Raw genomic sequence first — 72,089 nt, 5'->3', positions numbered from 1 at the left:
ACAGGCTAATATTCAATAGGATCTTTAGCTAATTACCCAATCAAGTTGTACCTTCTAACGAATTTCTGAATTTAAGTAGTAATTTAAAAAAATATTCCATTTTGCATATGACATCCTTGTCCTCAAGCTCTTGTAAACGTTCCAGAGCAGATGCTGTCAAATGATTTTAGCAATGGATATATATCCATGGTATTATTGGCAAGAAACCCCGATGGGGATCTGCAGGTATTCATATCACGATTCAAGTTCTATCAATTGATTGTACATAATGTAATTTTAATATATAGTTACATTTTTGTATATGTTACCATGTCTGTTTATTTATGACCAACTGCACAACCTGCTAAAAAATATATATATATAGTTCTATGTACATTTGGATTCTTATTAATGTTTCAATAGATGCTGTGTGAACGTGTATTGTGACACAAAAACCATTTGTCCAATGTGCACATCGATTTTCATTGTATACAACCTTGAAATGACTATGTCGGTATTTATACCTGAACACATGTAATATTGAGCAGAAATGTAGCAGTTTCTATGCGACCCTATACGCAAATGCACTTGTCACTTTAACAGATAGTTTAAAAAAATGGTAATAAAGCCACACACCCTCTTTGAAGCATGTCATGTGATCAAGGCCCCACGGGGTCGAAACGTGTCATGGCTGCGGTCTGTGAGAGCCGCAAATAAACTCACCTTCTGCATAATTCTTTGGTCCAGGGTCTGTGTCTTCAAACTGTGACTTGAACGAGTGGAGGAAGTTTTGAAATATATATATATTCACTGAAAAAACCATAGGTTATAGACCATATATAGTTAGGAATTAGCATTTACAAAACCTTGAAAATTCACTGAAAAAACCATAGGTTATAGACCATATATAGTTAGGAATTAGCATTTAAAAAACCTTATTTTACTCACACAAAACCATTGAAATTCCATATATAGTTAGTTGCACTAACTATATATCGCGCACCCGCAATCCACTGCTGATCATGTCACATATTACATCATTCATGACATGGTCAGTGACATCACTGATGACATCACTGATGACATCTCAAATGACATCACTGATGACATCACTGATGACAACATCCAGTGACTGTATGTTTCTGTAAAGGTAAAATATGTCTTACATATTGAAGAATGAGTGGATGTATAAGTGTCTGGATGAAGGATTTAGTAGGTGCGTGACTGACTGTATGAGTGAGTGATTAAATGTGTCTCACTGAATGCATGGGTTAGTGACTAAACTGTCTTAATTTGTGCATCATTATGTCTGTTGTTCTGTAAACTGCTGCATGTGTTGATCATTAGCTATACGAGAGGCTATATGTGTTATTAATTGGTTGCCCAAGTATTTCTATGGGAGATTGAGTTTGTGTGGGGGTGGCTGGAAGGTGTGTGACTCTATGCATAGATGTGTGAGCAGTTTATTCACTAGGTGTATGAGTTCAAGAGTGCATGTGGAAACAGCTACATGGGCAGTTGACTGTGTGCATGAGTGTATTGATGAGTGAATGGATATCTCAATGCTACATGTCATAGTAAGTACATATGTAAAACACAGTACATGTGAGAGTTGGCATATATAAATAACTGTGCATGAGAGCCACTGAATGAGTGAGTGGTTGTATCGATCATTGTGAACTTGTATCAGGGATTGTATAAGAGAGTAAATATGTGTTAGTATATGTTTCAATAAGTAAGGTGTGTTTAACTGTATAGTTGAAGAAATGGAGGTGAGATTGTTTCTTTGCATGACTGACTGGGTGTGTGAGTAACTCCATGGATGAGTGGCAGTGTGTGAGTGTCTGTATACACTGAGTGTATCTAAGGTTATATTAGAGTCTGAAGAGGTTTATCGTATTAGCACAAGAATGATGTCAAATGAGATGTCATCAGTGATGTCATCAGTGATGTCATTTGAGATGTCATCAGTGATGTCATCAGTGATGTCACTGACCATGTCATGAATGATGTAATATGTGACATGATCAGCAGTGGATTGCGGGTGCGCGATATATAGTTAGTGCAACTAACTATATATGGAATTTCAATGGTTTTGTGTGAGTAAAATAAGGTTTTTTAAATGCTAATTCCTAACTATATATGGTCTATAACCTATGGTTTTTTCAGTGAATTTTCAAGGTTTTGTAAATGCTAATTCCTAACTATATATGGTCTATAACCTATGGTTTTTTCAGTGAATTTCAATGGTTTTTTAATAGCAAATATCATAAGCTGTCGAATGTCAAGTACGTGGTAAGTGAAAACATTTTCGTGTTTATGCACACTGATCTGCTTTGAATGGTGCCCCCCCCCCCTCATTTCTATTAGGAGTACTCTCTCTTTGCAGATAGTGAAAGGTAGTTAACGCAGGCGTTTGCCCCCGTTGTAATCCGTCGTGCCTGCTTCTCTCTCCATTTGATTGATTGTTATCCAAGTATTTACTGTTTTAGAATTACTTCTCTTTGGTTCATTCTCTATTTACAAACAAACACAGAGTCGCAATACTCTGTTTAGTCTTTGCAGATAACGAAAAATCGTGTAAAAAAAAAGAAAAGGAATCGAGCAAAATCAGTAGGCCACTAATGGGATCTCTTTTTGACCTCGCTAAAATAGAAACATTAGGAACAACCCCTCATGACAAATACAAAACTAGTGAGATGAACTGAACTCCACACAATGATGGCTGCAAAACAGCTCGGCTCCGCCACCCACCCCGCCCAAAATAACGATAAAGAACGGCTGCCATGATTGGTTGCGGAATGACCACGACGGAGCTACGAAATGGTGCTGCTCTCATGCTAACCCCAGCTTCAGTCTGAAACATCCAGAAACACTGTAGACTACCAATTCGATCAGTTCCGGTAGCGCCCCAATGTAACCCGGTAGAGAAGAACTAGCCCTCCCCTCTTTGACTGATGGTTCTTGTTGCCTGTCCCTTCTGTTGCCATTTAACAGAACTATTTAGCCTGCTGAAAGGGGTTGTGTTCCGACCGCTGGTTGGTGGAGACATTTTGACTAAATTCTGTACCTGCGTTGTCGCGTAATGCGTCATATGACGCGCCGCGTTAGCGCATCCGGAAGTCATCCGGGGCGCGCAGCGCGTAACGTAAGCATAACAAGTCATGTGACTTGTTAATAAAACTTTTCATTGGTTCATTTTACTTTTCTTATTGTAATGATGAAAGGCTTGGTCATATGACCTAAAAATTACGCTTTTCATTACTTCCGAACATTATTTTTTCTTAAATATATGTTATAATGTTCCAGGCTAATGTACTTTCCCGGAAATTTTACAACTGTCCTGCAAGTAAAATATATTCTTTTTTCGAGAAAAAGAGCGTTTCTTCGTCCCATGACGGAGCCGTTGAGCAAAAGAGGGTCGACCTGTTGTCTTAGTCGCCGATACGCCTGAATATGAGATTCTTATCGATCACTTTATGTTGCAGGAATAGAAAACACAACAGCCCTTGACCATTTATCTTTACTGCGTTCCTTCGTATTATACCTTTTACCCTTCATGTAATTGGTCTGCTTTATTTCACTTGCCTTTTAATGATTCTAAAACAGTCACTATTATTAAAAACTTTACCAATGTATATACTACTACCATGTTTTCTTTTAAAAACCTTTATTGTGAAAATGTCATTATACAAATACGAGCCTATAACCACGTGGGCCTGCCACAGAGCAAACTGTAATCGTATATGATGAATAGACATTTACACTGTAGAGGAACGTAACGGGCGGGCCATTAGGTTGCAAGAACTAAGGTGTCTAACAGTTACGGAATCGGTGGACGTACATTTTATAATTAAAATACGACAGGGCCAGTTACAATAAAATTATCTAGATATACATTTGCGGGCAAGTACCATGGGTGACGTTAATTCGAACTTTCAACAGTACAGTAATCAATAACACATCAGAACTTAATATCAATAGGGATGTCGAAATAGTCAATCAATTCTCGTCCCCGCCCGCCATGTGCTTCAAAACTGCATACGTATCTCGTGATTTCAAGGTTCTGCAACCAGTACACAACAAGGAGTTACGAGTCCCATTTATTCCGGCGCCATTTTGGGCGAGGACGGGCAGGTCCAGGATATAGTCAAAATGTCTCTACCAACCATCGACTATGATGATGTTCATATGCTGTATTTATTAGAGTAACACTCATCTGTCCACATGAAATTAATTTGCCACAATCTAAACATGTCATTTTAATCTTTCCAAAGTTCTTCTAAATATTTGGGACCGTTTCCCTTGCCTCTGAAGCTCTCAGTGCCACTTCTTTGATGAATGTACTAGCAGGTCAGGGGTTCTCCTCCAAATCTCTCTTTTATGCAGCACTATAATTAATTGGTGCCACCTCTCCATATGACGATGCATGGTATAGTTACCACAACTATATTTTTTTTCGGTTCCTCTGGAGAGTTCATCGTGGCAGATGAAGCGTGTAACGTACCGGGCATTTACCTTTTTTTGCATGTACAGGAAAGGAAAAAAAAATCGAGCGTCCGAGTTCTAAGGTGTCCCAGGGCCATTTTAGTGGACCAGGCCCAAATCCAAAGAACAGGCCGCCATTTTGAGAGTCCTCTTGCAGCCGCCTGTCGCTGTAGCATCAAGAGCAGCCGAAACTCAGCTGAATGGCAACTGAAACGGTAAAGGGGCGCCCCACTACAGCAGACGAGCCTCCACCTAGGAAGGCCCATTCACGCCGGCTCCCCCCCCCTTCGGGCACCCCACGCCGTTATTCGGAGCAGTATTGTAGGATGGCCACACCAGTGCGGCAACTTGCTAGACATCACCTCGGTGGTAACCGAATCTCAACGCCTTGTGGTGTCTTCTATTCAAAAAACATTGTTATGCTGCCTTCGACCTATTCGCCGCAAGTGCGCACACAACTCAACTGCATAGCTTGCTAGACACCACCTCGGTGCCATCCGGATCTTGGAATCTCAGCACCTTTTGGTGTCTTCTCTTCAGAAAATATTGTTGCGCTGCCTTTGGCCCCATTCGCACATCAGTCCGCTACTGACGCCATCTCACAGGCTAATGGGGCGCCCCACGCCGACTTTCAGCATTGTAGAATGACCACACCAGTACAGCAACTTGCTAGACATCACCTCGGTGCCATCCCGATCTCGGCGCCCCACTGCAGATGAAGTGCCTCTCAACTATGAAACCACCACGGTGACATCCGGATCTTGGCGCGTTGTGCTGCCTTCGGCCTATTCGCACATCGGTCCGCTACTAACGCCATCTCACAGGCTAATGGGGCGACCCACGCCGAGTTTCAGCATTGTAGGATGACCACACCAGTACAGCAACTTGCTAGACATCACCTCGGTGCCATCCGAATCTTGGCATCTCAACGCCTAGTGGTATCTTCCATACAAAAAATATTGTTACGCTGCCTTTGGCCCCATTCGCACATCAGTCCGCAACTTAGACATCACCTCGGTGCCATCCGGATCTTGGCATCTCAGCGCCTTGTGGTGTCAGTCAGAAAATATTGTTGCGCTGCCTTTGGCCCCATTCGCACATCGGTCCGCTACTGACGCCATCTCACAGGCCAACGGGGCGCCCCACGCCGACTTTCAACATTGTAGGATGGCCACAGAAGTGCGACAACTTACTAGACACCACCTCGGTGCCATCCGGATCTTGGCGCGTTGTGCTGCCTTCGGCCTATTCGCACATCGGTCCGCTACTGACGCCATCTCACAGGCCAACGGGGCGCCCCACGCCGACTTTCAGCATTGTTGGATGGCCACACCAGTGCGGCAACTTACTAGACACCACCTCGGTGCCATCCGGATCTTGGCGCGTTGTGCTGCCTTCGGCCTATTCGCACATCGGTCCGCTACTGACGCAAACTCACAGGCCAACGGGGCGCCCCACGCCGACTTTCAGCATTGTAGGATGGCCACACCAGTGCTGCAACTTGCTGGACACCACCTCGGTGCCATCCGGATCTTGGCGCGTTGTATTGCCTTCGGCCTATTCGCACATCGGTCCGCTACTGACGCCGCCTCATGTGCCAACGTATTTTCTACGCATTTTATACCCTATGCCGCATAACAGGTCATGTGACTTGTTTATAAAACTTTTCATTGGTTCATTTTACTTTTGGTTTCCTAATGATGGAAGGCTTGATCATATGACCTAAAACAACACTTTTCATTGGATGAAAACTTTTTTTTTTTTCCCAAACGATGAAAGCCCCACCTTGTTTCTGGATGTTTCAGACTAAACTGGCGTCAGCATGAGAGCACCACCATCTCGTAGCTCCGTCGTGGTCATTCCGCGAGCAATCATGGCAGCCGCTCCCCACCAGAAGCCTGCAGGAGTCGGGCCCCCAAAACTTTTGATGAATTCTCAAGGCGGAGGGGACGCTTTCGAGAATGGGGTCCAAGACCTAGCAGACAAGCGTCCGATTTCCAAGGTGTCCCAGGGCCATTTCAGTGGACCAGGCCCAAAAAGGAAAGAGCCTGCCGCCATTTTGAGAGTCCTGTGACAGCCGCCTATCGCTGCACCGCAAGAGTGGGCGCAACTCAGCTGAATTGCGGCTTTTGACACAGTGGACCAAAAACGGACGGAATGGCAACTGAAACGGTAAAGGGGCGCCCCACTACAACAGATGACACTCCACCTGGAGAGGCCCGTTCACGCCGCCTCCCCCGGGGCGCCCCACGCCGTTATTCGGAGCAGCATTGTAGGATACCAAAACCAGTGCGGCAACTTACTGGACATCACCTTGGTGCCATCGTTCTGCTGCCTTGGAACTATTCGCACAACAGTTTGCTACTGATGACCCACCCCCCGCGACGCCCCACGCCGTTATTTGCTGGGTGGCAACTTACTAGACATCACTTTCGTGTCATCTAGATTTCGGCGCGTTCTGCTGCCTTGGAACTATTCGCACAACAGTTTGCTACTGATGACCCACCCCCCGCGACGCCCCACGCCGGAAATCTGGACGTTGTGCTGCGTTGGGACTATTCGCACAGCCGACCGCTACTTCGTTGTTTTTCCCTAAAAATGTTTATATGTTATTACTATTTTTGTTTTCTTGTATATATTTATAAATTATTAAAGTTTTATAATCTTACTACTTTGTCGGAGTGCTATATATTTTTAATGTGACACATAATTGTAAAAACTTTCATGTACAAAGAGTCATCCCTGGAATCTTCCGCTTCACGCTCGGTCCCCTCCCCAATCACAATACAGGATGGTTTTCAGATAATAGCAACGCTTCTGCTGTGACGGATCTCATCGAGTGTGGGCCTTGATCTACTATAACTCCTTTGAAGAGGGGTGATTCTTTACAGCTGTGGCCATAAACTACATCTGCAGGGCTAGCTGATAGCCTAGGACCGGCCTGGACAATCGGACACAGAGGAAAAGAAGTGTCAGAGGGTGCGGTAGTGAATAGGGCGAAAGGGAGGTGTCGGGCGGGCACAGGGTGTGATTCTCAGGGAAGAGCAGCGCAGATGGGGGGAGGTTTATTACCCATGCATAAGACAGAGAGCGGGGGTGACCACTGCCTGGTGAGATGCTTGCGAGGGTGGGGAGCCATGCTAAGGATCGACAGCGTGCACAGAGTGGGTCTGGTCAAGGCATCTAAAATGGCTGCCGTGCACGACAAAAGTGTGGCATTTGAAAAAAGACAAGATGGCGCAGACAATGTTTTTCAACACTTCCTGATTTCCTTCGAATCGAACGTTAACAGACGTTGGGGCATATTACCAAAGTTAAGCGATATTTATCCCTAACGATGCATTGCAAAGATTTTTTTACCGTCAGAAATTATCGCAGATAAACCTTGCTATTATCAAGGTTTATCGCAAATACGATAAAAAACGACCGCAATGCATTAATATCGCTGAAAACTCAGCGATATTCATGCATTACCGAGCTAATGCTCTTAGCCATGTTATCCACCTCCCATTGGATAACATGGCTAAGAACTGCTCAGGGCAGCTGTTACTTTTTGGAGATATTCGCGCTTATCTCGAATATTTCCAAAAGTTGATAATAGGAGATAGCGATGTTAGCGACTGTTTCCAGTCGCTAACATCTTGGCATGCCCACTTTGCATGTCATTAGTGATAAATATCACTCACATGCAAAGTGGGGCCCAAGATGGTCGCTATCTCCTACTAGCCGTCGCTAACTGGTGTTAGCAACAGCTAGGTAATACAGATATAATTTTATCTCCGCGAAGCGGAGCGCTGTTACAGATATATATCTTGTTTTTGAACGTTAATTTCTCAAAATGCACTGAAGCACATATATTGAGACCTAGCAAAGGCACATCGGGCTACCAGTCCCTAATATTTTACCAAGTTTCGTGCAAATCCATTCAGCCGTTCGATTATTATTATTATTTTTTTTTTTTGCCCCGCGGGGCCCTTTTAAAACCTCCACATCAAACCTAGGGGGTCAGCGAGGATCTACTATGCCCCCTTATGGTCATTTGCCCCTTCGCTTTGGCCTCCTCTTGTCTCTCGATCCTACCGAGAGACAAGATGGCGGCCGCTACGTACTGTTTGGAATGTTTACAGACACCGGAGAGCCAATCAGCTTCGCTTCGCAAAGCTCCGTAACGCGAAAAGTACGCGAAGCGGTGCGCTGTTACAGATATATATCTTTTTTTTAACGTTAATTTCTCAAAATCCACTGAAGCACATATATTGAGACCTAGCAAAGGCACATCGGGCTACCAGTCCCTACAATTTTGCCAAGTTTCGTGCAAATCCATTCAGCCGTTCGATTATTATTATTATTTTTTTTTTTTGCCCCGCGGGGCCCTTTTAAAACCTCCACATCAAACCTAGGGGGTCAGCGAGGATCTACTATTCCCCCTTATGGTCATTTGCCCCTTCGCTTTGGCCTCCTCTTGTCTCTCGATCCTACCGAGAGACAAGATGGCGGCCGCTACGGACTGTTTGGAATGTTGACAGACGCCGGAGAACCAATCAGCTTCGCTTCACAAAGCTCCGTTGCGCGAAAAGTACGCGTCCTGGAGCGCTGCCCGGTCCGCTGTTACAGATATATATCTTTTTTTAAACGTTAATTTCTCAAAATCCACTGTAGCATATATATTGAGACCTACAAAAGGCACATCGGGCTACCAGTCCCTACAATTTTGCCAAGTTTCGTGCAAATCCATTCAGCCGTTCGGGCTAAAAGTGAGGCCAACCGCCCTATGGAAAACTCAATGTTAAAAACACGTTTTGGGACCCCCCTTTTTTCTCGACCCCCCCTGGACGAACCCCCCCCCCCAATTTTCAGGGGCTGCTCAGAAACAAAATGTGCCATTTTCCTGAAAATTTCAGCCAATTCCGTCCACAAACGCCAAAGTTATTAGACATAGAATTTTCAAAAAACCCATAGAGAAAAAATCCTAACTATATATACCTACTGGCGACCGCCAGTAGGTAATATATATATATATATATATATATATATATATATATATATATGTATATATATATATATATATATATATATATATATATATATATATATATATACATCCGAACGCAATTAGTTCTTTGCGAGGGAAGTTCCTTTATAGTCGGTGCTTGTGGCGAGACCAGGACAATGTGTAGCTCAATGTTAACCGCAAAGATAAACCACGCAGCACTCCTCTTGGCTGATGAAAGTATTTATTCAGGTCGTAACTCTCCTACGCGTTTCGAAAACTTGGTTCCTGATCACGGCAGTATTAAAAGAGTCCTTTTTTGCTTTCTGCTTTTTAGACTCATACACATCTTGGCTTATTATGAGGCATTCTGGGTATGGTAGTTTTGTGCTTACAAATATGTGTTGGAATACAACTTTATTGCCGCATTTGGCCTCTCCAAACCTTGGTCTCAGTGCCCTTTACACCTATAACCTTGTGTGAGCATGTATTGTATGCGTTATTGTATTAATTTAATGTGATATTCTGCGCATACATTTTACGCGTCTAGTGATGCGTATTAGATTGTCCAGAGGAGTGCCGCGTGGTTGATCTTTTCGGGATATATATATATATATATATATATATATATACATACAGCCAAAGCAAACAGCGGACCTCTGCATTGCACAGAGGGATTTGAGTTGATTGACCCGAGGATGCTGGAAAGCACGGACTATTAGAAACCAAGAGTTACAATCCGGATTTCAAGATTTGTTTCAGGTAGGGAGGTGTGCTACGACAAAGCCTGGTAGATCGTATTATACTTTACAGACTTATCAGACTAATATAAATTGAGGGAAAATGTCTGCTGACACGCTGCACGATTGAGAGGCAGCAGCAGTGAAGGTGTTTCAAAACTCTCCAACTCAGGAAATACAACCGGCCAGTGGAGCAACAAGGGATAATCCTAGTAATATCAAGGAAACATTTCCGGGTGCTAGAAAAACGAATGAAACAAAGAACAGTCTACATGGTGGGAGCACAAGTCCCTTCAGTGTTATCTTGATGTGGGGAGAATCCCGAGAGGTCTGAGAATAATGATAGCCCCTAGCTATGAAACGAAGCTAACGACTTCCCACCGTTGCAAGCCCGATGCGACTCCCTAGCCACCTTCTTTTACCGCAAGATTGCAGACATCCATGACAGCTTCAATGCCCAGATCCTCCCTACAGACGCCAACACCACAGACTCACCACCCCCCAGCCTGACATACCACTTGCTCTCCTGGACCCACGTCAACATCAACGAAACCATCAAAACCATGAACACCATCCCCTCCGGCTCACCATCCAACCCCTGCCCTCACCACATCTTAAACAAAGCAAACAGCATAATCGCACCCCAACTCCGGAAGATCATCAACAGCTCCTTTGAGACTGCCATCTTCCCGGATAGCTGGAAGCACGCTAAGACCAATGCCCTACAAAAAAAAAAAACAGCGGACCCAAAGGAGCTCAAGAACGTCCGGCCCATCTCCCTGCTTTCGTTCCCGGCAAAAGTCATTGAAAAGATCATCAACAGGCAACTGACCCACTTCCTCGACCCGTCCCAATCTGGATTCTGCAGCAATCACAGCACCGAAACGGCCCTCATCGCTGCCACAGACAACATCAGAACCCTACTGGACATCGGCAAAACCGCGGCCCCATCCTCCTGGATATTCTGGCCACCTTCGACACCGTCTGCTACCACACCCCCCGCACACTCCTACACGACGCAGGAATACACGACAAAGCCCTAGACTGGACCAACTTCTTCCTCACAGACAGAACACAGAGGGTTCGCCTCCCCCTGTTCCGCTCTGAAGCCACCAAAATCATACGCGGAGTGCCCCAAGGATCATCCCTCAGCCCTACCCTTTTCAACATCTACATGGCACCGCTCGCCAACATCGTCTGCTCGCACATCCTCAACTTCGTCTCCTACGCCAACAACACTCAGTCGATCCTCTCACTAACCAAGAACCCCGCCCCCACCAAAACCAACCTCCACAAAGGAATGAAGGCCGTCACCGACTGGATGCAGAATAGCCGCCTGAAACTTAACTCAGACAAGACAGAGGTCCTCATCCTAGGCTCCACTCCCTCGGCCTAGGACGACTCTTGGTGGCCAACTGCCCTGGGAGTTGCACCTACACCCACCGACTATGCACGCAACCTGGGGTTCATCCTGGACTCATCGTTATCAATGACCTAACAAGTCAACACCATCTCCTCCTTCTGCTTCGACACCCTCCGCAAGCTCTGCAAGATCTACAGATGGATCCCCACTGGAACCAGAAGGACGGTACCCAGGTCCTCGTTTGCAGCAGGCTGGACTACAGCAACTCCCTCTATGCAGGACCTACGGCCAAACTCCAAAAAAGACTCCACCGTAGAACCCTCCGCACGCCTCATCTTCGACATACCCCGCCACACCCATATCACCGCCCACCTGAAAGACCTGCACTGGCTTCCAGTCAACAAGAGGATCACCTCCAAGCTCCTCACCCACGCTCGCAAAGCACTCCACAATACCGGACCAGCATGCCTCAACAAACGTCTCACCTTCTACATCCGAACCGCCAGCTGCGCTCCGCCGACCTTGCCCTCGCCACCGTCCCACACATCCACAGGACCTCCACCAGCGGCAGATCCTTCTCCTACCTCACCGCCAAGACATGGAACACACTACCCACACAGCTGCGACAGACCCAGGACCTGCTGATCTTCAGGAGACTTCTCAAAACCTGGCTGTTTGAACAGTAGCTGCACCCTCCCCCCCTCAGCGCCTTGAGACCCTCACAGGTGATTAGTGCGCTCTAAAAATATCTGATTGATTGATTGAAACCACTAATCCTCAAATGATGGTGGAGTGGGCGGTATGTAATTTAGACTCATCGAGAAAGCTGGTTCAAATTCTGGTAAAATATGCGGAAACAGAACGATTGGAATTACAGATGCGAATAGATGCCCTCAATGAAGAAATTGACAATTTAGGGGTGACACAACCACTATTGAAACAATGAGAGGAAATGTTGGGCAGACTACCGAAAACGGAGGATAAATCATATAAATTCCAACGTGACAAAGCGGATTATGAGAATGGACAAATATTCACTAAGGATTTCTAATTCCAGCAACTGCAAGGAAAAGACACATCAAATCGGACACAGCACTAAGCATGGGCGTAAAATCCGTTCCGCTCGCGGATTTTCGGCAAATTCGCAATCCGCGAACTCTCGTGAACTTGCCGAAAATTCGTAAATCCGTGCGAAGCGGATTTTTTGCTTGGTCGCACTTGCCAACTAGAATACTATTCAATTTTGCGGGAGTAAACACTTGCGAACACGTAGATGCGGTGGGCAGCGACAATCTCGCAATTGCAAGATTGCAAAATTTGCAATTTCGCACAAAGAAATCCACCAGCAGGCAGCATAAACCTTGAAAATTATGATTTTTATCAGAATAACTCCTCAGGGTGACATTTGCAAGGAGTCCATTTTGGGGGGGGGGGGTGGGAGGAAGGAACTGCCCCACAGTCTCCAACTTCCTGTTCCTGTCCAGCAGGCTCCTCCCAGTGATTTCTTCATGTGCTGGTCACTTTGATTTGGATCTTGACCTGGAAGGATTACTTTTTGTGGATGCTGCTGGATATTTGGATTTTTGCAAAACTGAAAGCACTCAGCAGGTGCAAAAGTTCAATCTTATCATTAGTAACCATTCCCTGTAGTGCCTGGAAGGATTACTTTTTGTGGATGCTGCTGGATATTTGGATTTTTGCAAAACTGAAAGCACTCACTGCTATGATCCTTTTTCCCTCCTGAGGCGGAAGCCGGGAGGTCTCCCTTCTTTTCTTTGCCACTTTTTAGCTGTGTGTATTTTACTTTTGTGTTTCTGTTATTTTAATATTGTGTGCAATTTAGGAGCGCGCCTGATGTACTAGCGTGCTGCTCCTTTGAGTGAGACTTCTTAGCGCTTTTATCGCCTGCTCCCTTCTTCTTGCCTGGGTTTTCAGACCGCCCTCGGCCGAGTATTGACGCCGAGGGCTGGGATCTGTTTCAGGCCGCCATCTTGGGGGTAGGACTCTCCGCCCTCGCGCTCTAGTAGCGCTACAAAAGGGATTCTTGTCATTCAGTCGGGGATTACCAACTGCTACGATCCTTTTTCCCTCCTGAGGCGGAAGCCGGGAGGTCTCCCTTCTTTTCTTTGCCACTTTTTAGCTGTGTGTATTTTACTTTTGTGTTTCTGTTATTTTAATATTGTGTGCAATTTAGGAGCGCGCCTGATGTACTAGTGTGCTGCTCCTTTGAGTGAGACTTCTTAGCGCTTTTAAGCGCTTTGCCTGCTCCCTTCTTCTTGCCTGGGTTTTCAGACCGCCCTCGGCCGAGTATTGACGCCGAGGGCTGGGATCTGTTTCAGGCCGCCATCTTGGGGGTAGGACTCTCCGCCCTCGCGCTCTAGTAGCGCTACATAAAGCTCCTCCTTCCCTCCGCGCAGCGGACGCGCCGGATCTGCGCCGGAGTCGCGCCAGAGTCCTGCCCGTCTGCGCCCGTCAGCGTCCCGGAGGCGTGTGGCGTGGCAGGATCTCTTGGTCGCTACTTCTCTTTTCCCTGCATTAATATGCTGTCGTATACATTTAAGGAGCTCCACTCCTTGCGGTCTTTTGAGGTCTCCTGCCACTCTGTTTTTCCTGGTCGTTACAGGGGCAAACATAAATGCCCAGGCTGTAACGGGCATCTTACCAGGGTTCTCCCTACCACTTCCTACACGAAGGAGTGTACCATTAAACATCCTTGTTTCCTCAATACTAGGTCATTGCACAGACATACTCAGGAGATTTTTGATCTCCTCTCTACAAACAACCCCACTTGTCTTATTCTCACGGAGACTTGGCTTAATGAATCCTCGCATCCGGACATAGCGGCAGCCATTCCCTCTGAGTACAACATTTATAGACAAGATAGAGCTATGGGAAGAGGGGGAGGAGTCGCCCTTGTTGTAAAAAAATCTTTCACGTGTGCAGTTGTGTCCACGAAGACCATCACGGGTGCCGAATCCCTTGCCTTTACCCTGTCCTTATCACCCCAACAAACTGTGAAGGGCCTCGTAGTATATAGGCCTCCGGGTCCTGTGGGGTCTTTCTTTGAGGATCTCCAGCAGGTCTTGTCTATACTAGTCCTGAGATCGGAACAGTGCTTATTGGCGGGAGATTTTAATTTCCACATGGAAGATCAGCAGGCTCAGGATGTCGTTAAGTTGTTAGATATCACGTCTGCTTTGGGCTTGCTCCCCTATCTCTCCGGCCCGACCCATGACAAAGGTCACACATTAGATCAGGTCTTCTCCACCTCACCAATTGTGGTTACTGCACTCTTGCCGGTACTGTGGTCCGATCACCATCTAGCTCATTTTCAAATATCTGGCACTGAGAGACCATCTATTAGGGCCACCAGACAACTGGGAAGTAATTACAGGGCGTATCATCGGGTATCTCCCGACATGTTAGCCCAGGCCCTGGTGAACCATCCTCCTCCCGTCACGGGTGATCTGGAGCTTGACTTGGATACCCTGCAGTCCTGGCTCTTAGCTAGATTGAATGAGCTAGCCCCTCTACAGCCACCTAGATCTGATACCAAACGGTCCTCGGCCGCCTGGTTTACGGCAGAGGTCGCCCACTCCCGCAGACAATGTAAAGTCGCCGAACGCGCATGGAGAGCCCAATATGACGCTGAGGCAAAACGGACCTACAAATCCATGATGAAAACCTATCATGCTTTAATTGTACAGGTAAAGAAGTGCTACTTTGCTAAAAAAATTGAGGAAGCAGCCAACTCCTGTAAGGAAATCTTTTTGATTGTACGTGAATTTAATACCCCGCGTTCGATCTCAGATCAGGAGGTTCCGGATGCGAACTGGGCTGACACTATAGCTAATTTTTTTACGACCAAAATTAGACAGATTCAGGATTCCTTTTCTCCGAGACCGACAGTTGATCCTTTGACCCTGTCGAATGAGATAGCTCACCAGCCTATCCCTGGTCCGGTTCTTTGGGACTTCCCGCCTCTTACAATTGCCTCATCTTTAGCTCTGATGAGGAACCTTAAATCTGGCTCACCATGTGATCCCTGCCCGGCAAAATTTCTAGCTAGAATGGCAGATGTTGTTAACCCCTTAGCCAATCCTATTCTCAACCTTTCCTTGAGTCAGGGAGTTTTGCCACATTCCTGGAAGCAGGCTATGGTGATTCCTCTCCTCAAAAAGCCCAACCTTGCCCTAGAAGTCCCGTCCAATTATCGACCAATTTCGCTCCTTCCAGCACTGACTAAAATCCTGGAGAAGCACGTCCACAGCGTGCTTTCCAACTTCCTAGAGTCGAATGAGCTTCTCCACGCGTCTCAATCGGGCTTTCGATCCAACTTAAGTACCGAGACGGCGCTTTTGGAAGTCTCAGAGATTGTTAAGGAGGTGCTGGATGACGGAGGCAGGGTGATGTTAGTCATGTTAGACCTGTCGACGGCTTTTGACACCGTCCCCCATGAGGATCTCCTCATAAGACTTCATGACATCGGTCTAGGGGGGACGGTGCTCAACTGGTTTTGTTCCTTCTTAGCCAACCGCCGACAAACGGTCTGGGCCTCTTCTGGATCTGCCGAAATGCCGCCATTGGGAGTCTGAGTTCCTCAGGGCTCAGTATTGAGCCCTACTTTATTTAACATCCTCATGACCCCTCTGGCGACTTTGGTGGAGTCCTACGGGGCCCAGATCGTCTCATACGCTGACGACACCCAGCTTCTTTTCACCTGCCGTAAGAGCGATGAATTCGATGGGGAAAGTATCCGTGAGTGCCTTGGGGCTGTTTTTAATTGGTTCCATCTGAACAGCCTCAAGTGCAACTCGGATAAGTCAGAGATACTTTTCTTTGGATGTCCTGTGGAACCGGACTGGCATGGGTGGTGGCCTGCCGACAAGTTCCCTCCTGCTCAGGCTTCTAAATGGGCTAAGAACCTGGGAATCAAAATCGACAATGGGCTCACGCTCAAATCCCAGGTGGCAACCCTTACAGGGACTTGCTTCGGCATCCTTCGGATGCTTCGAAAGTTTTTCCCTCTGTTGTCTCAGGAACACCGGAGAATAATTGTACAGGCCCTTATTGGATCCAGATTGGATTATGTCAACATTCTGTATCTGGGTCTCCCAGAATACCTTTTACAGCGTATGCAGGTGACCCAGAATGCTGCAGCACGAGCTATTTTCGGCCTGCATCGTCGAGTCAGTGCCTCAAACCTGCTGCAATCCCTCCATTGGCTTCCCATACGGAAGAGGATAATGTTCAAGGCCTTGACAGTAGCCCACAAAGCATTGCACGCCACGGGTGCAAAATACCTACAGAAGAGGCTGGATTTTTACCGGCCGACGCGATCCTTAAGATCGGAGTCCCTAGCACTTGCTGTAGTTCCACGTATAAAGAAGGCACGTCTGGGAGGTCGGTCCTTCAGCTTTCTGGCCCCTCAGTTGTGGAATTCCTTACCCTTGTCCTTACGATCCACATCCAATCTGCTTGCCTTTAGGAAGGGTCTTAAGACTTGGTTATTCTCTGATTAGAGCTCTGCTATCCTTATCCTCTGTTTTAGCTTTCTTTTGTTGTTATGTTTTTCAGTCTCTTTTCTGGGTCTGGAGCACAAAGCGCCGGGACACTCCTTTGGAGTAGCTGTTGCGCTATACAAGACCCATAAATAACATAACATAACATAACTCAGCAGGTGCAAAAGTTCAATCTTATCATTAGTAACCATTCCCTATAGTGCTTCCTGAGGGGCCCCTTCAGAGTTCAGTTGCCTACTTGCAACTATTCTATGACCCTGCTCTGACCCTCACAGCAGGCTCAGAGAATAGCTACAAGTATACAACAAAGGTCCTGTTAAAAAAATTACACTGCAACAGAAAGCAATTACAGATAAGGAAGCAGGTGCCAGCCTGGAAGTTCAAATTCAGTGACACATTAATCAGCCCCTAATTCATTCATGTCAGTTGAGGCAGGGCAAGTGTGCTTTTCCCATCAAAATCTACAGTGATGCACTAGAGGGTGGCATGGGTGAGCCAGAGGGTGGCATGGGTGGGCCAGAGGGTGGCAGTGGTGAAACAGAGGGTGGCAGTGGTGAAACAGAGGGTGCTGTGATGAACCAGATGTAGAAACAACATGGTCGCGACCGTTGCTACCCGACAAGTAAGTTCGCGTTTCCGAACTGGTAAAAAACCCTTGCGAAATGGCAGAAACACTTGCGAACACACAAAAAAAAAGGAATCCGCAAAATGCGCGAGAGTTTGCGGATTTTGCGGATTGCAAATCCGTAAATACGCAATTTCGCGGATTGCTAATTTGCAAAATCGCAGAATTGGATTTTTTACAGTAAAGCAGAAGAGAAGCCCAACACCCGAGAAACAGCAGACCAGGAAGGAGCGCAACAACAAAAGGAGACGGGAAAGGAGAAAAGCAAGCCAAAAACATAGGAAACAAATAACCGATGAGCGGACGCTGGAAATGCAAGTAACAAGAAAACAACAACATCATACTGCGTATACAATATTTAATTTGGCAGAAGTTGATTTAAACACAGCTGAAACACAGCTTCTTATCTTGGGTTTGTCATACCTCCCGGAGAGCAATTCAATAATGCACACACTAGAACGGATGTATACAAATTCATACTAATTCTTTTTATTTGCATTTTCCAACAAAAATACAAACCAGTGGCATTTACGCATTTGGCCCTGCAATACATCCAGGCAAATAGGATAGGGAATAATAAACATATATGGCCTCCACGTACACATCTTGTCCCACAGACTATCGCTCGTTCCCCAGACCCTCACACACTGCATGGTCCCAGAGCACCTCGGCCTCATCTAGACTTCCGCTATATCCACAGTTCCCAGCCAGCTCACAAATGGCTTCCATACAGGGCACAAGTCCTAAAAAAAGAAGTGGCGGGACGCTGACGTCACGACAGGAAGTGACGTCACGAAAGGTGGCTTGCACCAACAGACTCATTGTCTCCCCTCGCTCACCCCTTAGCAAATGGAGCCACACATTCACTCTTTGGCCTCTCTGGGGCGAGATCTCGCCCCAGAGAGGCCAAAGAGTGAATGTGTGGCTCCATTTGCACCAGTTATCAAGCTCCCGGTAAAATAAGTGGGGGGACGCCGTCCACCCGCGTGGTACCCCGACTCGAGCCCTGCTTCCATATGTCTTTGGGACAGGAACGCATCCGCATTAGCTCTCAGTATTCCGTTAGCTACATCGTTGTCGGAGGGTGTGCAACCCCCCAATGTACAGCCACCTGTCTCTTTGCCATCGGTGGTATATGAGGGACAATCCCCATGAGTGCCACCTGGGGCCTGCATGGCAAGGTTAACTCAGTTATGTTTCCTCTATATTGTATGACTTGAGCCCAAAAAATTGCTATTGGCCTGCATTGCCATGCTAAGTGTATGAATGTTGCTTGTGGCGTTCCGCATTTCCAACAGTTGTCATCTGATCCCAGCTTAAGCGTCATAATTGCATGGGAGTTCTGTAGAATTGGTGTAGGTATTTAAAATGAATTAACCTGAGCCAATAATTTGGGGTTAACTGCTCTAGCTTTCTGCAGCAACAAAAGCCCACTGCTCATCTGTGACGTTCTCCTCCCATGCGGCACGGGCTATCGGGTGATCCCTCTGTGTGATAGTGTATAGTCGTGTGATCAGCCTGCGACCTGATTCTACAGTGAGAATATTTTCTAACACTGCCTGTGGGGAAGGCACCGGAGACGTGTAAAATATCTGTCTGCAGGGTGCCCGCAGCTGATAGTAAAGTAGCATGTCTGATGATGAAGGGGGATGTGGGCCCGCAGATCTGCTGCAATGTAAAGAAGGTATCCCCAGGATACAGGTCCTGACCCGTCTGAACCTGGTGTAAGCGAGCCTGTGCCTGCGCTTGTCTCTTCATTAGTGGTGGGATTAGCGGATTGTCCGCAAAGGTCATAGATGGTGCATACAGCACGTCCACGTGAGCTCTGCTACAGAGTCCCTCTCACACCCATGGCATCGCTTCCACTGAATCTACTTCATTTAGCGGGCGCATGAAACGTTGGTAGATAGCCGTCTGAAGTGGCAGGTGAGCTACTCGGTCCAGTTCAACAGCCATGTGAGGTTGGAATGGGGTGGGGTGCACCCCGTGTTGGAGAAACTGCGCCTGCGCGCAATATGCGTATGGGTGAAGTCCGGAGCTGCCCGCCTGCACCTGCGGGAGTGTGAGTGTTTCCCAAGAGACCCTTGGTTGTCGTCCCGCCCATACCAGTTCGATCATCCAGGAAGAAGAAATGTGTTGTGAGGGCTATGGGGACATTTGGTAGTATGACCATTTTGGCCACTGCTACGCGACCTATCAGGGACAGCAGTAAAGTCTTCCACCTTCGTACTCTGTCTGTTATCTAGGGTGACCAACTGGCATTGGTGCAAATTCAGGACGGTGAGTGTAAAAATTCAGGATAAAGGGTGAAAATTCAGGACACAAATTCAGGACAGGAGGTCAAAATTCAGGACAAAACTTCAGGACAATAGGTACGTTTTACAGACACATCAGAGGTCGCACAATAGTATATAAGTAAGCCCAGCCATTTCCAAACATATTCAACCATTTGCAAACCTATCCATCATGTATCCTTCCATCTATCATGTCACTCATCCATCCCTTCATCCATCCTTTCACTCATCCTCCATTATCCATCCATCCATCCACCCTTTCACCCTATCCATCTGTACACTTATCCATCCACTCTTCATCCCATCCATCCATTCACTCATCCATTCAGCCATTTACCCTTTCACCAATCCGGCCATCCTTTCACTTACTAATCCTTCCACGCATCCACTCTTTTAGTCATACATCCATCCTCCCTTTCTCTCTCCATTGACCCTTTCACTTAGCCATCCTTCCTTCCATCCATCCATCCACCCATCCATCCATCCACTCATCCACTCATGAATCCATCCATTGACCCTATCACTCATCCATCTATCATTTCACTCCTTCACACATCTATTCATCCTTTTGTCCATCTACCCTCCCTTTCACTCACTCATCCATCCTTACATCCACCGTTTCACTCATACGTCCATTCATTCACCCTTGCACTTATCAATCCATCCGTCATTTCACTCATCCACCCACCCACCCATCATCCACCCACACACCCACCATCCACCCACCCACTCATATATCCTTTCACCCACCCACCATCCAATCCACTCATCCATCCTTTCACCCACCCACCATTCACCCGCCCACTCATCCATCCATCCTTTCACCCACCCACTCATCATCCATCCATCCTTTCACCCACCCACTCATCATCCATCCATCCTTTCACCCACCCATCATCCATCCATCCACCCATCCATCCGTCCTTCCCCTCATCATCCATCCATCCTTCCCCTCATCATCCATCCATCCTTTTCCCTCATCATTCATCCATCCTTCTACCCACACACTCATCATCCATCCATCCTTCCCCTCATCATTCATCCATCCTTCCCCTCATCATCCATCCATCCTTTCACCCACCCCCTCATCATCCATCCATTCCCTCATCCATCCATCCATCCTGTCACCCACCCATCATCCATCCATCCATCCATCCATCCATCCATTCGTCCTTCCCCTCATCATCCATCCATCCTTCCCCTCATCACGATCCATCCTTTTCCCTCATCATCCATCCATCCATCCTTCTACCCACCCACTCATCATCCATCCATCCTTCCCCTCATCATCCATCGATCCTTTCACCCACCCCCTCATCATCCATCCATCCATCCATCCATCCACCCTTCCCCTCATCATCCATCCATCCACCCTTCCCCTCATCATCCATGCTTTCACCTACCCCATCATCCATCCATCCATCCATCCTCCCCCTCATCATCTTCCATCCATCCTTCCCCTCATCATCCATCCATTCATCCTTTCACCCAACCATCCGTCCTTCCCCTCCATCCATCCCCTCATCCATCCATCATCCCCTCATCCATCCATCCTTCCTGTCATCCTTCCTTCCCCTCATCCATCCATCCTTCCTTCCCCTCATCCATCCATCCCCCTCATCCATCCATCCTTCCCCTCATCCATCCATCCATCCTTCCTCTCATCCATCCTTCCTTTCATCCCTCATCCATCCTTCCTTTCATCAATCATCCATCCTTCCCCTCATCCATCCATCCTTCCCCTCATCCATCCTTCCTTTCATCCATCATCCATCCTTCCCCTCACCCATCCATCCATCCCATCCATTTATCCTTCCCCTCATCCATCCATCCTTCCCCTCCATCCATCCATCCTTCCCCTCATCCATCATCCAGCTACCCTTGCACCCATACATCCAGCTATTTACATTTTTTCTCCGTCCTTCCCCTCACTCATCAATCCATCCATCCTCTCTCTTTATCCATCTATTCAATCTTTCATTCATCCATTCACCCTTTCACTAATTCATCCAGCCAATCACCCATCCCTTCACTTACTCACTCGCTCACCTTTCCATATTAATTTTGAGCTGATCCCTTTTGAGAAGAGGCCCATCAAGAACTTCACCCTCGCTGCAGGGGCCGTTCCAGGACTGGGACAGAATCCACCCACGGCAGAGACATGATCCACCACAGGGGGGACAGGAGCCATCACAGGCGGGGGACAGGAGCCATCACAGGCGGGGGGGAGGGGGGACAGGTGCCATCACAGGAGGGGGAACAGGATCCGCCAGGGTGGGCACAGGGGTGGGCATGCAGTATTCTAGTATCATCTTGGGCTCCTCTCCCCCTCCTGCACAAGACCGAGAAGACAGGCTCTCTGTCCAAAATGCCACCCCCCACTGTGATGTACAGTACTTACAGGAGATACTCTAAGAGAACTGATTGAAGTGATTGTCCTCCATACTTTGTTAATCAGTGTGGGTGTGATTGTGCCATTTCTTTATTGTATTACATTATAGACTGCATGTTTGAAGAACCAAGGTTTGCTTACAATTTAGTGACTAATTAAGCTCCGTGAAAAGAAGCACATGCTGCCTCGGTGTAATCAGGGGTGTAATCTGGCCGAGTCTAGGATGTTTCGGGCCCTGGGTAGAAATGGAATGTGTGAGCCCCCCTCAAATAGCAGAGGCATGATGCATTCAGGGCTGTTTGCATGTGAATAGATGTTGCTGCTCCTGAACCTGCAGCCCCTCCCTCTCAGTCACCTTCGAAGCACCTCTTAACAGGTCATCAAGGGCTGGAGGTGTGAGGGTTGCCATCCCGCTGTGCCTCTCCCATACTGCTGAGTATCTGAGGAGTTTTGGTGCAGCATCGGAGTGAAGAAGGGAGGTGGGTGCAAGCTGTGCCGGCTTTAGGGTGGAGCAACCGGTGCCCTGTTAAAATGACGGATAAATGGCGTCCGTTAAAGAATCCTTCACGGACAACGGACAGACGGACGAAATTACGGACTGTCCGTGAAATTTACGGACGGTTGGTCACCCTACTGTTATCCAGTCTATCACTTTTCCATAATTGTGTGTCCAGAGTTCTTGGACGTCATTGCTAATCTTCACACCCAGATATCGTGTCAGTTCGGTCACCCAGCTTATAGGGTATTCCGTATCAAATGTCTTTATGCCAGGCGTCAATGGGAATATTATCTATTAGCTCCAGTTTATTTCTATCCTCGATAGCCCCCACCCCGTATCACACCACCTCTCGCATCATGGGAGGAAAATTGTCTTCCGGATTCACCATATACAGAGTGATATCGTCTGCATACAAGGACACAGTGAGCCTGTGCGACGTAATCCAATGCCCCTGTTTGTGTGGTGCTGCCTAATTCGAGCCTTATGGCAAACAATAATTTGATTAATAAATAAGGGGCTCATACCCAGTCTGTGCAAGATCGGGAACAGAAATCCCCACTCTAAATAAAGAATCAAAGGCCTTGGTGGCATCTAATAATGCTGCCACCGCAGGCAAATGTATGACGTTACAACGCAAACATTTACAATGCATGCCTTTACAACGCAGTTTTTACATCGCAACATCCATTACAATGCATGATTTTACATTGCATGCCATCACAATGCATTTTTAGAAACTACATTTACAACTCATTCCATTACATCGCATTATACCTTTACAACGCGTACCATTACAACATATACCATTACATTGCATTTAAGGTAAGTGTTGGACAGTGTAGGGGTAAAAATTACTATTCCCACTCCAGTGAGTGCAAAAGTAGGGTAAGTGTTGGATAGTGTAGGGGTAAAATGTACTATTCCCACTCCAGTGAGTGCAACAGTAGGGTAAGTGTTGGATAGTGTAAGGGTAAAAACTATGCAGTGTAATGGTATGCGTTGTAGTGACATGCATTGTAATGACATGCGTTGTAGTGACATGCGATTTAATGGCTGCATTGTAATGGCATGCTATGTAAAGGATATTGCATTGTAATGATTGTGTTGTAAAGGTAGTGCGATGTAATGTCTGCATTGTAAAGGGTGTTTGCCCCGCAGGCACATGGGGTGCGAGGTAATGCATAAGTGTGAATAATGTTCTCAAGTTGTCGGAGGTGGACCTCCCCGGTATAAAGCCTGATTGGTCCGGTCGGACTATCAGGGGCAATCATGGCTGTAGTCCGGTTGCCAATAATTTTGCAAACATCTTGGCATCAAGATTAATTAGTGAGAGTGGCCTGTAAAAGTCACAATGCGTGGGTTCTTTGTCAGGTTTCAGTATAGTTGTTATTATGGCCTCCCACATGTATTCAGATACAATGCCCGTCTATGTCGCCTCCTGGTAGACAGCCAGAAGTCGTGGTGCCAAAATGTCAGAGTATGCTTTATAAAATGTGGCCGTCAATCCGTCAGCCCCAGGCGCCCTGTCAGCTTTTAGGCAGCCTATTGCCTGCCGGACATCCTCCACAGTGAAGGGAAAGTCCATGTACTCTTGGTGAGCTCTACCAAACCACAGTAGTTCCACTGTGTCGAAATATTCCTGCAGGGCTTCTGCCATTTGGTGGTGTCTGGAGGTGTACAGGCTTTTGTAAAATTCTGTCATAGTGCCAAGTATGTCTGGTGGTGTGCACACTACAGTGTATGTAGGGGTGCAGAGTTCAGTAATGAATGTGGACCCACGAGGATTGCGAAGTATATTTGCAAGTGTTTTCCCTGCCTATCCCCTTCCCCAAACTGGCTCGCTTTTCTGTGTTTGTGTAAAAATGTTGTTTCACGGTCAGCTTCATCTTGATACTCGGTCAGTTTGACTCTGAGATCTGCCATGATCTCCGAGGTGGGCACTTAGTAATACCGGGCTTCCAGCGTGCGTAGCTCTGCCTCTAGTCTACTCAAGTGTCTCGGAACACTCCTGATTGTCCTGCTATGCAGTGGCTGCGTATCACCACTTTAAATGCTTCCCACAAGGTCCCTATTGTGTCCACAGAGCCTGTGTTCTGTTCAAAGTAGTCAGTGATCTGTGTTCTGAGTGTTTCCCTAAATGCTGAGTCCGAGAGGGCATGGGAGGAAAGTCGCTTTGTGAACGGCTGTATGTATGGAAGTGGGAACGCTAGGGTCAGTGAAACGGGCGAGTGATCTGACAGCGTGCGGGCTTCGTGTTGTATGTCCAGCACTCATGTGTGCATATCGCTTGACGACAACCAGAAGTCCTGTCTGGACCATGCTTTTTGGTGCTAAGTGGCACAAGTGCCCACTCGGGCCGTGGGGTGAGACCTGCGCCACAAATCCACCAGTTTATGATCTTGTATAATCCCTAGCAGCAGAGCAGTGGCTTGTGGTGGTGTGTGCAGGATACCCCCTCTCTGTCCACCTCAAGTGATAGAACAATGTTAAAACCCCCCATATCAGTGCAGCATTCCCCAGTGTCTGTATCTTGTGCCACACAATTTGAAAGAAGGCGGGTCGTCTATGTTTGGTCAGTAGGTGTTTGCTATGAACACTGGCTGATTGTAGAGTGATCCTTTAAGTATTAAGTATCTGCCTTCTGTGTCACTTATTGTCATGTGTGTCTGCCAAGGCACTCCCTTCCTTATCAGTATGCCCACCCCGCGGAAGTAGCTTGAATAACTAGAGGTATACACTTCCCCCACCTGTTGTTTGACAGTCTCTTTGTTGCGTTATCTTTTAGGTGGGTCTCTTGTAATAAACATATATCTCAGTTGTGCCTGGCGAGGTACATCTGAACCAGCCTCACCTTGCGGTGGTCATTGAGACCACAAATGTTCCAGGTAATACAAGTTAGTTTAGACAAGCAGTGTCAGCGCACCTTCGTGCTTCTCTTGACCCATGACCATGCTTTTGAGTACCCCCTTGCTTGATCTCACTCTTTGCCTGAGCTCATGTGTCTGTTTTGGAAATGCCTTAGTTTGGTCCCTCAGTTGCAATGAGCTTCTTATCACAACTATTCGAACCAACATAGCTGTATCATAGTGTATTTGCCAACAGAAAACTTGAACATCCCCTGACCGCCCCCACCCACACCAACCCCCCCAATCAGATTGTGTATCTCTCTCATTCCCTCCAGCTTCAGAATTCAACCAACATAACATTGAGACAATGGGAATTATCCTGTGGGGGCATAGCTTTGCCGGCATACCTCACCGTCATCTTTTGGACAGGGTGGCCGAGCAGTGTACTTGCTTAATTAAAAAGGTCAGAACAACAGCGAGGAACAGTGTTAAAATATGCAGGTGCGCAATATACGCAGCCCTTCCTACCAGTGCATAACCCTTCCAGTTCTCAGTCATTATCACTCAGTTGGCTGTTTGAAGAGTCTGCTGCTTCCGCGTTCTTGCGTTGTTGCTGTCTAGCCACTTGCTTAGCATGCTTCAGCACCGCAGCAGCTTCTGTGAATATCAGTGGTTTACCACCCACTTGTATGCTCAGCTTTGCCGGATACAGCATCTCATATCTTGTGACAACTTTTTGAAATAGTTTCTTGGCAGGGAGGAATTCACGCCGAGCCACCTGTACCGCCTCTACTAGGAACATTGGCGACAACTCCTGCCCAAAGAGATCCTTCAGGAGGTCCTCCACAAATGTTTCCATATTAGCAATATTTGTGGATTCTGGTATTCCCGTTATTTGGATGTTGTTTCTCTGAGAGTTCGCTTCCAGGTCTTCATTGCGGGATTTGAAGACATCCAGCACTTTGTCCATTCATAGGAGAGGCTCCTGTGTGTCCACCTGTCTGTCTGGTTTCCAGGGTGTCAATTCTGGCTTCATGGTCATTCACTTTTTGCGTTACGTTATGCAGTTGCTGTACTAGGGAGTCCAGTTTTGCGTCCATGTCTCTGAGGATGGATTTCACCTCCCGGAGCATGCTTTTGCCATCGTCTTCCTGTTCCGGCTCCAGTAAGTATATTCTGTGTCTGCGGGTCCGCTGTGTGTTATAAGGAATATACCCCTCCGACCTATTGGTGTGACCCTTTTCCTCTTTATTGTCCCGCTTGTGTGCCGGAGTTTCCGATGACTATACTTCTCTTTGTCCCCCGGACCTTCTCAGGCCTTAAGGAGTTATTCGCTGTGCTGAAGGGCCTGCTTGCGCATCAGTTTCCTTCCCGTTATTGGCGTCTCAGATCTGGCTTGGTGCTCATGAAGGTTTTGTGTTGCACCTCGCACCAGTGTGGAGAGTATCTGGCTACACACTTCTCTGCTGTTTCGTGCTCTGTCTTGCTCGTGGGCCATCCGCCATGGCCTTAACTCTGTGTGCATGGCGCTAACAGTTCAAAGATGGATGCACAGTTTTGTATAGCAGATCGTCTCTGGCCTTTTCCCTGGGCGCGGCTCAGTAATAGAGCCATGATCACCTTCTCCCTCTCAGGTTTGCTCACCAGCCAATTCACGTGCTTCCTGTTCCCGCACTTCCTCCCGCGCCTCAACTGGTCCCCACTAACCTAGTGGAGGGGAGCACCGGGTTCCTCAGCACTCTCCGTGACTGGTGTGCTGGGCGCTGGTGTCTTGTCTGTTCACCGCTCCCTGGGCCTGCCTTTACTTTCTCCCTGCCGCCTGTGTCAATCACAGCTCCTGCCGGCGCATCGTTCTGGGCCCCCGCAGGATCTAAGGACTCACTCTCTGCCGCTGTGCACCATTCTCTGCTGCAGGCTTCCAAGGCGTCCTGGGGTAGGGCGTGCCGCTTTTGATCTCCCTCACTCACCACTGCCCCCTCTATGGATGCCTCTACAGCCCGACGCGTCTCACCTCTGGCGTTTCGCTTTCAGGCTTGTTCTGGCGCGATCTCTCCTTCGCCCCATTGCAACGGCTAGTTCTCTGGTAGGTGTCTCCCTATGTGGTGCAGTGGTATTCTGGCTCCACACACGTCTCCCTTTGCTTTGTGCCTGGGTGTGGCCGCCTGTGTCTCTCAAGCTGTGCACGCTGGTGTAACCGTTCTGTGGGCTGCCGGCGCCATTTTGTCTGTTCCTGCCCGGAGCCCACTCGGCTGTTCAGATTGCTCCCGCAATACTGCTTCAATCAGCATTGAATTTTCACTGATCGTGTCGTCAGAGTTTCCGCCTCAGCTTGTCTGCTTTTTAAACTTGGTGAGTTCAATTAAGCACTGATTCCTGTCGGATATTTCGCTCGACCTGCGAAGCCTCTCTAACAAGCTGCCATCTAGCAGCTCAGCTTGGCCACGCCCCCCGATTTATACAAAAATTTAAGTAAAAAAAATACCATCTACTTCAAAAACAAAACAGGATATAAATAGCAATATGGCAATAACAATAGCTCCATACATAACGGATTTGACTATGGGGGACCTCTCTTTGCTCCAAGATCTCCATGACTTGCAACATGAAAATCCAAGTCAAATAAGCAAAGAAGAGGAAAATATGAAAACAAGAGCCCAGAGTGCACCATCACAAGTGGAATTTGTAAAACCTGTTTAAAATGAATTCAAAGTTTAACCCAATTATGCCTCATGACTCTTTGGACATCTTCAATGAACAAGTGGTAGCGCAAAGAAAGAAGCTGAATTTTAATCTCCAACAAACTAAAACAAGGTATACGAACCATGAGTGGAAATATCATCAACTAATATTGAAGCTTCAAAATGAGAAGCAAGTATTGTCAGAAATTCTGACAATGGTGGAAATATTGTTCTCTGGCCACTGAAAGATTACATGGAAGAGGCTCTACTGCAACTAAACGATTTGGATTGCTGCAGAAAAAGCTCAATGCAAGTGATCAAAAGTACTCACAACGAATTTTGCACCAAACTCCTTGCATGGAAAAGTGCCCGTTTGCCGAGTTTAGAGGAATACAAATTTCTAAAGAACGGACATCCAATCATGCCAGTTATTTATTTTATTCCCAAAGTGCATAGGAACTTGCAGAAACCGCCTGGCAGGCCCGTTATATCAGCATGTGATGGTCCCTTTGAAAACATATCTTGTTATATAGACTTCTTACAGGATCATGTTAAAAATCTTCAATCCTATACAGAGGACACTGGTGTCTTCCTACGCAAAATACAAGATATAAAGTGGCATAACGGATACATCCTAATGACTCTGGATGTTACATCGTTATATACAAGTATTAGGCATAAAGACGGTATCCGGGCATTGGAGTATTTTCTCAACAACAGACCCATGAAGTTTATACAGCATAGCAAGATGCTGATCAATATGACTTAGTTTTGCCTGAAGAATCATTTATTCATGTTTCAGAACCAGATCTATCAACAACTTCGAGTGGTGGCTATGGGGCCAGCTTCTCTCCCAGTTATGCCTGTTTACATGTGAGCTGGTGGGAGGAGCTGGTCCTCAAGAAGCAAATCAGCTACCAAGTTCAAGAGCATGTAGTGACCTGGCTCACATTCATTGATGATTTATTTATAATCTAGTGTGGGACAGAACAAGGTGCCTTGGATTTTGTTTCACAAATTAATTAAAATGATATTAACCTTGACTTTACAGCTAGCACTAGCCCTGAGATTTTTAGGTTAGCTTTTTAGATGTTCAAGTTTGAATTGTCAATAACAAACTTGAAACATCTCTACATCGAAAGGAAACAGCAGGGAACTCTGTGTTGCACACCACCAGTTCACATCCTGCACATTTAATACAGAGCATCCCCTATGGCGAGATGCTAAGATTAAGGAGAAGCTGCAGCAATGAGGCTGATCGAATAGTGAAGCAAAACGAAAGTAAAGAGGGATTTTTAGCAAGGGGCTACCAAACAAAAACAATTGATTCAGCCATAGCCAAATCTAGATCATGGACTAGGTCTGACCTATTATCTAGGAATAAGCAAGACGTGCACATGTACATAGACATTGAGGCTAATTAGGAAATGGAACCCACTAGACTAATCTTAACTTATACCAAACAAGAAAAACAGTTGAGGGGTATTGTAAAACGCAACTAGCCATTTATTTTGGATGATCCCATCATAGGCCAGCTCCTGCCCAAAACTCCTTCAATCACATATAGAAAGACGGTGTCCATGAGTAATGCTCTGGTTAAGAGCAGTCTAGAAGTCATTAAAGCAGGGACCTGGCTTCCAGCAAAAAATGTTTTTTAAATATGTCTTGTAAAGCCTGCAAATATGGCATTATCAAACTATATATTTAACACTGTTTAGTGATAAAGTGCAGACAATTGGTAACCTTCTTACAAGAAAAACGGATTTTGTCATCTATATATTAGAATGCACATGTGGACTCCAATATGTCAGGAGTACAAAACTACAAGCGCACAAATTAATGTCCAGCATACCAGGGCTAAAACTAATCAAGCGCCTAACTACCCTGTAGCATGACATTTTAAAGGAACCCATAAGAGTGATCTTAAAACATCTGAAATACTTTTGAATTTACGCCGTCCCTATACATAAAACAGGAGGGAACAGGGAAGCAAAACTCAGGAGCTTGGAACCACGTTTCATTTTAAAGTTCCGGGAGGTTTAAATACTTGTGAGGACCTTTATACTGGTTTATGATCACACTGTAACAGAGTAAATATTCTAGATTACCGGTGATCAGATATACAATATTTATGCTTCGAGGACTTTTAATATTTATAGTGATTAAATCATTTTAGATAGACTAGTTGTATCTGGAAGAATTGCACTTTATTCGGTTGAAAACCTAGTTATGAATTTATTCTAAGATTTGGTCCAGAAATGCAAATATTTGAACGACTGATTTTAAGGTTTTCTCCTGGGAGGCAAAAGAATTGATCGCTTATGTTCTGCTGCTATAATTCAAACAAACACTGCCACGCAAAGTACTATATTCTATATATGTACAGGCATACTTACTAACATCTCCCTCGAAAAGTCTTTTATCTGTATTTATGATTGCACAGCAAGCATCACTTTAAAACAGCTGATCTTAGAGCACAGCGTTGTCATGTGATCAAGGCCGGCAAAGACCGAAATGCATAGTTTCGGTTAATCCACAATAAATCAAGATTCAGGCACATCAATTCTGGGGTCGGTGTTCGTTTTTTTCTCATCCAGGAGGAGCAAGTAATAGAGCTTGATATATATATATATATATATATATATATATATATATATATATATATATAAACCAAGATCTCAGCCGAGATCGAAACGCGTCTTCCCTGTTTGTCTGAATAAACCCACAAAACGTTTACCTGCATACCTGGTGTGGCATGTTATTTCTGCACGAATCGGCAGGAATTCCCGTGGAATATATATATCGACTCCACGCTTCCTTAGTGCCTCCTCGCACAAACAGGAACATGGATTCGGAGTACGCCGGTGTCAGATTTTATTTTATTTTTCAATCGAGGAACGGTGCATGCCTCAGACGCGTTTCGGACACGGGGCTCACTCTACCTTATACCTATATATAGTCACTTGGACTTTCTTTTTGCCCTGAAAGCAACTTCAATTATGTACAGACACGTATAGATGTCTATAAATTCATTCGCAAATTGAAACTAAGAAAATATCATTGAGTAAATCAAATGAATAAGAGAAACATAGCCAACACAGACTCAAAAACAACCAACCTGGAAAATTCAAATGCGTTAACAGCAGCAGATGCTGAATTATTCATGGGCTTACAGCAATTAGAACCTGAAATAAATGAAAACAACACTGAAGTGGGAAGTCCATTAGGAATCACATTTCGAACTATACGCACAAACTACAAGCCAAAATCTACATTCCAACCACTTGCGCCGAGACTCACTTGATATACTTAATGAATTGATAACCACCAAAATAAAGAAATTGAAATACCAAACAGCCAGTGTGCGTAAAAAATATAATTATCAACAAGAAAAATACAATCAGTTGATTAAAAAACTACAGAACAATGATCAAATCATTATCGGGAACTCCCATAAGGGAGGGAATATTGTCATATGACAAAGATCAGACTATATGAAAGAGGCGACCCAACAATTAAATGACAGTGATTGCTACAAAAGAAGTAATATACAAGCAGCCAAAGCATCAAGGAAAGAATTCTACTCCAAATTAATTGCATGGTGCAGTGCAGGCCTTCTGAGCATGGATGAATTTAAATTCCTGAAAAATGAACATCCCACCAATCCAGTTTATATACTTTATTCCTAAAATACACGAACATGCGACAAAACCAGCTGGCAGGCCGATAATCTCAGCACAGGGAAGCCTATTAGAAACTACATCAAAGTACATAGACTTCTTTTTGCAAGAGTTTGTAGGTAGACTACCATCATTTATTCAGCATACCGGAGATTTTATAAGGCACCTGAGTGAATACAAGTGAGAATCAGATTATCTTTTAATGTATCTAGACGTGACGTCATTTAATAAGAGTATCCATCACAAGGATGGTATAAAGGCTACTGAACATTTTTGGGATCTAGAGCACTGCATCTATTTCACCACAACAAGATGCTGATTAACTTGATAACATTTTGCCTTGAAAATAACTATATCTATTTGAAAAGAAGAGACGACAAAGTAAGTGGAGGAGCTCTTCTTTATTCACCTAGATGCATGGCTCTCTCGGCAGCAACTGTCCACATCCGAAAGTATACATTCTGACCCAGAATGTAGAATCCATGTGGTGCCACGCGGGTAATGGAGATAAGAATGAATGAGCATTAATGTAGAGTAAAGTAAACAGTAACATCTTAACACTATTCCAGTACCAAAAGTTCCAAGAAACACAAGGAATAGCAATGGGGTCTTGCTTTTCTCCTAGCTATTCTTGCCTCCACATGGGATGGTGGGAGGAGATGGTTTTGAATAGAGCGTACAAAAAAGTGTTTAATTTAATAGTCATGTTATTGCCTGGTTAAGATATATAGATGATTTATTTGTGATATGGTATGGAACAGAGGCAAAGGCATGTGAATTTGACAATGAAATCAACAAGAATAACTTAAATCTACACATCAGAGCCATAATCAGCAACCAGGCAGTGTGCCTTCTAGATGTGGAGGTTTTCATTAAAAATCAGAATATCAAGACTAGGCCACTTCACAAGCAGACCACAGGTAAGAGCGTACTGCACGCTACCAGTTATCATCCCCAGCATTTGATACAGAATATCCCTTATGGGGAAATGCTGAGGATAAGGCGTATCTGTAGCACTGACAAAGACTTGGTGGAAACTCAGAAACAAAGCAAACCCAGATTTATGGTCAGAGGCTACAAGGAAAGCATGACTGATATCGCCATAACGAAAGCTAATAAGTGGAATAGAACAGCGATTTTATCTAAAACTTTTCCGAAAACAGCAGTAAGCGAGGAGACAACAGATCAGGAGACTAGATTGATACTGACGTACAACAGACAGCATAAAGCATTGCGTAAGATCATCAATAAGAGTTGGCCAGTGGTGCGTAGTGATCCCGTAATAGGCAAAGAACAACCCAGGAATCCCAGTATCACTTTTAGAAAATCGAGATCAATGAAGGATAACTTGGTGAATAGCAGCCCAGATGTGAAACCCGCAACCAATTGGCTAACCACCTGCAAGGGATTTGTATGTAAAATGTAGCAATTGTTGGGCTTGCAGGTATGGGATCAGTTAAACAGCTTAAGAAATCCCATTTAGCAAAGATCCCATCAAAATCAACAAGTTCCTTACCTGCCAGACTGATTTTGTGGTCTATGTATTGGAGTGCTCTTATGGGTTGAAGTATGTGGGCAGTACCAAATTCCAGGCTCACAAAAGAATACTGCAACACATAAGAACAATCACAAACTCGGACCCAACATATCCGGTTGCACTCCATTTCAAGGAGGTCCATGATAATGACTTGGAACACCTCCAATATTTCTTGATTGACACCATTCCAGTACTAAGAAGAGGCGGCAACCAAGAAGCCAAACTCCGATGATTGGAAACAAGATATAGCATACAGTTAGACACCAAAACACCTAAAGGACATAACTCTAGTGAGGATTTCTACACATGTCTGTAAATATAGTTATGCTATGCACAGACGGATAGAGACCACACCAGCAACATTCACTTCAATTGTGACCATCCTTATATATATCTGCAATACAGTGCATTTAGCATTATGCTTAATTTATTGATTTTTTTAACTGATGAAAAAGAATTTTTTTTTACACACAATAATACAGTACTTTATGAAGAATAAGTTCAAGATGGTAGGACCACGCACTTTAGGCACTTAGCACCTTTAGATATGGATAAAATAATAATAGAGGTTTACCCACAGGGGTTGGTTTTTGCCTGTGGTTACAAGTATGGACCAACATATCAGCAGTATAATTATGTTTGGACAAACCCAGTGGGTGTCAAAATAAGCCAAAGTTTGTGTAAAATGATTTATTACATACGAAGGAAAATTGTCAAGGATTTATTGTATTTTACATGTACCTTGTCATTTATCCAGTGTGTGATACATGTACTCAGATATTTGAACACGGTTTGTTTTTAAACAAAATCAACTTGGATTTTAATAACATATGCATTTTACGTATATTTGTTTTAATTATTTATTCTTGTTGAATCAATATCTATTTAAACTATTGATCGTGGATTTGAACAAAGACAGACACTTATACCATGTATTTCTTTTCTGTCCATAAGATATGTGTAATCACGTGTGTATGAACTTGCCGTTAAAAAAGTAAAGAGTCTCCGAAAGCGCATCATGTGATCAAGGCCTGGTTAGGCTGAAACACATTGTGGCAGTTGTGGTGGTTTTGATGGCAAGAAAATAAAAACTGATTGAGCACTGAATGGTGGTTCGCATTCCATCCTTTCCCGCGGAGGGGGAGTACAAGGATACGGTGAGAAGGTGATATATATATATATATATATATATATAGAGAGAGAGAGAGAGAGAGAGCGAGAGAATCTCTTTCCCCTCCCACACAAAAGTGTGGGCTAAAGGTACACGTCGTCAGTACATTGAAACCAAAGGAACAAACTAGCCTGACCAAGGGAGTCATGAACACAATAGTGTGGGACTCAAAGAAGATCCTTGAGGCACTTTGAGTAAAAAGGATATAATATAATTGACCACGATCTTCCTGCCAGAAAGGGCCCGAGCCACATAACTGATGTATTGTATATTCATTTCTCGAATAGTGGCTGTAGCAAAATGAGGTGACATACAGTGATGAAGATTGCTGATGTGTCTAATAGGATTAGTGCAAGTGGCTTTCCCTTAACTAGTATAGATCTAGTGTTAACAGAAACAGCTAGCCTGGTCATTTCAGTGCTATGTGAAATTCAGAACTCTACCTGCATACAATCTGGTAATTCAATTTTTTTCTAGAAAACTGTGCAACGGTTTATTCACAAACCACTCAAAAATATTCAAGGATTGAGGCAGGTGTGATATTAGTGTGACGTTACTCAGATTATTAGGATTGGTTGCTGGGTTTTTTTTCTTGAAGGGTCTTGGCTGCTGCTCTTTTCCAAACCGATACATAGTGGCAGTAGTTAGGGATTGATTAAAAAGATCTGTAAGAGCAGGACTGAGAACATCAAAAAACACATTTAAAATTCGTGGGGGACAAGACTCAAAAGAAGGAACTGATTTGCTTGGTTTTAAAGCTGAAGTGGTTTCTGTAACTGTGATGAGAGAAAACAACGAAGGAGCTGGTCCTAAAGGAGCAGAGGAGGACACTGTGACTTCTATCTTCCAAGTCTGGCGGCGCTGCCAACAAGTGTACATTTTCTCTCTTATCCTGAAAGAAAGCTGTCCACCTACCCGGTCAAACAGAAAATAATAATGCAGACTTACCTTGTCTTTGACATGAAAGCTGCCTACATCTGGCAATGAATATTTTATTATTTCCACTTGAAATTATTCCCAGCAGAAGAGATGACATCAAACCTGGACTGCTTTGGAAGAAGCAAAAGGCTTCTTCCAAAAGGTTCCGCAATGTACATAAATGTGCTTTCAGACACCTTGCAGGATAATACACAACCTAACCACAGTGAGAGAAAACCATTGTATTAACTAACAATAATAATAATAATAAATCATTTATAGAGCGCCTGGCTACACATAGAACAGTGTGTCCCCGCGCTAATCACTGATAAATTCTACAGAGGATCGAGGGTATCGGGATTATGAACTGGGGAAAAAGAGTGTTTTTAATTTCCTCCGAAATCCTATTTCAGATGGCTCCATCCTCATGTTCAGAGGTAGAGCATTCCAATATTTGGGGGCTAAATGCCTAAATGAGCGTCCGCCCATTCTGGCCCTAAGAATACGAGGTGTTTTAAACAGCATCGCGCCAGAAGATCTTAAATTGCGAGTGGGGCGATGTAAGGCCAGGAGGTTCTTGAGGTAATCCGGACCTTTGTTCTGGGCTATGCGATGTGCGTAGCAGAGGACTTTAAATTTAATACGCTCCCTGACAGGAAGCCAGTGGAGCTTAGCCAGGGCAGATTTCCCTGATGCTCTGCGTGGAAGGCCAAGCACAAGACGTGCGGCAGCATTCTGCACGCACTGAAGTTGGTGAAGTGCTTTTTGGGTTAGCCCTAGCAGCAAGGCGTTGCCGTAATCAAGGTGTGGAGTCACTAGGGCGTGGACAATGGTTTTTCTCGCTATTGCAGGTAGTAGGTCTAAGACCTTACGAAGGACCTTAAGTAGGCCAAAGCATCTCCCTGTGACTTTCTGAACGTGGGTCTTGTACGAGAGGTCGGTGTCCAACATAACGCCAAGGTTACGTACCGACTCCCTCGGAATGGGGGGGTCCCCAAGTTCGCTAGGCCACCATAGCCTTGACCATGTAGATGTTGCTCTCCCGATCACCAACAACTCTGTCTTTTCACCATTGAGGCCTAGGCAGTTGTCATTCATCCATACTGCCACTGCTGACATACAGTTCGAGAAGTTGATGGCGTCTTGACTACGGTCGGGTGTGAGTTTAAACACCAACTGGGTGTCGTCGGCATAGCTAACAATGTCCACCCCAAAAGCCTCCACCACGCGAGCCAGTGGTTCCATATAGATGTTAAACAATGTGGGGCTCAAACTCGAGTCCTGAGGAACCCCGTGGCTTACCTTGCGTGGGGACGATCTGAAGGGAGGACAGTGTAGCTGAAAGCTTCTGTCGGCCAGAAAAGACTTCAGCCAGGCTAGCGCTGACCCCGTCACCCCCATCTCCGTCAGGCGAGACATCAGCGTGGAGTGCAGCACGGTGTCAAACGCTGCGCTCAGGTCTAATAAAACTAATGCTGCTGTCTCGCCTTCATCCGCTATCTGCCTCATGCGCTCAGTGGAATACAGAACGGCTGACTCCGCCGAGTAGCCAGTTCTAAATCCAGATTGGGATGAGTGAAGATGGGTTTCTTCTTCCAGATGTTTCATAAGCTGTTTATTAGCAATTTTCTCCACAATCTTCGCACAGAAGGGAAGAAGGGAGATGGGGCGAAGGTTTTGCAGTTGTAGTATGGGGATGTTGGGTTTTTTCTTTAGGGGAATGACCTGGGCAGTCTTCCATGCTTCCGGTACATGACATTCTTGAAAAGACAGAGTGATCATGTGGCTAATATGGTCGATTAGCATGCTCTCCATGACACCTTTACACCGCGCCACTGGGCATATGTCAGATGGAGATCCGGATTGTATGCTTTTGACAATTCCCAGAAGTTTGTTTCTTTCTGGCGTTGTAAAGCATGATAGCCGCGATTTTTGTGTGGGAAAAGCTACATTGATTCCAGGACTGGTTGGCAAGTTGTTACCAGCAGTAAAGGTGTCATGAATTTTGTCCACCTTATCCACAAAATAGTCGGCTACAAGATCGCATAACTCATTAGAGTAGACGTCTTGAGCCTCAAGCCTGGTTGGGGTCGTGAGTTCTCTGTAAATACCAAAAAGTTCTTTGGTGGGGTTGTCTGCTGATTCGATTCTATTTTTAAAATAGATGCCCTTTTCTGATCTTAATAGTTTATGGTATTTTTTTATCTCTATCTTATAGTCTTGTTTGAGTTCAGGGGCATAGTTCTGCCTCCACCTCCGCTCCAGCGATTTACATTTGGCTTTAGCCAATCTGAGTTTTTCAGAGAACCACGAAGCTGTTTTGGATTGCCTGGTCGGGGGTTTAGACACCCAGGGTGCTACTTCATCCAGATCCTTGGACATCCAGTTCTCATAACTGTTCCACGTTTCCTGAAGAGTATTACCTTGGGACATGGGATGTTTAAGTAAGGAGCGTTCAAATAGTTCATGGGAGAATTTCTTCCAGACCCTGCGCTTAATCGGTATGGATCCTTTAGATTTAGTTGGTGGGGGGGTATCTTCTATTTCGAACGGGACAATGCAGTGGTCTGACCAGATCAATTGGACCGGGGGTAGGACCACAACACCTTCCCAGTTAGAAAAAATGGGGTCCAGAGTGTGGCCTAGCTGATGTGTGGGAGCAGTGGATAGTAGCCTAAGCCCAACAGAGTTTAATGCTGTTATCACGATTTGTGCCTCTTTACACTTTTTGTCTTCACAATGGAGATTAAGATCACCCAAGACCAGGAACTTTTTGTGTCTGATTACAGGTTGATGTACTAGGTCCAAGAGTTGGTTTGCAAAGTTAGCTGCACTCCCTGGGGGTCGATATATCAGCAGACCGTTGACCGTGTTTTTGGGGTCTATTTTAAGGGTGAACATACCGCACTCTGTGTTAGGTATGGTGGCTTTAATAAATGCACATTCTAGTTCTTGTTTATAGATTATAGCTAATCCCCCACCACGTTGCTTTTGTCTGTCTAATCTCAGTAGACTGTACCCAGGGGGGATTGCTTCAAGAACCTCCGGGGAGGAAGTTTCATCCAACCATGTTTCGGTAAGAAACAAGGCGTCCGTTTGCCTATTTTGCAGTAAGTCGTAAATCTCGACTTTGTGCTTCCTCATGGACCTACAATTCAGTAATAGCAGCTTTAATTTAGCTATTTCCTTAGTCTCTCCTCTGAACAGTGGTAGCATTGAATTGCACGTTTTACAGTAGGGGGGTAGTGAATTAACCGGTAACGTGTTGGAGCAACTGCGGTCCGATTTATGATTAAGTGACAGCAGCTCTGCTTTAGTATAACATAGTTGATGATTTATCTTATTTTGCAGTGACTCACGGTTAGCTGGATCAGGGAGTCCTACCCCTTGCCCCGTTCGTTCGCGGACGGGCGCAGACGGGCAGGACTCTGGCTTGACTCCGGCGCGCGACCGGCGCGCCCGCTGTACGCGTCCGCTGCGCAGAGCCATCGCTGTATGTTTTTATATGGCGCCTGAGGGGCAGAGGAGGAGAGCCCTCACAAAGATGGCCGCCACAGAGCACTCGTCCCAGTCCCTCAGAAATGCCGGCCCTAACTCGGCTAGTAAGTGCGTGCATAGGCAAGTAATCTGCCAAGTGCAAGTTAAAAATTAAAATTACTTAAGGGCGAGGAATCCGCACCCCAAAATCGGTGCGTGATTCTAGCGCCTCGGAGAGTAAAGCGTAGCGCGCTGGTGCCAGGGGGAGGGAGAGGACACAGAGGGTAATAATGAAACAGATTTTAAAACCAGTAGAAATATCAAGCACCCGGCTCAAGCCTCAGGTGAAAAAGTATCAGCAATCTTCAGCGAGAAGTGCGTTTTCTGTTTTTATATGGCGCCTGAGGGGCAGAGGAGGAGAGCCCTCACAAAGATGGCCGCCACAGAGCACTCGTCCCAGTCCCTCAGAAATGCCGGCCCTAACTCGGCTAGTAAGTGCGTGCATAGGCAAGTAATCTGCCAAGTGTAAGTTAAAAATTAAAATTACTTAAGGGCGAGGAATCCGCACCCCAAAATCGGTGCGTGATTCTAGCGCCTCGGAGAGTAAAGCGTAGCGCGCTGGTGCCAGGGGGAGGGAGAGGACACAGAGGGTAATAATGAAACAGATTTTAAAACCAGTAGAAATATCAAGCACCCGGCTCAAGCCTCAGGTGAAAAAGTATCAGCAATCTTCAGCGAGAAGTGCGTTTTCTGTTTTTATATGGCGCCTGAGGGGCAGAGGAGGAGAGCCCTCACAAAGATGGCCGCCACAGAGCACTCGTCCCAGTCCCTCAGAAATGCCGGCCCTAACTCGGCTAGTAAGTGCGTGCATAGGCAAGTAATCTGCCAAATGCAAGTTAAAAATTAAAATTACTTAAGGGCGAGGAATCCGCACCCCAAAATCGGTGCGTGATTCTAGCGCCTCGGAGAGTAAAGCGTAGCGCGCTGGTGCCAGGGGGAGGGAGAGGACACAGAGGGTAATAATGAAACAGATTTTAAAACCAGTAGAAATATCAAGCACCCGGCTCAAGCCTCAGGTGAAAAAGTATCAGCAATCAGCTGCAGCTGCAAGGTCATAATGTAGGTTCTGTACACATAGGAAATAATAATCAGTGCTTATGAATATTATGACAAGAAGCCTACTAGGAATTTTACCTGTGGCCATTTGGTATCACAAGTGTTACATATTTCTGGTTGCAGTCACCAGTTGGTCTCAATCAGTTCATAACATTAACAAAGCTCTGTACACATAGGAAAAAAGAATCAGGGCTTATGAATATTATGACAAGAAGCCTACTAGGAATTATACCTGTGGCCATTTGGTATCACAAGTGTTACATATTTCTGGTTGCAGTCACCAGTTGGTCTCAATCAGTTCATAACATTAACAAAGACTTAAAGGTCTGACTCGGCTAAGTATGAAACGGCATCTCAAGGACTTGACTGGTCAAGAGAGGTACCAATCATTAAGGCAGTCACATACAGAACCAAAAACTAGGGCGCGTCATGCAACAACCCTATTTTCTAGAAGTTCCATGAATCTGCAGGTTTGATTTATTTCCAAGTCCCAGACGCCACAAAGCTTTAATTGCATGCAGGATGCCCAACTATCTGGCCATCCAGGCAGGAGAACAGGACTGGGTGTGCCTCTTCGTGGCAACGGGAATAAAGTGTTCACAGATTCCACGCTGCAGTCAGGCTAGTGACTTCTGGTGCATTATATCTAGCTTAGCATTGTTTCTCCTGCTGCATTGCCCAATTACCTATGTTGCTGGTCAGTAGCATTCCCTTCTTCAAGCCTGAAAAGAAAGTAAGGAGTTAAAGGAAGCTGATGGGCATGTGAAGAAAATGTGGATGAGCCTTCACATACACATGTGTTTCAAAGGTGGAAAAGTTTGGACCCCTCTTATACTAGGAGGACATACCTTTTGTCTGAAAGAAGGTGTCCTGAGACAAATTATCATCATTAGAATTAAAAAGTGACTTGTGGCAAAACTTATAAAGCCCAGGTACCTATTATCTCTGTCATACACAGACAAAATACACACATTGTTTTTTAATACCTTTGTACATAAATAATACTATTACACCATCATAGAAAACATATCATTAAATAAACAAAATCACTGGCATGCTGGCTTTTCAATGCTCATTTTCCACGTACAGAGACCATTTATTTATTCGTAATTCCATGTAAACGACAGTCCTTGTCCGGGTGTGAGAATTACTTAAATCATTGCTGTGTAAGGGTTCTCGTTATGAATTGCGGTTCTAATCAAAAGTAACAGTATTTCGTTTTTCAACATCAAATGTTTCCCTTCTTGTGTTGCAGGTGGTTGTGAGCCAGCAACTATGTTGTTGTCACAGGTCACCCGATCCGGCAACCACTCCGTTATCCGATACGCATGTGCACTAGATGGCCTTTATGGAGACTATATAGAAGTTGGGAGCATCCTGCAGCTGTAAACTGTTGCCCAAACCTTGCCAAGCTTTGTCAAAGCCAATTGATCTTGCCTATCAGTCATCGCCAATGACTTTTATGTGAACACAAGGAGTATTTAGTTCCTTTCAGGGTAAGAGGAAGCAAGTAGGTCAGTAGGGAACTAAGCGGATCCAAGGGGTCTAATTGCTCAGACGCAAATGCCCTTACACACCCTGATGGGTCTCATGCTTCATCATTGGGCAGCTCCTCCTCGGTAGGCCGGTCTTAGCAATGCCCAATAGGCCTCTCGATGGGGCTCTTTGCTGGAGGTCTTTAGAATGAGAAGCTGATGTGCAGGGTGGAGGTGCTTTATATGTAGATTAGTGCAAAGTGGTATAAAAAATAACTAAGAGGCACCAGGAAACTATTTAATGTGGGGATCCTCTGGTTATGAATAAAAACAGTGAATGGCTGAAGTGTGGATACCACCTGTGGATTTCTAATAACCGACCCAAGTTTATCAAGCTATTAGCCTCATCTGTGGTGACAAAGTCCGCACTAGTTGTGGAGTGGAAAAGGTATCCAGCGCTTTGTGACCGGTGACCTACTTCTCTCTGTCACCAATGAGGCTAATAGCTTGCCGAACTTGGGTCGGTTTTTAGTAATCCACAGGTCAGTTTTTAGAAATCCACAGGTATACTCCTACTTGAAAAGGGTATGAATATTTTGTGTGATTGGGTATTTCTTTAATATTAGCCCATTTTCACTTTCCCAATCACCTGTAGATTAGGTTCTTGGTCCTAATGAATTGCCTAGATTGATAGCGACATTCATGGCAAGAAACAAGTTGAGTGTCGTGAGAGAAGTGTGTAAGCACTAGACACAGAGAAGAAATCTCCCTGAAGAAGTCACAGTGGAAATCACCGGGTTTTTTTTTAGGAAGCCGTCACTTACCACCCTGGGTGGTGACATGCTTCATCATCGGGCCCACCAGGAGAAGCCGAATGCCTCCCTGGTGTGCTACAACGCCAGATTACTGCGGAGCAGGTTCTTTGTGGTAAAAGTGTCAAAAAGAAATGTGAATTAAAAATGTCAGAAACTGTACCATACGGAATTTTTTTTATTCAATGGTCAGTTTGACATAAGTAAAATATGTGTGGGAAACTTACCAGTTAATGACTCAGTTGTTTCCACTTAAAGTGGGGTCAACATGTTTCTGCCCGTCTATGTGTCATTTACTGGGCTTTCATCAGGACCGTCAGGTGGTGTACCTCGGCGGTATGGGCGCGCTAAGGCCCACCATTACCAGAGGACGTGAAAGTTAAAAACAAGTGTGTAAAATAAAGTGCAAAAACCAAACAAAAGTGATGGGAAACCTTCAATTTGAGGTCCCTGTACTGTTTGTAATGCACAAGATCCACACCCCATGGGTCTCGGGAGGGGGGGGAAAGCGACAATGGCACACCGCCCGCAACGCCTGCCACCCGTTTTGCACCTAGCGTCTCCTCGGTAGCAGGAGACGCTAGGTGCAAAACGGGTCCGGTAGCAGGAGACGCTAGGTGCAAAACGAGTGGCAGGCGTTGCGGGCGGTGTGCCATTGTCGCTTCCCCCCCCCCCCTCCCGAGACCCATGGGGTGTGGATCTTGTGCATTACAAACAGTACAGGGACCTCAAATTGAAGGTTTCCCATCACTTTTGTTTGGTTTTTGCACTTTATTTTACACACTTGTTTTTAACTTTCACGTCCTCTGGTAAGGGTGGGCCTTAGCGCGCCCATACCGCCGAGGTACACCACCTGACGGTCCTGATGAAAGCCCAGTAAATGACACATAGACGGGCAGAAACATGTTGACCCCACTTTAAGAGGAAACAACCGAGTCATTAACTGGTAAGTTTCCCACACATATTTTACTTATGTCAAACTGACCATTGAATAAAAAAAATTCCGTATGGTATAGTTTCTGACATTTTTAATTCACATTTCTTTTTGACACTTTTGCCACAAAGAACCTGATCCGCAGTAATCTGGCATTGTAGCACACCAGGGAGGCATTCGGCTTCTCCTGGTGAGCCCGATGATGAAGCATGTCACCACCCAGGGTGGTGAGTGAGGGCTTCCTAAAAAAAAACCCGCTGATTTCCACTGTGACTTCTTCAGGGAGATTTCTTCTCTGTGTCTAGTGCTTACACACTTCTCTCACGACACTCTTTTGTTGTTTTACAAGATTTAACAGGGGGACCAAGAGTGTCCTTTTCCCTCTCTCTCAATTTGTTATTAAAGAAACAAGTTGACCCATATGCACACTACCTTTTGAGATGTCTTGTAATGTAATGTAAAGAAAATTTGTAAAGTACGCTGCAACCCATCGGGCATCCTGGCGCTAAAGAGGGAAGAAGACAGTAAAAGAACAGCTGTAACTAAAGAGCAGCTGGAGATTGCGTTCTAGGAAAAAGCCAGGTCTTTATTTGTTTACGAAAAGGCACAAGATCAGGTATCTGTCGCAGCTCCAGAGATAGCTTGTTCCAGAGTTTTGCAGCAGCAACACTAAAAGCTTGACCCCCCCCAACCTAGCTCTCCTAGTCATGGGTACTTTCACCCAATTCGCTGCAGAGGACCGAAGGCAGCGGGAAGGGCATACCAATGGAATCTACTCTGCCGAGGTATGGGACCTAACCCATGCAGTGCCTTGAACACAACGCAGAGGGATTTAAAATGAATTCTCTGCAAAATGGGGAGCCAATGTAGCTCTACGAGGGCCGCGGAGGAGGAAGAATAACGAGGGCGAGACAGGGCCAGCTTGGCTGCCATATTCTGAATTCTCTGCAGTCTGCCAGTTAAAAGCTTGGAAGACATCAACAGAAGAGAGTTACAGTAGTCTAACCTGCTCAAAATAACGCTCCTGACTACCAAGGAGCGCGTTTGAGCAGGGAGCAGAGGCAGAATTTTCCTCAGAACCCTACTGAGGGAAAAGCAATTCCCTACAGTTTTGTTAACATGTGTCTCCAAGGTCAACTCCTCATTAAATAAAACTCCCAAATTACAAACCGACTTAGATGGCAACAGCGGGGGGTCCGCAGCAATTGGCGATAAAGTCAGGTGGAAGAAAATAAGGCACTCTCCCACTTTTAGTACACAGAATTTCAGATTTATCTGTATTAAATTGCAGAGAGTTGTTTTTTAGCCATTGGGCCGCATTCTGCATGCAGATGTGAAAATTCTCCAATGAAGATGACTGTTCTCCCTCCAGAGATAGAATCAACTGGGTGTCATCAGCATAGTTTGCCACACCTATACCAAAGGATTACATGATTTTCACCAGTGGCCGCATATAGATGTTAAAGTGCAACCTCCGTTCCACCTCATCTAGACTCATCAAGATCTCGAGGTTCAGGAAGGTTAGAACGGGGGGCAAAACCTATATGGTTGCTGCGGCCAGACTGTGGAATGGGCTTCCTTTGGAACTACGACAAGTTGGGGATCTTCTTCTCTTTAGAAGAAGACTAAAAACTTTATTGTTTCCAAAAATCTAAACTGCTTCACTTGTTTTGTGTGATCTACCCCTGCCTCTCTACTGCCTGTCTCTTTACCTGTACTGTATTGCCAGCGCCAGGATGCCTGTTGGGAGATAGAGCGCTTTAGAAATGAAATAAATAAAGAGAATGGGGCTTATTGCAGAGCCCTGCGGCACACCATGGTGGATCTTGGTAAACTTTGATTGGAAAGGGGGGAGGGCCACAGCCTGACATCTATCAGATAGATAAGAGTGGAACCATTTCAATGCCAGACCAACTACCCCAACTCCTTCCAGCCGTTGCAGAAGAACCCTGTGATTGACCGTGTCGAAAGTGGCAGACAGATCTAATAGGATCAAGATGGCATGTTGACCCTTGTCTGCACGCAAACAGAGATCATCCAATACAGTCAACAGTGCAGACTCTGTCCCATGTCCTGGGCAAAAGCCAAACTGAACATCATTCAGTAGGCCATTCGTCCCCAGGAACTGGGAGAGTGTCCTGCTCACAAGGCGCTCAATGATCTTCACAGGGTAAGGAAGATGCGAGATAGGCCTGTAGTTTTTAAGACAGGCTGGATCCAGAGATGGATTTTTCAAAAGAGGGGAAACAACTGCCTGCTTCCAGCAGGAGGGAACCATCCCGCTGCAAAGAGATGGATTACACATCTGTCTGAGAGGAGAAAATAGTTCAGCACCAAGCGCCTTCCAGACTCTATGAGGGAAAGGGTCTAAAGGCGAACGAGAGGAAACTCAAAGTGCAATCTGCTCAAACACGTCAGTGGAAGGGGTGTCAAAATGATCCGCCAAAGGCGTCTGAGCCAGGGTCTCCCTCATCACTCCTAAGTACTCCTGCCCGACCAATGGGAGATCAGTGGTCTTATCAATCAACCTGTTCTCCTCTAGCCCATCCATGATTTTATTAATCTTATCATCAAAGAAAAAGGCCAAACTGTCTCAAAGTTCCTGCGTAGGTGAGATCTTATTTTTAGTACAGATCAGGTTAGCAATATCATTCAGTACCTTGAAAATACTTTTATATCTATTGGTGGCATTCAGAATGACATCCAAAAAATACTCTGCTTTAGTGGAGACAATACTTTTTTATAGCTGGTGATTTTCTCTTTCCAGATAGATTTATCAAAAGCAGAGTACCCCTTTCTCCATTTCCGCTCTGCCTGTCTGCAAGCGAGTTTTAAGTTTTTCAAGGCAGTAATATACCAAGGTGCTGAGAGTTTTCCATCTCTTTTTTGCATTTTAAAAGGGGCGATCTGATCAAGATGATCATTAATGTGAGAACAGAAGGCGGCATAATTGTCCTCTACCTGTTCCCCAACTCAAACAAGCCTTCAACATGGAATATTGGGGAGGAGCTAGCTTTCTTCAGCAGACCATTCCAGTCCCTGCTACGGAACCGTCTTACCTCCTTCCCAGCAGAGTTGTTACATTTAATATCATAATACATTCATACGCGATTTTAGTGCCATAAAATACAATATTAAAAATGTGTCAAATTCACATGAAGAACAGTTAAAAAAAATGTTGAGTTGTCGACGCAGCGTTTCGGTTATGTTTATAGCACCTTCATCAGGACTAAGTTCTGGTTTAAAAAGAAACATACAGTTAGATACATTCAATGTTTTTCTTTTTTTATTACTTTATACATTAGTAACATAATTAACAAAGTTTAAAATTAATACACCAGAATTCTTTATACAACAGAATGCGGGCATTTAGGGCACTTTTATTAAAGACATGTGTTTTTTTTGGGTTTGAGTTATTAAGGGAAGAATTATTGTCTCTAAGACAGACTATTTGATAGTGACTGTTAATTGCACATTGGGGCATGTGTAAAAATCATGCTTGCATACCTTTCTAATTGAAGGAATAGTTGCGTCGACAACTCAAAAAATCTTTTTTAACTGTTCTTTATGTGAATTTGACACATTTTTAATATTGTATTTTATGGCACTAAAATTCCGTATGAATGTATTGTTTTATACTGAATAAATTGTACAAAAACTTTTTTAATATTATTGTATATTGTCTTTGATTATTTCATTCTATTGATGATATTTAACCCTAATGTGGTTTTGTTATTAATGGGCTTGAGCGTTTACTAAGGGTTGTATTATTTTTGCACTTCCATGTTTGGAAAACAGGGACTTTCTATTAACACAATTACTGCTCCTTGTCCCGGATTGGACCCATAAGGAGACCTCCCTTATTTCTTTTACATTTAATATCAGCCACATCAAATTTGACCAAATAGTGGTCCGACCAACCAACCGGAGACACCTCCACAGCTTCCAGTGAATTTTCTTTGGCAAATATCAGATCCAAGGTATGTCCCCCCGTGTGAGTAGTAACTACCACCCATTGATGAAGGTACAGATCAAGGCATGATTGTAAAAGATTATTGTATCCTGGACTCGTGCTCCCATTAGCCCATAGATTGAAATCTCCTAAAATGATTGGATCATTGTATCCACACTTCAGCAATTCACTGTTTTTATTTATAACAAGAGGACCCCCACATTAAATAGTCTCCTGGTACCTCTTAGTTGTTTTTATACCACTTCGCACAAATCTACACATAGAGCACCTCCACCCACATTGCACATCATCTTCTCGTTCTACAGACCTCCGGCAAAGAGCCCCCTCGAGGGACCTGTTGGAGGAGCTGCCCGATGATGAAGCATGACACCCATCAGGGTGTGTGAGGGCTCTTGCTTCTGAGCAATCAGACCCCTCAGATCAGCTTGTTCAGTTCCCTACCAACCTACTTGCTTCCTCGTTCCCTCTTACCCTCAAAGGAACTGCATACTCCTTGTGTTCACATAGATTTTGTGGGAGCATGTATGCTGGACCTAAAAGCGCTCGTAGTCCCTCTCATTATCCTAGCCAATGATTTTTAGCCATGCTATATAGCACCGCAGCTGCTGTGCAGCATGGCTAAAAAAAAGAAAAAGCTCTTTGACACAGTCGCTGAGTCTTTTTGCGCGCGTGTGGCAAAATGAGGTAAACATTTTTTTTTATTTACCAATCTGATAAGTATTCATGAATAAAAAGTAGCACCAAGAGTGTTTTTTATTTTTGTGCAAAAGTGCTTTCTTAAGAAAACAAAAATAGGAGAGCAGGTTGGGGTGAGGTGTAGCAGGGAACAAAGTAACAGTGAGAGAGGGTAGGCATGGGGAGAAGGGCACAGGTAAGAGAGAAGACAAAATCAGTACAGTGTCTGGCTCCTTCCTGAATCACAGGCATGCTATATCCATCAGAAAAGGGCAATGGGGGGTTTCCGAGTTCCTCTGGCCAAGTTAGAGAGAATGAGGCTTGTTATAGAGCGTCCAGGAACAAAATGTTATTTTTTTGTCTCTTAGGCAGAGAAATAATTCTAACCTCCACTGGTGAACCTGAGAAAGGCAATGAAATAACTTAAGAGCGTTAATAAACTTGTCTTCAAGCTCAAGGTGAAACTGTGTATCATCTGCATAAATGCAATATCTTATGCTGCTTGAGTCTCAGACGTCATCCACAGTGGTCATTTAAATGTTGAATAATGACAGTGAGGGGACAGAGTTGTGATACCTCATACTTGATGTTGTTCATTCTGGAGATGGTTGTGCCTAATTGGGCTTGGTAAGTCTGATTCTGCAGGAAGAAAGCGAAACATGATAACGGTCTTACACTGATAATGGACACTGTAGACAGACTTATGATTAGCAGCTGGTGATAATGGTGTCAAAGGCAGCTGAGTTGTCAAGTAGGGTCAAGTGGGCTCAGTGCACAGGGGTGGCTCAACCGGGAAATTAGAAGAGACTATTATCTCTTCTGTGCTTCTAAGGGGTAAGAAGTCTAACTAAACGGCATTATAGGGTTGTTGGACCAGTGGCGTAACCCCATGAAGGACTACGGACCCCCTGGAGGGTTGAGCACCCCTCCATCACAGGGGCCTGTGTTATGCCTCAGTGTTAGACTCCAAGTGAGAAGACAATTGGTGAGTTATGAAAGTATCAAGTCCTTTGTGATACGAGGAAACCCTGAGTTTGGTATGTCACTTGCTAGGTTGTGGGATCCTTTAAGATGGGTGTCACACAGGGTAGGATTGGGAAGGCGGGCAGTCGGACATTGGGCAAAGGGCCAGTGCCTCATGTTAACCTGGGGGCCGTTTATTTGGGCCTCAGTAAACCGGCCCAGAGATTTAATTTCTTCCCCAGTCCCCGCCAGGCCACTGTAATGAGGCGCCAGTATCACAGGGCTCTCCCCTGCGATGCGGTAAACTGAGGCTGGGGTTCAGGTGTTGCTTTGGCCCTTGGGGCATTCTCACTTCGACCCCCTGAATCGTGTGGCCTGCCAGGCCCAAAATAAATGTTATACCCAAAGGGCCATAGCGTTTAGGCCATGATGGGTGTAGAGAGGATGGTAGTATGCAGGGGCCTCGCTGGGGAGGCAGGTGATTTTGCACCATTTGGCCATTCTCACCTAAGTCCCCCTCAAGCAGCCTGGGTAGTGAGCTTTACTTGATCCCTCCCCTGCCAGGCCATCGCCCTGAGGCTATAGTCAGTTGGGGAGGGGGAATGTAAGAGAAGTGATCTCTCTAGCGGCCAGGTGTTGTCACCTTGGCCCCAGTGTATTTTAGGCCTTGTAGGGATGCGAAGAGGAGGGTAGCATAAAGTTGGGTGTGGCATTTTGGTTAGAGCTGGGGACACTAGAACCAGGTTCTAGTCCCAGAGTCAGCTCAACAACCTGTGATAAAATCACTTAATCTTCATACCTAAAATAGGAATGAATTGTGTAAGGTAAGTGGTGCTCATGCACATTGCTCTAATGCCTTAGAGCCGAGCACATACTATATGACAGAGGCGCAACTTGAGCCAAATTTCGGGGGGGGGGGGAGCTAAAGAAAATTTCGGGGAGGGCTAAGTCTTCCAGCAATAGGCAAATTGGAGCTGCATGGGGCTCTAAAGAAGGAGTGAAAACACAACAAAGCCTTGTTAACAAGTAAATGGTCTTATTAAGACCTGTGAAGTACTCGGGTGCGGCTGTGATAAGAGGGTCGCCAGCCCGGGCTGACACACACGAGGAGGGGGTGGGGGGTGGATTATTTTTTAGGTCTCGCCTAGCGTCGCAGCACATGCGCTGCATGCTTGCCAGATCTATTGTTATCGTGTTTGTTTCGGAAGAGGGGTAGAAGCCCTCCGCTTTCCATTTGCACGCGTCACACTTTATGTGAAACTCTCACAGTTCATTTGTAGAGAGTTTTTTTGGATCCCTCCCTGTCTCCTTTCCGGCTCGCCCACCCGGACTGGATATTGTGCTTGCGCACAGCTCGGTCAGGCGTCTCTTCCGCCTTGTTATTAGTAAAGAAGCGGCCATGTCAGGAAAGGACTGTGGAAATTAGCTTGTTTTTAACAAACTTGGCGGCATCTTAGAAGTGGGGTTGAAACCTTGAATTCAAAGTAAAATTGTGGCTGTTTAAAGCTCTGGGGTCTCCACGTGCTCCAAGTGCGCCGCCTTTGATTGGCTGAAATCTTGGCACAGCGTACCTCCTGGGTACAGCCCCTGCTTCTCTAAGCCGTACAACCAGCCAAAGCCCCTTGCTCGCATTTTCAATAAACTGAGGCACTTAAGGCACAGCAGTTTAATCACTGTCAATCACTACCATCGCACCCCAGACACAAATTCACAAAAAGCAGAGCCGAAGCTTCCCGACACCAGCGAGGCCCCCTTGGCCACAGCCCCTCTTTGGCAATAGCCACCACTAGCACTGAGCCGTTCAGCACATCCTCGTCAGATGGGGCTCCCACTTGACCCCTCGGCGTGAAGCCAGTAACAGTATGCCAGGTGAGCCAGGCCGTCCATGTTGACTAGCTGATTTGGGTTTTGGTTCTGCAGGAGTTTAGAGTGTAACAGGGCTATGGCTGTCCGCATTATGGTGACTTCGGTGCCTGTGCCTATTTGTTATCGCCATTGCTCTGATTGGTTTGGTTGTTTTTTCTCTGCATCGCTTTTTGTACATCTCCCGTTATTTTAAAAAAAAACTGAGCACTTTACAATGATACGAAAATTGGCTAGCATGTTGCTACGATAATGATGATTCGAGGACACCTTTCAATTCATTATGAACTTTATTTGAATTCTAAGCAGCGAAAAGTACTGAATTTTAATGGTTCCCTTGCTACAAAGTTGCTTTGAATTTGGCAAAGTTTATTTTCTCCTTCCGAGACCCTGATCTTCGACTTTGAACTCCTTGCCTCTAGTCCCAGCCCATCGATTAAGAAAGTATTTTGTACTGCATTGGTTTAGAACATACGCTTCTTGAGACTAGTTTAAAATGTAATTTAAACTAATGGATTGACGAAGAGATAAAAATAGTGGTAGGTGAGATTGCAGAAAAATTTAACATTTTAACAAATGCCCCTCCACCCCAAAAACATTGGACATGTGTTATCCCTACAGTAATTATGTTCTGAGTTGTGTGACCGTGCACATTCGAGGGCTCCAAAAGGGACTTCTGGAAAGTTTTTTCACCACCGCTGGCCCCTGGGTTCTCGCTCGTGGACAAGACCGCATGCGTGTTGTTTCAGTGACCGATCCCAGCAAAAACAGTATGAAAATGGTCTCCCATGTATGCAATTCATACCGATGTGAGAGAGACTCCGTAAACTGTAAATTGCTCAAAGTCGTCCAAATAACAATACATCAAAGGGATTAATATTCCACATTATCCAAATAAACTGTGCATTTATAAACAAAAACTAAGAGAACAAGCATTTGCAATGCAATAGGTCTAGCATTTTAAAAACTCTGACCTATTGCTATTGTAAATAATATTGCCTTTTAATATTGCAGGTTTTTTTAAACACATAAATAAAAGGCATTGTCATTTACAATGCCAATAGCTCAAAACATCGCAATTGTGAGACCTACTGTTGTGACCAGGCAGTCGGGCACTAGGACCCACGGGGTCAGAGACACTGGGGAAAGGACACCGGACACCACATCCGATCAGGGGGGCAGGAAGCAGATCGTGGGGAGCGGGGATAGGAGCAGGACGCATCTGGGCAAGCAGCAAGACGACGAGTAAATAAAGATTACCTTACAGAAGACTGTGTGGCGTGTGATCTTTGGGGGGACCCTCAGGGACACTACAACTGGCAACGAAGACGAAAGAAGTCACGCGTGTCGTCTGTATCGCGTCTGTGAAACCAGGAGCCCACCCTGGATTGCGTCATGTGCAAGAAGACAAAGAGTCAGCGAAATTTGCACCTCATGAAGCGCAACGACGCGGGAGCCTACCCCGACCGCTGCAAGAGCAAGATCGCCTGTGCCCGGTAAGCGCCGTGTGAAAGAGCGCGAAGATAAAGAAATTGCCGCGAGCTCTCACGAGAGTCTCGGCGGCCATCTTAAGGACAGGCGCAACAAAGACGGGCGGCCATTTTGAAGTCAGGCAAGAAGCCCGATTGGTCCCGAAATCTCGCGAGAGTCTCGGCGGCCATTTTGAGGCCAGGCGAAGGAGCCAATAAAAAGGCATAAAGAGTCGGCGGCCATTTTAAAGTCAGGCAAAAGCGAAAAAGGTTGGAAAAAGGCCGAAAAGAGCCCTAAAAGGAAAGAGAAAGGTGGCAAAGAAAGCCAAGAACAAAATAAGGGGAAAGAAAGAGCTCCAGATGACAAGAAAAAGCTGAAAAGGGCCTGAAAGAGACCTAAAAGAAACAAGTGCCAGAAAGAGCACCACGAGGTGGAGACAAAGAAAGGAAGTAACAAAGAGAAATACACAAAAACAAAGAGAGGAGACATGGCAGAGCCAAGACAGAGCGCCCAATATCGCAGACCCCTCCCATTTAACATATCAGAGCCACAAGTGGGAATAAGATGGCAGCGATGGATCGCAAGAATTGAGAGATACATGGAGGCTACTGACGTAGTAGAGGCCAAGAAACTAGGCCTGTTTCTCAACCTAGCGGGTGATGAAGTGGATGAACTGTTAGTGACTCTACCAGCAAATGAGATATCAACATACAAAAAGCTCATCAAATGTCTGACAGACAAATTTGACCCTCAAAGAAACATTGATTTCGAAAGATACACTTTCACCATAGCTTTCCAACAGACAGATGAGTCTTTGGATGACTTTGCGACGCGACTAAGGAAGCTAGTAACACACTGCGAGTTCGATAAATATGACAATGAACAAGCAATTCGCCTACTTATCATCAAAGGGTGTCGTGACACAGAGTTCCACATCCGAATTTTGAAGGAACCGACATTGCTAGAGAACATCCTGTCACTAGCAAGAGCAGAAGCAAGGGCAAAACTACAATCAAAGCAAATGGAAAGGCGAATTGAACAGGCGCACCGCATGACAGACAACAGCCGCGCCGGCAACTGGAAGAAGGGACAAAACAAACATACAACAAAGAAACAACAAGAGTCACAGTGCTACAGATGCGGCTTGGAGTTTCCACATAGAGGCTCATGCCCAGCGTTTGGTCAAACTTGCAGAAAATGCAACCGAAGTAACCACTTTGCCAGTGTGTGCCAAGGTATGCAGTTTAGAAATGAAAGAGGAAGACCAGGAAGACCGCGAATGGCGACGAGCAGGCATGTCAGGCACATCGAAACAGCAAACAGAAGCTCATCATTAGAGTCAGGAGACTAGGAAGAAGAAGAAAAGGTGGAGCGACTTTACCGCATGTCCACAGATGAAGGCAAAACTGAGGAAAGCATTCGCCTGGTGGATAAGAAAACAATCAAAAAGACGGAGTCTGTGACAATAGACGTAGGACCACACAAGGCACAGTTCGTGCTTGACAGCGGCGCCACATGCAACATCATGTGTGCATCGGAATATGAGAAGATGGCAATAAAACCAGCGCTACAACCATCAAGAGTTGAGGTGTTCACATGGGGTTCAAGGAAACCAGTAACGAACCTAGGGAAGTTCACAGAGAACTTAACATACAAAAAACAAACGACACAAGAAGAGATTCTTGTGTTAAGAGGGGACATTCCAGCACCGTGCCTGCTGAGCAATGTCACAGCCCAAGTGATGGGCCTGCTCGAGATGACATACAACATGTCAGAAAAAGGACACATCCTAAAAGAATATCCAAAACTACTAAAAGGACTAGGGAAGCTAAAAGGGTGACAAATTACGCTACACATCGACGAAACCAAAAAACTGGTAGCTCAGCACCACCGGCGAGTACCAATCCACCTGCAACCACAGGTAGGGGAAGAAATAGAATCATTACTGAAACAGGACATCATAGAGCCGGCAGAAGGACCAACGCCCTGGGTGTCGCCAATAGTGGCTGTACCAAAGAAAAACACATCAAAGATCAGGATCTGTGTCGACATGAGGGTACCGAACATGGCAATTGAAAGAGAAAGACACCCTGGACCGCACCTTGACGACATGATCAGCTGCCTGACAGGAACGAGACGATTCTCGAAACTGGACTTGTGCAAGGGATATCACCAGTTGGAGCTGGATCCGCAATCAAGATACATAACAACATTCTCCACTCACCTAGGTCTGTTCCGCTATAAACGTCTGAGCTTTGGGATATCGTCAGCAGCCGAAATATTCCAAGAGACTATCAGACAAGTGATAAGGCCAGTGAAAAATAGTTTGAACTATAGCGATGACATCCTGGTCTTTGGCAAGACAGATGAAGAACACGACACAGCGTTGCGAGAAGTATGCTCCCAGCTAGAACAGGCTGTCCTCACACTAAATGAAGACAAGTGTGAACTGGGACGAGATGAACTGGTGTTCTTCGGACACATTTTTTCAAAAAAAGGAATGCGGCCAGATTGCAGCAAGGTAGACACTTTGGAAAAAGCGAAGCCACCAAGCGATGTCGCAGAAGTCCGGTCATTCCTTGGTCTTGCCAGCCACTGTGCAAGATATTTCAAAGACTTTGCGACAGTAAGTGCACCACTGCGGGAACTGACAAAACAAGGGCAGATTTTTGCATGGACAAAAGATTGGAGTGGAGAAGTGTGGCTCACTGGTTAGAGGTGGCAGACCCGTAAGCAGAGAACGGCCCGGGACCAGGGTTCGATTCCCGACGCGGCAGGGTCGTGGACCAGGGTCAGCGGACTCGATAATTCTCGCCTCGGTGCCTACTCTTGTCAGAAACCACACTCGGCAACTCTGGGCATCAGCTTGCCTCATCTTCACAACGGCCCCCCCAGACCGCCGGGGATGCTTGGTCGCACCTTAGAGATACCCATCAGGGACCATCTCTCAGGGTGAGCCAGGACGGGTTCCCCAGCAGTCGAAGCGTGGAGATACTCCTCCGGGAGTCGATTCCTAGCGCTATATAAACCTGCAATTAATTAATTAATTAATTAATTGCAGCAAAGCCTTTGAGAAAATAAGAGGAGCTGTGACTGTCGTAGATCATTTGGCATACTTTGATCCACTGTTGTGCACCGAACTAACAGTAGACGCAAGCCCAGTAGGGTTGGGGGCAATACTGGCACAACACAGACCAGGAAAAGACTCACCAAGATGCGTAGTGGCCTATGGGAGCAAAAGCCTATCAGACATTGAGAGAGCATACTCCCAACCGGAAAAAGAGAGCCTGGCAGTTGTGTGGGCCTGCGAACATTATCACATGTTCATATATGCGAAACCATTCACGATAGTAACGGACCACCAACCTCTAATTACAATCTATGGGAATCCAAACGCTAAGATACCACTACGAATAGAGAGGTGGGGAATAAGGCTAATGGACTATAACTTCAAAATAATACACAAGCCTGGCAAAGAACACAACCCAGCTGACTATATGTCCAGACATCCATTGCCACACAAAGCTGAGGCCACAACAATGGCAGAGGAATATCTGAATTTCATCCTGAAGCACAACACGCCAGACTCAATAACAATGTCAGAGTTGGAACAGGAGACAAAACAAGATCCCACCATGCAAGCCATCCAGAAAGTGACCAGACAACAAAGGTGGAGGCACATAAACAACAATAGCATTCTGGAGGAAGAGGTAATAAAGAAGGAACTGCTAGCATTCAAGAAGATTAATGAAGAGCTCTCAGAGACCGAAAATGTCATCCTGATGAGAGGAACAAGGATAGTAATGCCCCGCACGCTGAGAAAGCAAACAATAGAATTGGCACACGAGTCACACCGAGGAATAGTGGCAACTAAGAAAATGCTGAGAGAAAAAGTGTGGTTCCCAGGGCTAGATAGCATGGTTGAAGCGATTGTCATGCGTTGCCACGTCTGCCAGGTGACGGGGCCACCACCCAAGCCGGAGCCACTTCAAATGTCTGAACTACCAAAAGCGGTGTGGACCGAATTGGTGGCAGATTTCTATGGACCACTAGAGACAGGAAACTATCTACTGGTCATCATAGATGAGTTCTCCCGTTTCCCAATAGTCAGACAAGTAGCATCCACGTCAGCAAATGCAACCCTACCAGTGATGGATGATGTGTTCGCCGCATGGGGCTCGCCCCAAACACTCAAAACTGACAATGGCCCGCCATTTTTGGGAGCAGAATTCCGAAGGTTTATGGAATACCTAGGAATCAGACACAGGAATATAACGCCTCTGTGGCCACAAGCAAATGGAATGGCGGAACGGTTCATGGGGACCATCAAGAAGGCAGTCCAAAGAGCGAAATTGACACAAATATCGATAGGACAGGCACTATGCCAGATACTGAGGGACTACAGGAACACCCCTCACAGTTCCACAGGCCGAAGCCCGGCCGAACTAGTTCTAGGGCATTCAAGCAAGACCAGGTTGCCACAAATGGAAGCAACGATGAGTGCAGACCGAAGCGACATAGCTGTTAAAGATGAAGAAGCGAAGGCAAAGATGAAGGCCTACGCTGATTAACGGAGGCATGCCTCTAAACCAAAAATAAAGGAAGGCGACACAGTGGTAGTGCGGCAACGACAGCAGAGGAAATCCGACAGCACATTCTCGAAAGACCCGCTGACTGTGATGGAAGTGAAAGGACCGATGATAACTGCGGCGGCGGGGCGGTATAACATCACAAGGAACAGTTCGCATTTCAAAGAACTGAAGACAGAAGAAGAAGAACCGCTGACCACAACTAAAAAAGCAGTGAAGGAAGAAGACAATGGATAAGGGACTGACAATGAAACAAGACCGAGAAGAGCATGCAAGAAACCACAGAGACTGATTGAAGAGATGTAATGTGACAAGGTCTCTCTCTCTCTCTCTCTCTCTCTCTATCTCTCTCTCTCTCTCTCTCTATCTCTCTCTATCTCTCTCTACCAGCACTCTCTAACGGTGACTGCAGGCTACGTCACGAAAATGTCTGTTTGTAACAAAGGGGGAGATGTTGTGACCAGGCAGTCGGGCACTAGGACCCACGGGGTCAAAGACACTGGGGAAAGGACACCGGACACCACATCCGGTCAGGGGGGCAGGAAGCAGATTGTGGGGAGCGGGGATAGGAGCAGGATGCATCTGGGCAAGCAGCAAGACGACGAGTAAATAAAGATCACCTTACAGAAGACTGTGTGACGTGTGATCCTTGGGGGGACCTTCAGGCCAAGATATTACTTCTGTCAGATTTTGAGAACGGCACAAATTCGTAGCGCGGGCTAGAACAGGAAGGAACCTGTTCTCAGGACACCCCCGCGCCGCACGGCCCCCCAGCTGTGTGTGTGCCCCTCGTGCGCCCCGCGCTGCTGCTCGCAGTCACGTTCGGACGTTTTTGCCTGAGTCCCTAGCTCGTCTTGTTGGCTACTGCCTCACTGTTTTTCCCCTGCTGTATATTTGTAAATTTTTGTAAACTTGTGCATTGTTTCCCGAATTGCCTGTTTAACCCCGCTCCCCGCTTGCCGCCGCCGTTCTCGCGCCCACGCCCCCTTTCTCTCCGTGTCCTCCCGCTCCCACCTCCCAGCTGCTCCTCCCTCCCACTTGTCCTTAAATGGCGACCGCACGGACGCGCAGCGGGCGCGCCGATTGTGCGCCAAAGGCAAGCCCGTCTGTGCCCGTCCGCTCCTGGACCACGCCCAGCGCCAGAACCCCAGCGCCCGACATCGCCATCGCCATCCCGGACGGATACAAGATCACCCGGAGGGACCGCATCAACCAGACCGGAGGAGGCATCGCCATCGTCCACAAGAACACCATCCGCATCACAACCAACTCCGACGACACCCTCACAACCGCCGAACACCTGCACTTCCAGATACACATTGACCCAAAGACTACCCTCAGAGGCACCCTCGTCTACAGACCCCCGGGACCACGCACACAATTCAGCGAAGACATCACGGACTTCATCAGCCCGCACGACCTCCCCTCCGCGGACTACATCCTCCTAGGGGACCTCAACTTCCACCTGGAGAACAACAAGGACCGCCTCACCGCCGCCCTGCTGGACAACCTCGCAAGCCTCGGACTCAAGCAACTGGTCAACACCCCCACCCACTACGCCGGCCACACGCTTTATCCCGTCTTCTCATCCAGCAAGCACATCACCTTCAGGCACTCCACCGGACTTCACTGGACCAACCACAGCTGCGTGCACTTCAGCTTCAGAAGAACAACGACCCACCACCACCCGCGACAGGTTCCTCACAGGAACTGGAGCAAGATCACTGCCGAACAGCTCACCTCCTCCCTCAGCCAGAACCCACCCGCCAGCACAACGGACCCTAACGAAGCAGCCCGCAACTTCACACAGTGGCTGACCGCCTGCGCAGACGACCTCGCGCCACTGAAGAACCCTTCCAGCAGCCCCAGAGGCAAGAAAGCCACCTGGTTCACCGACGAACTCAAGGACTCCAAGAAGAACTGCCGCACCCTCGAGAAAGCCTGGCTCCTCGACCAGACCACAGACAAAATGACCACCCTCAAACAAGCCACCCGCAAGCACCACCAGCTCATCCGCACCACCAAGAAGAAATCACTGAAGGAACGACTTATCTTATCTTATCTTAGGTGCCATTTGTAGAGCGCACTGACGCCGAGGCTTCCTGGCGCTGGAAGACAGAGTGAGTGAGGGGGGGGCGAGAATAGCGGAATCTTAGCTGAGGAGAGGGAAGAGATGAGTTTTAAGTAGTTTTCTGAAATTCAGAAGGGAAGAGGAGGATTTGATGGAGAGGGGGAGGAGGTTCCAGAGCTTGGGAGCGAGATAGGAAAAACAGCGACCGACGAATTTCTTGGTTTTGATTTTGGGGGTGACTAGCAGGTGACGGTGGGCTGATCGGAGGTTACGCGCTGGGCAGTGAGGGTGGATAAGAGATTTCAGGAACGCGGGGCCGGAACAGTGAAGGAATTTGAATGTGATACAAGCCACCTTGAAGGCTGCCCTTTGGTCTATTGGGAGCCAATGAAGACTGTGAAGTAAAGGTTTGGCCGATTGACATCTAGGGGTTTTATGAATTAGGCGGGCCGCTTGGTTCTGGACAACCTGGAGGCAGTGTGACAGGAATTGTGGGAGACCATGGTAGATAGAGTTAGAGAAGTCCAGGCGGGAGAGCACAAGTGAAATGACAACTTGGGTAAGTGCAGCGGGGGGGAGTAAATGACGAACTTTACGGATCTTCCGGAGCTGATGCATGCAGGATAAGATTACCGCTCCCACTTGGGCTCTAAGAGAGAGTTTGGCGTCAATGATCACTCCCAGACTCTTTACTGCTTTTGCCGGGACTGGGGGAGAGCCTAGCTCTGGAGGCCAGAACTGCGAGCCCCAGTAAGCGTGACTGAGTCCGGGGAGGAGGAGCTCAGTTTTCCCGGGGTTGAGCTTCAATTGGTTCTAGTTCATCCAAAGTTGGATGTGGATCATGACTGCGTGGAACGTATTGATGGCATGAGGTGAGTTGAGCGGAAGGATAATCTGCAAGTCGTCGGCGTAGGTAAAAACGCTGATATCCCATTTCTGAAGAGATTGGATCAAAGGCCGGAGGTATAGATTAAATAGGAGCGGCGAGAGGGAGGAGCCCTGTGGGACTCCGCAGGACGTAGGAGTTTTTGTGGCAATGTAGGGTCCAAGGCGGACCGCCTGTGTTCTTCCAGTGAGGAAGGACTTGACCCAACCAAGGGCAGTGCCCTGGATGCCCGCCTGCTCGACACGGTGGAGAAGAATGTTGTGGTCCACTGTGTCGAACGCGGCGGACAAATCCAGGAGGACAAGGGCTTGGGGGGACCCAGCGTCAGCATTACTCCTAAGTGTGTCCAGAACTGCTAAGATGACGGCCTCAGTAGAGTGGGCAGGTCTGAAGCCGGCTTGGTTGGGTTCAAGATGATTGGAAGATTCAATAAAATTTGACAGGCTCCGGGTGACGTGGGCCTCCAATAATTTTGAGAAATACAGAAGGAGGGAGATAGGGCGATAGTTGGAGGGCTCCGCGGGGTCGATGCCTGGTTTTTTTAGGAGGGGCACTAGGATAGCCTCTTCGAATGAAGTAGGAATGGTGCCGCTACTGAGTGACCCATTAAGTAAAGGTAGAATACAGTCTGGCAGGTTGAGGCATATGCTCCGTAGAACAGATGGCGGGCAGCAATCGTTCGGGGAACCAGATTTCACGCGGGTGGCGAGTTCCGCTAAAGAGATGGGGTCTAGAGCAGTGGAGAAAGTCGAGGGGTTATTGGAGGAAGTATCCGGTGGGTGTGACTGGGGAGGGGAGGGATAGAATTTTTTATTTTTGTGATTTTTTTCCAGGAAGAAGGAGTTGAGAGTGTCACATGCCTTTTGAGTGGGGGTCTGGGCTGGGAGGGTTCTGTCGTCTGTAGTGAGTTCGTTCATGACTCTGAACACCTCCTTAGATTTATCGACCGCCGACGAGATCCTGTTGGAGAAGTGTTCCAACTGGACTGGACAACAACGCCCATGACAGCAAGGAACTCTTCAGCATCATCAAGGAGTTCTCCAACCCCAGCACCAGCAACAACGACATCACCCCTTCACAAGACCTCTGCGACTCTCTCGCCTCGTTCTTCCACCGCAAGATCGCCGACATCCACAACAGCTTCGGCGCACCATCCACGCACCCTACCGTCGAACCAACGCCCCCCACCGCCACCCTCCGCACATGGACCACGGTGACCACCGAAGACACGATGAACACCATCCACTCCGGATCTCCAACCGACCCCTGCCCCCCCCACGTCTTCAACAAGCCGACTCCATCATCGCACCCATACTCCGGGACATCATCAACATCTCTTCAACACCGCCACCTTCCCGGAGAGCTGAAAGCACGCCGAGCTCAGCGCCCTACTGAAGAAACCAACACCGGACCCCACCGACCTCAAGAACTTTCGCCCCATCTCGCTCCTCCCTTTTCCTGCCAAAGTCATCGAGAAGACCGTCAACAGACAGCTTGCCGCCTTCCTCGAGATGAACGGATCCCTTGACCCCTCACAGTTCGGTTTCCGAGCCAGCCACAGCACCGAGACCGCCCTCATCGCAGCCACCGACGACATCAGAACCCTGCTCGACAATGGGGAAACAGCGGCCCTCATCCTCCTGGACCTCTCCGCAGCGTTTGACACTGTCTGCCACCGCACCCTAGTCCAACGCCTCAGCAACACAGGTGTCCAAGACAAGGCACTGGAATGGATCACCTCGTTCCTCGCCGGAAGAACACAGAGAGTCCGCCTCCCCCCGTTTCGATTCGAGGCCGCCGAAGTCATCTATGGCGTTCCGCAAGGATCATCACTCAGCCCCACCCTCTTCAACGTCTACATGAGACCCCTTGCAGCCATCGCACGCCAACACAACCTCAACATCATCTCCTACGCCGATGACACCCAACTGACCCCGCCACCGACGACACCCAACTGACCCCGCCACCGCCAGAACTAGCCTACACGAAGGGATGAAAGACGTCGCCGAGTGGATGAAGAACAGCCGCCTGAAACTGAACTCAGACAAGACGGACGTACTCATCCTGGGACCATCGCCCTCCGCCTGGGACGACTCCTGGTGGCCCTAGGCAGCTCTCCCAAGCCAACAGACCACGCACGCAACCTGGGCTTCATCCTGGACTCCTCCCTCTCGATGACCAGACAAGTCAACGCCGTCTCCTCATCATGCTTCAACACCCTACGCATGCTCCGCAAGATCTTCCGATGGATCCTGACCGAAACCAGGAAGACGGTCACCCAGGCACTCGTCACAAGCCGACTGGACTACGGAAACACCCTCTACGCTGGAACCACAGCCAAGCTACAGAAAAGACTCCAACGCATCCAGAACGTCTCCGCCCGACTCATCCTGGACATCCCCCGCCACAGCCACATCTCTGGCCACCTGAGGGACCTGCACTGGCTCCCCGTCAGCAAGAGAATCACGTTCAGACTCCTCACCCACGCACACAAGTCCCTCCACGACCTGGGCCCCAAGTACCTCAACGACCGCCTGACCTTCTACACGCCCACCCGCCAGCTACGTTCGACAAGCCTCGCCCTCGCCGCGTACCACGCATCCGAAGAGCCACCGCCAGAGGAAGATCCTTCTCCTACCTGGCAGCCAAGACATGGAACTCCCTCCCCACCCACCTTCGGCTGACCCAGGACCACCTCGCCTTCAGGAGACAACTCAAGACCTGGCTGTTCGAGCAGTAGCAGACCCCCTTCCCCCAAGCGCCTTGAGACCCTCCGGGTGAGTAGTGCGCTATACAAATGTTATGTTTGATTGATTGATTGAAGGACTGGCAGTGCAAGGGCAAGGTTCCATGGCCTGAGGGGTGACAGGGGCAACGGCACAAGATTGGTAAAGAGATCCAAGGGGGTGGGAGGGGACTGGAATGCTAGTGACTTCCCTCTCTTACCCGATCCTTAGCTCAGCTCCAGGGATTTAAGTGGGATGAAAAAACTGGGGGCGTGGCTTAAAACACCTACGCTAAAAATCTGTGCATAGCATAGTGTCTTGCCAGACTGGTATGTTGCTGTTTCTGTCATTGCATCCAGATATGTAATTTTAAAGTAACATTATACCTACAACAATCCAGGACTACTGGCTTTGTCAATGGTTTTTAGTTGCATAAGATAAATAAGCAACAACTATGGCTTTGTTGTATATACTAATGAACATGAGTCAGTTCTGAAATGATGAGACTGTGAAAGAACTATAACGAGTCGCTTTGACGTTGCATCAAATGATTTTTTTTTTTTTAACCCTGAGGGTGAGGGCAACAAAGGAGAACCCGATAGGGACCCAACTCGGCACTTGCTTTTCAGAACTCACGGTGCGGAGCACCAGTAGTGCCCGGCCCACTTAAAGCCCTGTCTGATCTGCTCCCTCCTTGACTCTCTGGCTCAATTCTTACCTCTCCGTATTTTGATAATGTTGAATACCTCTTTGCATTATAACTCCATCCAGTTCAGAAAAGAGGAGTGACACTGACACACTAGTCAGTCAGCGGCTGCCATGGGTACATAATTCACATTTGTCATAAGATTATGGAAGCGTTCATTAAACTAAGGAGTCTTTTTTTTCTCGTACCCTGCCTGACAGGGGTGGTCATGGAATTATACTCTCATATACTTGGGACTCCTTCCTCCAGACACATCTAACTCCAGGACCCATGCACACATTCTCAGAGGCCCAAATCAGACACTGATCAACTGATTCTGAATCCCTCCAAAACGGAATTCCTCCTCTTCTCCTCTTCAATCTCTCCTCCCCCGGTGCAATCATGGATGGATCAGTTGAATCTACTTAACACTAAACCCATCATTGCCGACAGCGCAAAATCCCTGGGTGTCATTCTCGACAAAAAACTCAATCTAACCCCCCACATCAATTCCATTGCAAAGTCTGCTCGATACCATCTGCGCCTTCTTTGGGGAATCCGTTGTTTCTTCCCGGAGCAGGACCTTATAACCCTAGTGCAATCGCTGGTCCTCTCCAGACTGGACTACTGCAATTCTCTTCTTACTGGCCTCCCCAAATCCCACCTGTCCCCCCTTAAATCTGTTCTCCATTCAGCAGCTCGTTTCATTTATGGTGCCAAAAGAAGCAACCACATCACACCGATGTTATCCACCCTCCGCTGGCTTCCAATCGAGGCTAGAGCTATCTACAAGACTGCTTGTATCACCCACAAAGCCTTGCACTCCTCCTCTCCTCGCTACCTGGTGAATAAACTGAAACTCTCTGGAGGCTCTAGACCATCACGTAATGCGGAAAATCTTCTGCTTGAACCTCCCCCTTTCAAGAAGGAAAGAACGATGGCACAATCCTTTTCAGGCAACGCGGTGAGAATCTGGAACTCCCTTCCGCCGCTGCTCCGGACCACCACCTCCTCCCAGGCCTTCAAAACTAACCTAAAAGTTCTCCTTCTTCAAAGACACTTCCAAATGTAATCCATGCCATCTCTATTATCTGTAGGAAGCCCTTCCATTATAGAAAAATCTACTTTACATGACTATGGAAATGTCTTCCCAGTGTGTTCTTGTGGTCTGAGAGTCTGCCATTTAGTGCAGTATTATCTTTCTACCTGTGTTTGGTACTCGTGTGTAACATGCACCAGTCACTTTCTCTTGTAACACACTGTTTTCTACCTCTTACATTTGTTTATTTTCGATACCTGCACAAGTGCCACCATTGCCTACGTTACGTTTGTTCTTGTGCTTGAGTGCCCTCCATATATTGCAGTATTATACCCCTATGTTTACTTTGTACGCTTTTGTAACCCGCACATGTCACTTTTTCCTCCTGTAATGCACTTTTGCTACCTCTTTTATTTTGTTGGTTCACGATTGTCACTTTTGTAATGCACCGTTTGCTACCTCTTGTATTTTGTTGGCTCACGATTGTCATTTTTGCTTCAATTAATGTAACGTTTGCTTTTGTATTTTGTTCACTTGTAATGTTCTCATGTATCAGTTCTGTTCCTATTGTGAAGCGCTCTGACGCCTTTGGGTAAAGTCCGCGCTATATAAAAACGCACAAATAAATAAATTAATAAATAAAATGAGACAGAGGTGCGTGAAGCCCCCTCCCTCGTTCACCGCTTTGTCTGGATGAGCCCTCTCCGAGCTCATCTTCTCTTCTCTTGCCCATCTTTCGTCGGATTTATTCTTACCACGTACCTCCCTCGCAAATCAAGACGTGGCAGAAGAGATGCGCAGCAACAGGCCGTGCGGCCTTGCTGATACCCGACTGTTTGATCAAGAAAAATCAGATAAAAGGTGCTCCTAACCCGTCCGCGCCTCACGCCTCCTCTTGAGACCCGGCTCTCCACAGAAACTTCAAGTTCCGCTCGCTGCTCTCCTTGCCCTTCCGAACTGCCTCTTCACAGGAGGCGTCTGTCTGCCCTGTACTGCCATCTGCTGGCCGGAGATGAAATCGTTGTATCCAATCCTGCCCAGCCCCTCTTCCCGGTTTGAAAATGATGCCCGAACAAGCATATAAGTAACATACATACAGCCTTAAAGTACACTGGTCGCAGAAAAGAAATCTGTGTGTTTATACCTACTGCAAAGAAAGAGGCAGAGTACATCAATCTTATGAACAATAGCCAGTTAAATGTTGGAAAAATCAATGTTTAAATCGAAGGCAGATGTGTTGTAGTGGTACAATGCTTTCCGTAACATGGCCCTTAGTTTAAGTAATGGGTATATATATCCTGAACCCTGACTAAACACAGGGGTTGGCAGAGGGATCGGGATTATGAGTTGTGTGCTATTGATCCCACCCTCACAATTTATCCCCGGCCAGGACAGGTTATATGTGTCAAAATATATTGGGGCAAAGGCAAAACGTGAAATTTGGTGCACGAAAACCCAGTTCTGCATGTCCTCCTTTTCATTTTGCAAACTCAGGATAAGACCTAGTTAAACCACACCTGGTTTATACCCCACCCTGGAGCAATACTGCATGCTATTCCAACCAATTTATAATGAGGGGCTTTCATATGTTAGTTATTCTTTGAGCAGATGAATGGTGAAAACTTTAGGGATGAAACAATATTCACAAGTATTTTTCAGTGATGAAGTACACGTTACTTGCCGGTTTGGCTTAGTAGTCCATATACTATAGCTATGGCTATTAGCCTGAGCAACTCAGGCCCCATGCAGTGAATTCGTCTATTTTATTAAATGTATCCCAGATTCAAAAATGGGATACTGGGGGGCTATGGATTGGCAGAGGATGTCAGGCTCTTTTCCTTCCATTTGAAGTGAGTTGGTTGCACTGATGGGTAGGAAGGATACAGGTTTTGTTGGGAACACCACTGCGACTACCTTTAACTATTTTGTAGGAAGGGGAAGGGATTACTGGACTACGGTCTCTGCTGTTGTGCTCAACCCCCTCTATTCAGCATGAACTTCAAAGATGGCCCTGGCCGTGCAGAAAGTTTCAGTGTAAGAGATGGGTGCCCAAAATGGCTATATCAGAGTCTTGCACTGCTGTTATTAAGTTTATGTAACAGAGGGACAAGTAATTAAACTATCCCTCAGCCAGACCAATGGATTGGAAGAGTCCTTGTTCTCTCAGATAAGTGGCACAGGAGAGTGCTGAGAAGAGTGCTCAAAGTCAAGATGCATCTCAAGGAAGGTGACCTCGGAAGGGCATTTCCTCGCTGTAGAGGCAGAAATGATGGTTGGTGGTGCACTTGGGTGAAGAAGCCCCTGGTGATTATGATTTGTGATACATCTAAAGGGGGTGTCCTTCCTATTCCTAGGACAAAGATACTCAGAGAGCCTCATGAATTGAGATTGAGCATTGTAATCAAACTGCCAAAAAGATGCTACTTCAGAAGATCGGAAAGGAAAGGCACATTTGTAGTAGAGAAGGAAAACAACAGTGAACTAATTTTGCAACTAAAATGCATAATTAGCAACACTCAATCAATTCAATGTCACGGAAAACAGGACAAACCCTTGACAGTGACTTATTGTTGCTGACTGTATTTGTCATAAGTGAAAACAATTATTACAACACAACTGTCAGGTGCTATGGGAATAGTGAGGTGAAGGAGCAAAGCTCAAAAGAGAGAAGATCTGAAGGATTTAAATTGAGGTAGCAGTCAGAGTAGGATTGTCTAGTTCATAGCCCAAACAATGCCCACTAAGCATTCCAGAACAGGTTAGAGACAATGTTTCAACGCACAACTGGACAGGGAGGTCAAGTAAAACTCAAGTACCTTCATCAGGAGAAGGTGGTCAGGAGACACTTGATGAAACACCTTAAAATTAAATAGTTTGGTCGAAAAATCCCCTCCATGGCTCTAGGGAGCATGCATCCCTGCCAAGTGTACCAGTTTAACAAGACTCTTCGTATTACGGTTCAGAAAACACAACAATCATGCATATTCGTTGAGGGCCTCTCCTGCAACAATATGAGATTCCAGATTGAGACTCCAAGTGCAGTCTGGACACCTTAAGTATACCCCTCCTTTGGAAAGTCTTTTCACTGAGTTGCAGTTTACTGGTGGTGGTGTACCAGCCTACAACATTGCTGTGAGACTCAGGAGGAGAAGATGTTCTACAATGACTGTGGTCTTACCCAACAAACCATGTCTTAAAATGTTTAGTGGGTGCAAAGACACATTTTGAGCCCCATGGTGTGGAGTCACCATACTGCCGACAGCAACATGTGACTCTACGTGTTACCTGCAGCACAGGAAAACGTTCCAGGGATTCGACAGTGCAGAGCTCCCAAACAACTCCCAAGGTAGGGCAAAGTGAATTACAATCCTAGCTTCTCCTTTTAGTACAGTCTGTTAGACTGATAATTTAATAAAATGGGGACAGGTCGGATAAAAGCACCATATGATCGTTATTGCTAACCCTTTAGATTTTTGGTAGGATCCACGTGATCAAGACAATGGATCACAAATTATGAGTTATGTTGCACGTGAACATTTCAGCCAGAGCCTACAGCTCTCGGATAGTGCTGCATTACAAATAACAATACCTGGATCACCACAGACTACTCTTATGGTATTTATATGTTATTTAAGTAAAGTGCCTATTAGGGGGGGCAAGTGGGTGTATGTATATATGTGTGTGCATGTATATATGTGTATACACTTATATGTGTGTGTATCCATATTTATGTGTGTGTATACATATATGGCAATCAAGATGTATTTATTTATTTATTTATATGTCTATTTATACAATTATGTAATTATATATTTATATATGTATGTAATCAAGTATTTGCACATATATATTTATGTAATTTCATTTGTACCTGCATATATACCTCTAACTGAGATCAATGAAATGTCTTCTTTCCTTACGAACGAGTTAAAGTATTTCCTTTATGGCTACAGCGTACTTGCACATGTGACCAAACTTTGAAGCTGCACTGCACTTTAAAAATGTTAAAAAACATGGCGAACTATGTCATGTGATCAAGGCTCCAGTGGGAGCTGAAACGCGTCATGCGGCCTAGCACGAAATAAAGACACATTTTGCACGATACCGTGGTCCGTATCCGTTTGTCTGGGAGAGATTTTATCGACGCCATGGATGATGAGGACATATATATATGATGTTGTGCCCAGGACAAGGGCACTAGGACCCTGGGACAGGACAGAGGCGAGGGGACAACGGACACCACATCCGGTCATGGGGTGGGGACAGGGGACACTTGGCTGCTGGACCTCGAGGCAAGAGGTCGTGATCTGTACACGCTGTGATTGCAACAATAAAGAAGTACCTGGTAACCAACACCGTGTTCTGTGTGGCTTCCTGGGTCGGGAGACATGACATCTGGCGACGAAGGTGGGATCGAGATCCTCCGGTGTGCAGAAATCGCGATTTTAAACCAGGAGCCCACCCTGGATCGCATCGTGACAAAGGAAGACAGGTGCCACCAACGGAAGCGCAGCGACGCGGGAGCCCACCCTGACCGCGGCACGAAGAAGACCAAGTGACCTGGTAAGCGCTGTAGAGAAAGCGCAAAGTTTAAAGAAATTGGCGCGAGCTCTCGCGAGAGTCTCGGCGGCAATTTTGGAGTCAGGCGCGAATTAGGTGGGAGAAGTGGATCAGAAGTCTAGAGAGATACATGGAAGCGACTGATGTGACAGAAACAAAGAAGTTGGGTTTGTTGCTAAATTTTGCAGGCGATGACATTGAAGACCTAGTGACGCTACCAACGGAGGAAACAACCACCTATGAGAAACTAAAGAAATGCTTGACAACCAAATTTGACCCGCAAAGAAATGTTGATTTCGAACGATACACTTTCGCAATTGCGTCTCAACAAATAGATGAAACGCAAATGACTTTGCGACCAGACTGGGAAAACTTGTGACACATTGTGAATTTGACAAATTTGACAACGAACAAGCAATAAGGTTGCGGATCATCGAAGGCTGCCGTGACACGGGATTCCGTGCAAGGATCCTAAAAGAACCGACGTCACTAGAGAACATCCTGGCACTAGCAAGAGCGGAGGCGAGAGCGACAGCACACGCAAAGGAAATGGAGCGAGGAAAAGACATCGGAGTGGAACAAGCACATCACATGACAAACAATTATCGCACAGGTGGTTGGAAAAAAGACAGGAATGAACAGACAGTGAGGAAACAGCTTGAAGGAACTTGCTACAGGTGTGGAATGGAATTTCCACATCGAGGCCCATGTCCAGCGTTTGGACAAACGTGCAGAAGATGCAATGGGAGGAATCACTGCGCCAGTGTATGTCAAGGAGTACAATTCAGGAATGACAGGGGAAGAACAGGGAGACCACAATTGTCGACAACCAGGCATGTCAGACATATCGAAACGGAAATGAGAAGCTCATCACTAGAATCAGGTGGAGAGGAAGAGGAAGAAAAGACGGAACAACTATATCACATGTCGAACGTTCACATAGAGTCAACTGAAGGCGTCCACACTGAATCAACTGAAGAAAATGAAGATGAAGAAAGAACATGCCTGGCAGACAGAAGCAAAATAAAAAAGACAGATTCTGTGACCATAGGAATAGGATCACACAAAACAAAGTTCATCCTGGACAGCGGCACAACACGTAGCATTATGTGCATATCGGAATACGGAAAAATGAAGACAAAGCCGGCACTGAGGCCGTCCCGATTAGAAGTTTTCACCTGGGGGTCAAAGAAACCAGTGATTAACATGGGAACATTTACAGAAGAGATAGCATATAAGGACAAAAAGATCAAAGAGGACATTAATGTGCTACAGGGTGACATCCCAGCACCATGCCCGCTGAGCAACATCACAACGCAAATGATGGGTCTCATGGCCATGACATACAACATGTCAGAGGAAGGGAGCAGATTGAAGACCGGTCACCACACAACTGAAAAACTGGAAAAAGATGATGCTGCCACAAACACCCCTCTGAGGGAGTTAACAAACAAAGGTAAAAGTTTCACGTGGACCGAAGAGCACCACAAAGCATCAAAAGAGATCAGACCTGCTACGACGGCAGAAGACAACCTAGCACATGCTGACCAGAGGCTGCACATGGAACTAAATTCAGATGGCAACCAAGTGGGATTGGAAGCAAATTTGGCACAACACCAACAAGGGAAAGATCACGAAGACAGGTGGTGGCACAAGAAAGCGGAAATAGAACGGTGATGAGGGAGTCAAGAAGAATGAGATTACCACACACAAGAAGGGTAGAAAGAGCGGAACAAGGAGACATTGCTGCAGGAGACCAAACAGCGAACGCAACAACAAAGGCCCATGAGAACCAAGGAAGACATGCGACAAACCGGAAAAGAAATAAAGGAGGCACCGCGATGGTCAAACAAGGACAAGTGAGGAACTATGGCAATGAGTTCCCCGGAGGAAAATTGACGATGAGAAAAGCAAAAGAACGGATGACAAAGGCGGCAGTTTGGCCAGTGTCAAGTCACTGGGCACCTTTCGCATGTCAGAAAGGTAGAAGCAAGAGAAGCGGAAAGACCATATATATATATATATATCAAGACGAAGTTTGTAAAATGCAAGCAGAAATGGTTTAGAGACGACAAAAATACGAACAATCAATAAAAGAAAGAAAAGCAATAAAATTCCAAAGGGATAAAAATGACTATTTGAAAGGCAAAATATATACTTTCTCAAAGAAATTTGAAAACATTAGGCGAGAACAACTTTCCACAGTTGCAAGAACCCCAATGATGACGACAGAGCCCAGCAGCTCGGAACTCAGCTCAGAAATCGACAAAGACGAGGAGGAGAATGCAACACAGGAAGCAAAAAAGCATCTTCAGTAGTAAAGAAGTTGCTTTTTTTACGGTTGGAGCGCACAATGCATCTCCGACTTCGGCCCCCACACCAGTAGCAAAAGGGCAGAGACAGAGGACGAGCAACAGGAGAAGAAAAGACAGACATTGGGGCAGACAATACAAATACAGGGGAAAAACAAACAGCCAGAAGACCACGAAGGGAGTAATGATGCACTAAGACAATGACAATACAGTTATCAAACTCACGAATATGGCTCTAAACAATGAGGAACAACAGATTTTATCCTTGGGACTCACATTCTGCACGGAAACAAACTTTGATTATGTACAGACCCGTGTAGATATTTTCCAATTTGTTAGGAAACTAAAGTTACAAAAGTATTTCTATAACACTACAAAGAACCCCAAAAAGAAAAAGTGAATGTGTCAAACCACCACGAACGGACGGACATTTACTTAAGACTTTGGTGGGTGCAGGGCGCTGAGGAAGGCAACACGAGCCGAAATGCATTCGCCGCCACCTACCTGCGCAGCTTGGAAATAAAGTTTCTTCAAAGGCTCCCCCTCTGGCCTCCGCGCTTTCCTTTGGGTGAAGTGGTTTCCTGGATATTTTCTGCGCGACGCCAGAAGCGCAGTACGGATGGCCCTGTGACAAAAGCAGACCCGGACAGAACTGGCAACATACTGCTTGCAGTACGTCGTTGGCTTGGGATACCAAGAGTTCCGGTGTCCGCCGTGAGCAATGTGGGACATATGCGGCGG

Source organism: Lissotriton helveticus, chromosome 5_1 (genome assembly GCF_964261635.1).
Source record: "Lissotriton helveticus chromosome 5_1, aLisHel1.1, whole genome shotgun sequence".
Lineage (NCBI taxonomy): Eukaryota > Metazoa > Chordata > Amphibia > Caudata > Salamandridae > Lissotriton > Lissotriton helveticus.
Note: the sequence above shows the minus strand (reverse complement) of the source record.